This window comes from Onychomys torridus, chromosome 21 (genome assembly GCF_903995425.1).
Source record: "Onychomys torridus chromosome 21, mOncTor1.1, whole genome shotgun sequence".
NCBI lineage: Eukaryota > Metazoa > Chordata > Mammalia > Rodentia > Cricetidae > Onychomys > Onychomys torridus.
Window position 1 is genome coordinate 40,857,548 of NC_050463.1, and position 52,198 is coordinate 40,909,745.

General features: G+C 40.0%; 2 protein-coding genes across 2 annotated transcripts; both read right to left on the reverse strand.

The window, feature by feature from the left end:
* Positions 1 to 25,666: 25,666 nt before the first annotated feature.
* Positions 25,667 to 31,563, reverse strand: LOC118571509 (zinc finger protein 431-like). The gene is made up of 4 exons (XM_036170524.1): positions 31,516 to 31,563; positions 26,530 to 26,656; positions 26,272 to 26,332; positions 25,667 to 25,751 (listed from the first exon to the last, which is right to left on the reverse strand). Exons 1-4 carry the CDS (start codon positions 31,561 to 31,563, stop codon positions 25,667 to 25,669), a joined length of 321 nt encoding a protein of 106 aa, XP_036026417.1.
* A 3,799-nt stretch (positions 31,564 to 35,362) lies between these two features.
* Positions 35,363 to 46,371, reverse strand: LOC118571738 (zinc finger protein 709-like). Its single transcript, XM_036170980.1, has 4 exons — positions 46,278 to 46,371; positions 38,157 to 38,283; positions 37,902 to 37,962; positions 35,363 to 36,648 (listed from the first exon to the last, which is right to left on the reverse strand). The coding sequence occupies exons 1-4, from the start codon at positions 46,293 to 46,295 to the stop codon at positions 35,430 to 35,432; spliced, it is 1,425 nt and encodes a 474-aa protein (XP_036026873.1). The 5' UTR covers positions 46,296 to 46,371; the 3' UTR covers positions 35,363 to 35,429.
* Between the last annotated feature and the right edge of the window lie 5,827 nt (positions 46,372 to 52,198).

A 52,198-nucleotide genomic window follows, 5' to 3' on the forward strand; every position in this document is an offset into this window, starting at 1 on the left:
TTGAATTATTTCTAATCCATGACTAACTTACATATACTTGTATATGATCTCTCTCTCTCTCTCTCTCTCTCTCTCTCTCTCTCTCTCTCTCTCTCTCTCTGACACACACACACACACTCACACACATACACACATTACACACATTTGCAGGCATACACTCATATAAGACTTTTTTTTCCGTGTGATTTCTGACATTGTTTCATAAACTTCCATCAGTCTGACAGTACAAATATTAAACTGTTCAAAAATACATATTAGCATATTCCTGGTCCAATAGTTGGACACAAGTTCTTGGAAAGATCAAACACTTAAAGTTCTTTATTAAACACTTTATTAAACACAATGAAGTTTAAGACCAGCTGCTCTCTGGCTCCCTCGGTCGACAGTTGTTAGCCTTTGTGTGAGCAAATGTGTAGTGGAGAAGTCACTGCCAGCATGGAGTTCTGACCCTCTGTTCTGAACACAACAGTGAGGGGGAACTTTTACAGGAAAGAAGAGACAGAAAGTGTGGTAGTATGGAAAGCATGCCACAGCAGCCACAGAGGAGACTGAGGATGAGAGCCACCCAGACCTTTGGAGTTTGCCCTATGTTGGGTGGCAGATATTGGTGGTAGTATTAAGGCCACTCCACGTAGTTAAAGGGGAGGTTTATTTTGTGGAGTTAACTTACAAGTGAAGGGATAGGTTACAGACACTGGGAGAGGCGAGGGGCAGCCCAGCGGTGTTCTCTGGAGAACTCTGCTCCATCTACATCCAGAGTCCAGGATCCAGGAACCAAGAAAGCTGGCACATCCAGATCTCGGGTCTTCAGGGCTCCTCTCTCAGCCCCACCTCGTAGGTGGGACAGTTACTGGAAGCCTCAATGGGGATAGTACTTCCAGGTCAAAGCTGGAGCAACTACCCACTATACACAACAAACCGCTCTTCCAGACAATTGAACATCTTTGTAATAACTTCGCTGTGGCTTTATTTAAGGCCCATGAATAAGGTAGCTAGTTATTCTGTAAATATATCCACATAGCTTTTTATAATTTTTCAGAAATCTCTACAATCACCTAAGTTCTCTCTCCTAATAAGCTAAACAGCTCCAGTTAGTTTATAAAATTTATTCACTTCATTCTGGCTCCCAAGATAATTGCATGCACTCCCATGCATGTACTCCCAAGATAATTGTGCATTGACGACTAGGAAAAGTTTACCTTCAGTGCAGGCCTCTTACACATCATCTCAAATGTTTCCAGTGTGGCTACACTCCCACTGAGCTACACCTGGCCTGAGCTCCAGAGAGTAGCATCTAGCCCTAATCCATCTTTTGTTTAGTAGACACCTTTTGTTTCTCTTGTGGCCCTATGTGAGTCTTGTCTCAGAGTCTCCCAGGGATACAAAGGACGATGAAAAACTGGATTCAGGGAACCTGGAAAACCGTGGTACCCGATGAATCAAGGAATTTGCACTTGGCATTGTATTTTGGGGAACTTCTTTCAGGTTGTCTTGAACATATGGAAATCAACTTGCTTAACTGTAAATATAGAGAAAAATAAAAATGTGCTGGGCAAAGGGAAATTTTTCATTCCTTAGAGACTGGATCCCCCTGCAGCCTCAGAAGGCTGAATTCATTCTTAAAGTTTTCTTTCCATGGATCCTCATGAATGAACCCACACACCTGAGCATCCACACCTGTGCTGCAACACCCTGAAACATTCGAATACACGTAAGGATACATCCCTCACTGCTTCCCTGCATGCCTCTTCCCTTCGTTCCTTTTCCTGTCCCTTCTCCTCCCATTCTTCTTCCTGATTCACAACCTTCATTTATCTTACCCTTTTCCTCCTTCTGCTTTTCATGTTGCCTATTCACAACCTAGACTCATCATCACCTTCCTGCGTATCCGGCCCTGTGAGAGTGCTCCGGTTCCCTTGTCTCACGCTTCTCATGGAATAGGTAATGAAAGCCCATTCATTGGCTCCATCCACTAAGCATCCCCAAATCATCAGCTCACCCTCATCTTCAGCACCCCTACTTAAGTTCAGGACTTGCAAACAAAAATATTCTAAATGTTCTTCTAATCACGGGGTCCTGCTCTAACCTGCCTAATGCTTCAATTCCCACTAGGTAAAGATTTCTAAAACCAAATACCCAGACCACTTGAGGGTCTCACAGCTAACAGTTACAAGATAAAACCCAGAGGAATTCCCAAGAGTTCAGGCAATGTTATTGAAGGAACATTTGTATACAGAGAAGAACACACATTGATCGTGTAGCTAATTTTCAAATGACTAGATTTAGAATCACCCAGTAGACATACTTGTGGGAATATCTATGGGAAGTTTCCAGAGGTCTTCAACTGAGGAAGGATGACCCACTGATAAACTAGCCTGCCTCCATCTTATGCTTGAAAGCCACCTTATAGTAAAACAAGCTAGATTCATTCCTATTTATGATAACAATCTATTTCTCAAGGATTTTGCTATATGCCCTACCTGTATGCTGAACTGCAAATAGTATGAACTACCTATTCCAGGAAATGGCAACATGCCTCTGTTTGAAAAGTGTGAGACCAAAGCTTCTTCATTTTACAGAATAACAAGTTAATCATATTATGGTAATTGTGTGACCATGGAATGTTCCAAGCTTGGTGATAGTTTAACCACAGAATGTCCCCACCTTAGGGCAGCCAGTGAGAAATGGTGATGGGTAACCACCCCCTTAGAAGTAAGATTAAACCACGATTTCTGGAAAGTACCTAGAAATGAGCCAATCAGAAATGTACATGTATGGAAATCTCCTGATATTGTAATCTTGTGGTTTCTGCCTTTAAAAGCTATGCATAATTCAAGCTGGACACCTCCTCCAGCCTCCACTGTGTTGGATTGTTTGATGGGGTCCCTACCTAGGCTTATATTGCTCCCCAATAAAGCCTTGCTTTTGCATTCTGGTATGCTGGTCTTTGGTGGTCTCTCTGGGGGTTGAGATATGGGCACAACAAAAAGGTTATTAGACTACCTGTTATGTTATGACCACTTTGTTGTGACCATCTTGCTGCAACTACCTTGTTATAACCACTTTGTTGTGACTACCTACTTATGACTACCTTGTTATGACCATCTTGTTAGGACTACCTTGTTGTGACTTCCTTGTTATGACCACCTTGTTGTAACTATCTACTTATGACTACCTTGTTATGACCATCTTGTTGTGACTACATTCTTATGACTACCTTGTTATGACCACCTTGCATCCACATCTTTGTTTCAGAAGGTTGTTATGACCAAATTGTTATGGTTTATGTTCTGCTTCTGTGACATTACTTATTTGCCCAACAAATCCCCCATTTGGAAATCCCCTACCCTGACCTAAAAACTCCTCATCTTCCCCATATCCAATGCTGATCTCTTGAACCTTGCTGTTAGGGAGAGTCAGTCCATATACACAAATCTTTTAAAAGCTTGCTTTAATTAGTTGCTTGCTTTAATTAATTTGGCCATGATTTGGGTCAATGGTCTTTCTCCTCAAATCTGTGGGATTAGCACCACCCTGAATGTGGTGGCTTGATGGCATGGGCTGAGATGCTAGATTGAGTAAAGAGGAGACAGTGAGGTGAGTACCAGCATGCATCTCTCTGCTTTCTAACTGGAAAAAAAAATACGGCCTTCCATTCACATTCCTGCAGCCACAGTGGGAACCACTCTTGCCACCATACTTCCTGAGGTGGGACAGACTGTATCCCCAACCCTTGAGACAAAACAAACTCTTCTTTAATTAAATGGCTTTTGTTATGTATTTTGTCACAATGATTAGAAAAGAACTGTGAATAAAAGTTTTCAAAAGAGCAGATCTATTGGCTCCTAGTCAGAGCTGTTACTTGCTGACTTCTGGTTGGGGGACAAGGGGCAGTCCCTGGCAGGATGTTGCTCAGACTACAAAGATTATAAGAGGTTATCACTGTGGTGATATTTTAATTGTGCTGAAATGCGATTTTATTTGTATGTAAATAAATAAAGTTTACCTGGAGATCAGAAGTCATATAGCGAGGTCACATAGCAAGCCATAAACAGAAGTCCAGCAGAGGTAGCACACACCCTTAATCCGATCACAGGGCAGGCAGTCTCTGTGTGGTCAAGGACACAGCCAAGTGTGGTGACCCTTGAGTCTTTAATCCCAGTACCAACCATAGAGACCTGGAGGTCTGTATAGACAGGCAGTGATGAGGAAGTCATGTGGCTGGGCTTAGAGCCAATGAGAAAGCAGAACAGAAAAGCAATTAAAAACACAAATCAGACAAGAAGAAGCTCTGTCTGGGGAAGCGATGGCGGCGAGGTGGTAGTTTAAGGTAGTGGCTCTCTGATCTCTTTGGCTATTAACTCTGTATTTGGCTCTGTGTTTCTTATTTACTAAGACTGTTTAGAATTTTATCTACATATCACAGACACATTGCTAGTACAGGATTTCTTAAATGGAACATTGAATCTGTTGGTTGGTTATTACTGGTGACTCATTCAGGCCTACAGTAGAAAAAAAAATAAAGTCAGGTAGAAAAAAATGAAAATGAAAAGGTAATTTCAAATGGCAGTCAAGTGCTAAAATAGTCAGGAATTTTCAAGGAGTTTATCACCTTTCTAGAGGAGGCCCTCGCTCTGGAATGGAAGCCTAGCAAGGTACCCTAATGGTAGACCCCATCCAACTAAACCTTTAATTTATGGAAGGAGTAAGCAAAGTGATTTCTAGTCCCTCCCAGGAAGCAACTTCATACAAAACCTGCTGTACCTGTGGTCCAAGTGTGTTAGTGACCATCCCAATTAAGAAGTCAAACTATGCAGAATCACCTATCATGTGCTAGTCCTGGAAACAAGAATCAAAATTTAAGGTCATGGATTCTTAGTCGTACAGTAACAGGTTACAGTTCAGCATTGTTACAGGCATCCCTGGCAGAGTCAGAAACACAGTGAGGAGACTGTGAGAATGTTCATTCCATAAAACTCTGGGGATTAACCTGGTGTTATGGGTTGTTATTTTTTTTACTCTTTTGTGGGTCTGCCACTCAGCTCCCAAATAAATTACATGGATGCTTATTCTTTCTTACAAATACACAGTCTTAGCTTAGCTTGTTTCTAGCTAGCTTTTCTTAAATCATCCCATCTACTTTTTGCTTCTGGGCTTTTATCTTTCCCTATTCTGTGTACCTTTCTTTACTTTTTACTCCATGGTTTGCTGAGCAGCTGGTTGGCTAGCCCCTGGTGTCCTCTCCCTTTTTTGCTCCTCCCTCCTTCTTTGCCTCCCAGATTTATCCTCCCACATAATTCTGTATGCCAGCCCCACCTATCATTTCCTGCCAAGCTATTGGCTCTTCAGCTCTTTATTATTAAACCAATTGGGCATTCTAGACAGGCAAAGTATCACAGCTTCACAGAGTTAAACAAATGTAACAAAAAAGTAACACATCTTTGCATCATTAAAACAAATGTTCCACAGCATAAATAAATAACCTTAAAATATTTCACAACATTTCCCCATTTTTGTCTAAACAAAAATGAAAGGTTTTAACTTTGACATAGTAAAACAATATACAAAAATATTATCAAATATGAATTACAATTACAATATTCAGTTCATTTTTAAACAAATTCATAGAAAACACTCCATCACCAATCCCATCTTACTGACTCTATAAAGTTTAATACTTAATTTACTTTCTATCATAACAACATGAATCTGAAACTCTATTTAGTCTTTAACTCCATCAAAGACTGCAGATGGGATTAATATTACCTAACAACAGAGGCATCTGCCTGGAGAGTTGCCCAAAGTTTCTCTGCAACATTGGGGCATCCATCTTCAGCCTACAAGTCCAGAGTATCTGGCAGACATTTCAGTGAAGCTGGAAATTTAAAGGACTGTCCTGCCTTGTATTGGTAAAGTTCAGTAGTCACTTTCCTATGGGTGCTGCTTGTCTAGTCTGCACAGCACATTGTCAAGCAGTTAAGGCTTAAGCAGTTTCTTGCCCAAATGGCTAACCTTGCCACAATGAAAGCAAACCTCTATGGAGTTTCTTCGATGCCCATCATCCTTTTATGAAGTAAAGTGGTCCTGCTAGGAACAGATGTGTCCTATTGTCATAAAATCTTTATGTTAACAAAACATTTTAAGTGCCACATTCTTTAGGTCTTTGAAGTATTTGGAGACCATTTATCTATCTGAAATATACCTATTTAACCTTGAAAAATACCTAATATGACTACAAATTTAATTATTATAGATTAACTACTATTCTCATTTCTTAATTAGACATTGCATTTTTTGTTTGTTTGTTTTTTGTTTTTTTGAGACAGGGGTTCTCTGTGTAGCTTTGCACCTTTCCTGGAACTCACTTTAGAGGCCAGGTTGGCCTCAAACTCACAGAGATCCACCTGCCTCTGCCTCATGAGTGCTGGGATTAAAGGCATGCACCACCACCACCTGGCTAGACATTGCATTTTTAAATGAGCTGCATTAGCACAATAGTGCAAACTAGAAACATCTATACAGTATAACAAACTTAAGTTTAAATTTGTATGAATATACCAAAATCCATGCCAATGCAAGATTTTTGAGGTCAATAGTTGTTTTTTTAAAATCTTATCTTCCTATATTCCCCTAAATGATAACACATGTCCATAACTCACCAAATAACCAAAAGCCTTCCATACCTCTTTTGAGAATGTGAGCATCATGTTCTCCAAACTGCTGCCTCTTGTCTGTGGATTAAGGCATCGTTAGTGTCCCAGGGAGAAAATCCTGGGAAGACCAGCTATAATCTTTGTTGGTAGAGATCACCGGTCAAAATTCTGGAGGTCTCCCCTGGTCAAATCTGATGCATATCAACCTGGGAAGAATCCACAGCATCTTGTTTCCTGTGGTAATAAACAAAGCAAAAACTGTTCTTCAAAGCATTTTTGATTTTCACTTGACAGTTATATTTTTTGAGCTCCATTTTAAAGTTAAGATAGCCCTAAAGTATATAGGTTGGTTCAATTTTGCAATCCTGTTCACAGTCTCATGTAAGCCACCAGTTGTTTGCTCATCAGCGTTCAAAAAATTCAAAATCAGTACAATAGTATATAAGATCCAGACTCCCTGTGTATTTCTCATCTTTATGTGCATTTTCTTTTATATTGCTTTTAGTGTCTCTCTCTCTCTTTTTTTTTAAGCTGAGGATCGAACCCAGGGCCTTGCACTTGCTAGGCAAGCACTCTACCCCTGAGCTAAATCCCCAACCCACTTTTAGTGACTCTTTAAACTGTCTCTTTTACTTTATTATTTTTTTAAAGATTTATTTATTTATTATATATAGAGCATGTATGACTGCAGGCCAGAAGAGGGCACCAGATCTCATTACAGATGGTTGTGAGCCACCATGTGGGTGCTGGGAATTGAACTCAGGACCTCTGGAAGAGCCGTCAGTGCTCTTAACCTCTGAGCCATCTCTCCAGCCCTACTTTATTATTTTTAATCTATTTACTTTTCTCTATGACTGTCTCTACCCATTTTCTTTTCTTTCTTAAGCCTACACACATTGTAAAACACACTGAAACCTGTTTACAGGTTGTGGGATTTTTTTGTTTTGTTTATTTGGGGTTTTTGGTGGTTTTTTTTTTTTTTTTTTTTTTTTTTTTTTTTTTTTTTTTTTTTTTTTTTTTTTTTTTACTGCATGTCATTTGGCCTTTTTTATCCATGTGAGCAGACTAGCTCTAGCTTCCATGGCTGGCTCTGCCCATTTCTCAAGTCATGAAAGCCAAGCCTAAAGGTTTTTTGTTGTTGTTGTTGTTGGTTTTTTTGTTTTTGTTTTTGTTTTTGTTTTTTCTTGTTTAATGTACCGACTGCCCAAGGTCTTTCTGTAAGGCAGAAACTCCTAAAGGAGCCTTGAAACTTAAGCCTCACTTTGGTAGGCCAAATTGTTGTTGGTTGTTGTCATTCTTGCTCTTAGCTCTTTTGCTGTTTATTATTTTGGGGGGGGCCATCACCCAGGTCCCAAAAACCACACAGAGATTTTTTTTTATTATTATGAAAGTCCAGCCTTAGCTTGGCTTGTTTCTAGCCAGTTTGCTTAACTTAAACTAGCCAATCTACCTTTTGCCTATGGGCTTGTATCTTTCTCTATTCTATATACCATCCTTTACTTCTTAGTCCGTGGCTTGCTGTATAGTGGGGTGGTTAGTAGACACTGGTGTCCCCTCATTTTCTTGCTCCAAGCTCTTTCTACCTTGTTCTTTGTTTGACTAATTTTTGCATGGGAGACAGCATCATAATATCTACTTGTGTCTGTTCTGGAAGCAATTGCATAGAGTAGGCTGGCATCCTACAAGAGGCACATATGCCTGCTTTTGCCTTTTGATTGCTGGGGTTAAAGGTATGAGCCAATGTACTCAGCTTGCCCATCTTAGTAATGTAACATGAATCTTCAATGGTCTTATTAATAAAAATAAACCTGGAGCCAGGTATTAAGGTGAATTCTGAAAGATCAGAGAAACAGAACCAGCCATTGCTAACCTCACCTTGCCAACTTCTTAACCAATCCTGTTTCCTCAAACTGGAAGCCTCTGAGTCTTGATCCAAATGGGTCACAGCTGAACTGCTGCTAAAGCTTAAGAGCCTCTAGTTCCTGGTCCTCGTGTCTTATATACCTTTCTGCTTCTTGCCATCACTTCCTGGGATTAGAGGCATGTGTCTTTCACAAGGAAGACATGAGATCTCAAGTGTTGGGATTAAGGTGTGTGTCACTATTGCTGTTTCCAGTGTGGCCTTGCACGCACAGAGATCCAGATGGATGTTGCCTTCCAAGTGATAGGAATAAAGGCCTTTGTGCCACTGTTTTCTGGCCTCTATATCTAATCTAGTGGCTGTTCTGTTCTCTGACCCTCAGGTAAGTTTATTAGGGTACACAATAAATCAATCACAAGGTTTCTTATTTGTAGTTAGTAATTGTTATACAATTTCTCTGATTGTTTCCCACTGTTGATTTGGTTACTTGTCTCTCTATGTTTGTTAACAGGCATTTCTCTTGTAAGGTAATATCCCATTCATAGGATATGGAAATTGCAGATGTGAACCTCCTATTCAGTTTCCTTTTTTAAGTGACTTGTTGATTACATTTTATATATATATATGTATGTTATGGAATGAGTGGGGGGGCACAAGAATTATATGACTATGTTGTTAAAGAAGTATACATTTGCAATGTCATCAGTATCATACTTTCTGTTGTACACATGTATGGGATATTTTAGAATACAGTGACCTATGATGATGTGCATATTGACTTCACTTGGGAAGAGTGGACTTTGCTGGATCCATCCCAGAAGTCTCTCTACAGAGATGTGATGCTGGAGACCTATAGGAACCTCACTGCTGTAGGTAAGACTGAATTTTCCTTCATGTTTAAAATAATGGGAGAACTGTTCCTTGCTTAGTGATGCTTTTCTGTAGTTTTATTGAGAAAGAAGAGGAATGAGGTAAATAATTCAGGAATGGTTCTAAGGTTCACTGAAGATATTAAGTTAAATTTAGTCCAATTTTCAATAATATACCATACATTTTCTGGTACTATATTTTAGGATATAGTTGGGAAGGCCATAATGTTGAAGAACACCATTCAAGTTCTGGAAGGCATGAAAGGTAATTTGCATATGCAAGCTGATACAAATGTGCCTCTAAAGAGACTATAATGTGTTGTTGAAGTTTTAAACAAAAGCAGCGGTGTAAATAAGCACATCTTAAAGTGCATTAATGACTATTAAATTCTCCCAAAACCATATACCTCAATTTTAGGAAGGTGAATTGCATTTGCAAGACAATCTTTTAAGAAAGAACACAAAAAACAGTGTCTTAATAGATATCACCATGTGATTCTATTCTAGTACAATGAGAGCTCTGCTGTAGAACTGCCAATCCATTTATTTCATACTACTCATATTATAAAAGGGATACATACTGAAGAGGTCATTAGTATATTTCCAAAACCCTCTAATAACCAAATAGTCCATAGTAAAGCTAATGTTACTCATGAATTTGTTACTACTATGTTTAGTGAGAGGTGGTGCATGTAGAGTCAAGAGTCAAGGGGCAATTGTGGTAGGGAAACATTAATCCCTATATCACCTGTCTGTGAGGAACAGAAAGTCACACTCTGTGAATTCAGTGTGAAAACCCTTTTAGTTGTCATTCTTGCTTTATTAGGAATGTCATATGTCACTCTGGATACAAGCCATATGAGCATAGGGATAAGGAAAGATGTGACATACTTCTCTCTGAACAATTAGGAGGTATGTAGGAGTGCCCATGTTGGGTATACTTGTTGAATTTGATTCAAGTATACAAATAATTGGTTTTCCAGCTTTATTATTAATACATCAAAAAGTAACAACTGCAGAAAAGCCCTATGAGTACTAGGACTGTAAATATCTCTCTGTCCTATTTTACTTGGCAAATGTAGTGTGATTCACAGTTATAGAAAACTTTATGAATGCAGGAAACATAGTAAAGCTCTGAGGTTTTCCAGTTCTCTTATATATGAAAAATCATATAGAAAAAAGATTGTGTATATGTAAATCTTGTAAGAAAGGATCTTAGCATCATAGGTATCTTCACAGATGCAAAACAACACTTCATAAAGGGAAAAAACATGAGTGCAAACTCTGTGATTAAAACCTAGGCCTGGTGTTGGTGGCGTACGCCTTTAATCCCAGCACTCAGGAGGCAAAGCCAGGCAGATCTCTGTGAGTTTGAGGCCAGCCTAGTCTACCAAGCAAGTTCCAGGAAAGGCACAAAGCTACACAGAGAAACCCTGTCTCGAAAAACAAAAGACAAAAGAAAAAAGAAAGAAAGAAAAGCTATAAAACTTTAAGATGTGATTCCTCTTTACAATTAGACCAAACTGCAAAATCAATTCATACAGATGTAAAGATTCAATAGTGTATTGAATGTGGTAAAGCTTTTACATGTGCTAATTTTTTTTTTGCAGGCATGAAAGAAGTCATACTGGAGAGGAACCTTCTGTATATATTCAATGTGTTAAAGTCTTTGCATATGACAGTCTTCTTCAAAAGCACAGAAGAACACATACTGTAGAGAAACCCTATGAATGTAATCAGTGTGTTAAAGCCTTTGTATGTTCCAGTAGTCTTCAAAGACATAAAAGAACACATACTAGAGAGAAACCCTATGAATTTAATCAATGTGCTAAAGCCTTTGCACGACGGGATTATCTTAAAAGTCATGAAAGAACACATATTAGAAAGGAACCATATGAATGTAATCAGTGTGGTAAAGTCTTTTTCCAACAAAATCTTCTTCAGAGGCATGAAAGAATACATAGTAGAGAGAAACCTTATGAATGTAATCAGTGTGGTAAAGCCTTTGTGAATAGCAGTAATTTCCAAAGACATAAAAGAACACATAGTAGAGAGAAACTCTATGAATGTAATCAATGTGGTAAAGCCTTTGGAGAAAAGCGCCATCTTCAAAGACATGAAAGAACACATACTGGAGAGAAACCCTATGAATGTAATCAACATGCTAAAGCCTTTGCACGGCAGGATTATCTTAAAAGTCATGAAAGAACACATATTAGAAAGGAACCATATGAATGTAATCAGTGTGGTAAAGTCTTTTTCCAACAGAATCTTCTTCAAAGACATGAAAGAATACATACTAGAGAGAAACTCTATGAATGTAATCAGTGTGGTAAAGCCTTTGTGTATAGCAGTAATTTCCAAAAACATAAAAGAACACATAGTGTAGAGAAACCCTATGAATATAATCAATGTGGTAAAGCCTTTGTATATCAGAGTTCTCTTCAAATGCATAGAAGAACCCATACTAGCGAGAAACCCTATGAATGTAATCAGTGTGGTAAAGCCTTTGTATATCAGAGTTCTCTTCAAATGCATAGAAGAACCCATACTAGCGAGAAACCCTATGAATGTAATCAGTGTGGTAAAGTCTTTGCACAACAGCGTTATCTTCAAATGCATAAAAGAACACATACTGGAGAGAAACCATATGAATGTATTCACTGCAGTAAAGCCTTTGCACAACAACATCATCTTCAAATGCATGAAAGAACACATACTGGAGAGAAACCCTATAAATGTAATCAGTGTGGTAAAGCCTTTGTATATGCTAACAGTCTTCAAAGACATTTGAAAACATTACACTGCAAAGAAACCCTATAAATGTAGATGGTGTTGTAAAGTTAGCACTTTATACAGAAATAAACATTTTGTGTGCGATCAATCCATTAGAGCCTTTGATTATTACAATAGTATTTGCATACCTGAAAAAAATACTGAGGGCATCTTAATATAAAGTATTTGTTTAGATGTTTGGTAAGCACACTTACATTCAGTTATACAACGTTATTCTGTAGAAAAAATTAACACTGTCAACAATCTGTTCAAGCTTTATGATGTCCATTTTAATATTGTCTGCACCTGCAAACTCATGGAAAAAATAAATTTGTGAATTTATGAAGCCATATGTGTAGGGTAAAAGGGCCAGTGAAAGAAACAGACTCTGACACTGAAACCAGAACCAGTGAAGAACACACACTTTGGTCCTGAAACCAGAGCCAAAGAAAAACATATGAGTAGCATGAAACCAACCAATCCTTGAGCAGGAAAGTCAACCAACCCTAACATGAAATCCAGCCAATCTCTAAGATTGTTTGAGCTCAGAGTTTGAAATGAGACCAATTCTCACCTGGAAATCTTTTCAGTGGAAAAATTCCACCCCTAAGAAGCCCTATAGCCATGTGCATGGTCAGTTGGCAGATGCCTTTTTTTTTCAGCCACTCTCCTAGATTCCCTACGCCCCCCACACCCTCCTTCAACTCCCCTGAATATCTTGAATGAGTTTTTGGTGAGGACCTTCTTTTGCCATCATGGAGCATAGTCTACTGGGAAACTCCCTAGTGAAGCCTGACAGAGAAGCAGTAGAACCCTCTGCTGGGAAACTCCCTAAGGGAAGCAGAGCAAAAGTAACAACTTCTTGCTAAAGATGCAGAAGACTGTTACATTTCTGCAACAGTTATCCGCTTAGTTGTGTGAAGCCCAGAACTAACAATTTGGGTCAGAGGTGAGAAGAAAAAGATGTCTCTGCAGGGAAACTCCCTAATGGAATTGAGCAGAGAATCAGTGCACACGAATGAATGCTTTGAAGAAAAACTTTCAAATTTGCTTTTCTTTAAATGCATCACTGTTCTATCTCTTATTTGTTCCTATTCCCCGTTGTTTCCAGGCCATAAAGAGGAAGCGGGTTTTGTCCTCGAACATCTTTCTGTGTTATAATTCTGACACTGGGAAATTACTAGAATGCCTGGCCTCATTACAATGCTTGGGTCTTTTATAGCTGATACTCTTTTCTGTTCAGGCCAGTGCTCACAGCATTGTAGTTTACATGCCAGATATTCTCAGCTCTTGATAGACAGAGAAAAAGACTGACTGCCTTTGACTCTGGAGCTCAGAATACAGCTGAGCAGGATACTATTAAATATTAGGCAGAATGGGGGATTTCACTGGAAGATTTTCTTTGTGAGAAATTAGAATGGCGACTGGTTCCATAGATTTTTTGAATTGGAGATGTCTAAAGTTGGGTGTAGGGAATTTCCATTGTCAACGGTTTATTTTGGAGATCTCAGGAGACCATAGATTTGGGGCAGGAGGTGAACAGGTGTGGGGGTTGTTTCTTCAAACAGCGTAGGGCCTGGCCTAACTTCACTCTCACCACCTGCTCCTTCAGCAAAGGACACAAGAGCTTCCTGGAACCAGGGGCTGTGGTTGAGGCAGGTGTGGGGGTGGGTCAGGGGCAGATCAGGGTCAGGTTTAGGATCAGGTCCATAGCGCTGAGCCCTATTCTTTAGGCCGCTAGCCTTAGACTCCAGCCAGAAGGCTGGACAGTGAGCAGAGAGGCAGTAGGCAGAGGCCTCAGGTGGGAAGGCTGATGTGGTGTGGAGCGCCTACAGCCACTGGGAGCTCAATGGCTTTTCCTCAACAGTGAGTGAAGTGTGGGCAGAAGCTATGCTCAGAGGCAGAGTGGGAGGGCCGGTAGATCAGCTGAGGCTGCCATCCCACCTCCGCCACCTTCTCTTCTTTCTCTTCCTCCTCTTCCTGTCTGTCCACCACACCCCAGCTTGGCTATGCCCAGGAGGAAGGTGCTGAGAGACACGCAAATACTGGAGCCCCAGGTGCACAAGCTCCAGTCATTGGGAAGGAAAACTCTTATTACTGCTTTTCCAGAGAGAAAACTGGCTTGCTGGGCTTAAAGGACTTAGGCAAGATAGAATGCCAAGAGTTTTGATGTATTGTCAATTGCTTTATTTAACACATCCAGAGTCTGGAAACAACACAAGTGTCTTGGGTAGGGCCTACCTTTGTTCTAAGTGAATTAACAGACGTAACAAAATGAATAAAAACGTGTAAAGGAAAGAGGGTGAAGAAAGCTGGGGAAAAACAAACAAACAAAATGTCCTCAGTAACCTGTAGACCTCAGATTGAAGAGACCATTTACTGTGGCTGGTAAAAGCCATAGACAAATTTGTAGAAAGATTTTATAGTGTCTTTGGTGAAGGCTGTCATCTTCCTGGGCTGTCTCTATCCTAAGTCCTCTAGCTGGAGGAATCTGACATACAGAAAGGCTAAACTGCCACCCAGCCACGGAGTAGAGAATCACAGGGGTGCATCTGCAATCTCCCTATTGGATTTGTGAATTTGAACTCTGTTCCTCAGACCTACACCCTATCCCTGTAAATGTGGCTGCTAGAAGTCCTAGGCAAAGCAGGTAGTCTCCTTGGCTCCTAGCACTTTGACATTGTTCATAAAGGACCATCACCAGCAGCTACAAAGATAAGGACCTCACCACATGACTTTTCCATTATAATTGCTTCTCTATATATATATATTTTTTTTTTGAGAGAAATTTGTCAGAGATCAGTTTCCAGAAGTCTTTCTGAGGAAGCACAGCAGTTAAGGGCAGCCTACAACTAAAGAGACTAGTGGACACATTGCCACTTATATCCACCCGCCATATCTGGCAGGAAAAGTGTGTGGTTTAACCTTTAAGGAGCCTCTCCTGACCTCCAAGGAAGAATACACCATAAGGTGGATATTCATCTTTAGAGCTGTGATTCCAAATCCAGTTCCCTGTATTTCAAAATTCTTAGAGTCAGGAAATCCATTGAGAAATAATTTCCAGTGATGTGATGTTTTATTTAATAGATGAGAGGAAATTGGGTAGTACTTGTTATGGCAAGACAGTACACAGAGGGACTTGTGGGCAGGATGACATGCTCTGTGAGTCAATGGGTGTCTGTGTGTCTCTGTAATATAGTGAGAGGGAAACACGGGGTTGGGCTCAGAAGAAAGCAGGAGCTCCCACTCTGGGATTGATGTGCTGCTGATGAGCATGTTATTCATAACTCTCACATCTCCCTGAATTGTGGTGACCCCAGGGTCACAGTGTGGTGTCTTAGCAACTTCATTAAATCCAGGTGCCAGGCCCAGCATCTTAGAAGAGTAAGAATTGATTTTAATGCACATTTCCAGGTTATGGTTTTGCATCTTGGGGAAATCACAGCAGAAACTGTCAGTTAGTCACATCACATTCATTGTCAAGAGTCGGAGAGATGAGAATGCTCCCATGCTGCCTGCTTTTTCTTCTTCTTTTTTAAAGAGATTTATTTACTTATTTATTTATTATGTGTACAACATTCTGTCTCCAAGTATGCCTGTAGACCAGGAGAGGGCACCAGATCTCATTATAGATGGCTGTGAGGCACCATGTGGTTGCTGGGAATTGAACTCAGGACCTCTGGCAGAATAGCCAGTGTTCTTAACATCTGAGCCATCTCTCCAGCCCTGACTGCTTGATTCTTATGATCCAGGTTTCTTCTCTGTTACATATCAGGTTCTAGCCAATGAAACGATTCTGTCCATCTCAGTTAACAATGTCTAAAACCCACAGCCATGCCCAGAGTCAACCTGATCAAAATAGTTGCTCATTTGGAGTTCCTCTTCCCAGTTGACTCTAGTCTGGCTCAGTCTGATAATAAAATCTACCAAGCACACTGCCCCAGCATCATTTCTACACTTAGAGCAGATTTGTGCCTTGACTCTGGGGTCTCCAATAGGACTGTAGACTAGATGGATGCAAAGGAATTCCCTGAATGTCTTCTGCCCATAAGGAAACTTGTGCTATGTATGGCAGATTCCAGGACTGTGATCACCTTCAGTACACAGTAAGAAGAGACCACTGTGAACTACTCCACACAGTGAACATCAACCCAGTACACACACGCTGACCACACAGAATATAGTCACACTGAGCATCTCCCTCTTCTATTGGAACTTCTTGGCTGTGCCAGTCTCTTCCTTTGACACAAACAATGCCTGGCACATTGCTGTCTCCATCCCAAACCCAAGAGAATCTATGTATTTCCGTTTAAGAGGCAATAAATGAAGTCTGTTCCCAGCATTTTTGATGGACTTTTCCTTGGTGCATCACACTCTTTTCTGTGTCTTTTCTTGTAGAACACAGATGGAGCCAGGCTCTGCAGTGGGTGCCCTCTGTGCACAGAGCCTTGGTGAGCCAGGCACTGAGATGGCCCTGAAGACTTTCTACTTTGCAGGAGTAGTCTCCATGAACATCACTGTGGAAGTGCCTCTGATCAAAGACATCATCCATACTTCCAAGGCCAACAGGTAGCTTCTCTCTGACTTGTTTCTAGAGGACCAGTGGTGCTTGTGCTCATGAATGCCTATGATTTGTTACCTGGGCAATATGTAGTGTTCAGAGGATAGGTTTCCTATGTTGATCAGTGTTTGCATTTTTAGAAAGTTGTTAAAAGTCAAACTGAATATAAGAAAAAGGAAATATATGTTTTGCTTTGGGGGGAGGGGCTACAGTAACATGAAAGAGAAAATAATAAACTGGCTATCAATATTGAGCAGTAAATGCTTCATAGACATTTCCTCCCTTGGTATCATTACTCCATGCCTAAATAGCCCTGAATCATATTTCTCCTGCTTGGTTGGTGGCCATGCTCTGTAAGCGCCTAGTGATTGAATCAGGTTTTCAAGAGACCTGTGATTAGAAGAACTAGAGATACAATAAATTGCTTTAGGGGTAACAAACATTTTACCTATTCTATAAGTCTTATGAAAGAAATAAAATTAGCTGGATGGTGGTGGCCCATGCCTTTAATCCCACCACTTGGGAGGCAGAGCCAGGCGGATCTTCGTGAGTTTGCGGCCAGCCTGGTCTACCAAATGAATTCCAGGAAGCTACACAGAGAAACCCTGTCTCAGGGGAAAAAAAAGGCAAGAAAATTAAATAAAAAAAAATAGATATTCCTTGTTATAGACCTGCAACTGTGAACATCCAGGGGTTTGGAAGCCTACCTGCCTCCTCTTGGCTGGTCAGATTAGCACCAAAAGCCTGTGTGGAGAGGATATTGTCCACTGTGAAGATGGAAGACAGAGGTGGTAGAAGGCAGGGGTAGAGCTGGTGAGGGGTGGAGGGAGGTCAGATGCACAGAAGAGGGTTCCCAGTGGAGAAGGATGTCAGGAAATGTTTTTCAGGTCCAATGAGGATGAGGAAGGACTCCCTCTGTCAGAAAAACTTTCCTTAAAATCTTCTCAAGCTGGAAAGGGCACCTGGGGTCTCCTCAAACCAGTTAGCCTCACTGAGATCTCTGGAAATCCTTTGTTGGAGTACTTCCTTAGTGATTTCCAGTAATGTAGACACGGCTGCCAGATACTGATTTAATAAAGCAGTGCACTACACATAGTCCTGGTCCTTTCCTGTATGCTCACTGTTTCTACTTCTTGCACCATTCCAGTTATCATAGCACAGATCAACAAGGAAACACACACACACACACACACACACACACACACACACACACACACACGAGTCTAGTCAAAAACTGTTGTGGGTGTTCGATTCCTCACCATACAATAGTGCATCAGCTTTTCCTGACCCTTTCCAGATCAGCCTATACTATAGTGAAGGGTGTTTAGAAACCAAAGGTGTAAGAGGTAGAACAAGGTCATGATAAATATCCGATATCTTGCCTCACTTCCAGCACCAAAACATCGACTAAACCATGTATGACAGTACCCTGAGGATAGGTTTTAAGAGATCATTCTTCTGGTCTGAATTTCTTTAAAAGCACATGCCATTTCATGTATCTGCCATACAGGTCTAATATCTATTTGTTTGTGTCTCTGCATGTGAGTGCATAATTGTGTGGGTGCCTCTCCATGTGTGCTGAGTCCTGAGGTCAACATCATGAGCCATTGAAAGTTTTTTTTTTCTTGTTGTTAAATGTGTCTGTTGGGATACATTAATTATGCACAACATAGATTTCATTGTGATGCTTTTATGTAAGTATAAAATGTGCTTTGGTCATATCCACATCCTATTATCTTTTTATCCACATTCCACATAAATTTTTATAGAATTTAAAAAATAGGATAAAAGCTTGGGTGATCATCTTCCTTTGAAATTTCATTTTGTTCTACTTTAGTTTACCTAAAAGCTCTTTAATCACTTATGTGCATGAAAACTTACCTTAATGTAATTTCCATGAAGTTTAAGTTACAAATATTTATAACACTTTATATATTATATATAAGTCAGGGTATTATTTTCCATGGCTTTCTCTTTTCATTAGTATTACTTACAACAATTGTGGTTAGTTCTCTAAGGAAATGTGTCTGTAGAAGACCTTAATATATACTTGCTTACATTCATTGGTTGTAATTTACTAAGTGAATAGTCTTATGCACCTGGCGTAATTAACAGCAATTTATTTTCAGTATTCTAAGACAGGGTTTCCATTGTGCAGCCCTGGAACTAGCTCTGTAGACAAGGCTGTCCTCAAACTCAGAGATCCACCTGTCTCTGCCTCCTGAGTGCAGGGATTTCACATATGCATCACCATTGCCTGACAAAATTTTTTACTTTTTAGTATAAGAACTTTGCTCTGTTTTTAGGTACTATTAGTCATACAGCTGAAGACGTGTTATTTTCAGTACACTAAAATAAATGACTGATTTTAGATCATTTATCTTCAGATAGTCTACTAATGTCACTAAAGAGAACGTCTGAAGAACGTGGTTTACTCCTGTTTGGCGTAATGGGGTTGCTTGGGTGTAGGTCCTATGTCCAAATGCATCACTATACTCACACTAAATATGTGCAATTTTATATCAACTATTCCAATGCAACATGCTTTTAAATAATTTTAGCTGATATCTATAGAAAATCCCAACCTACTGCTATCAGAGATTATTTTGCACGCCATTACACAGTCCCATGTCACATTCAGATTCATTGTGAAATTCTGGATCATGTTTTACTATTTTTTGCTTCCTTTACTATATTATACTCAATGCGATGTCCTTCATGTGAACATGACAATGTTTTCTCTGTCATTAAACGATAGTGCAGTCCTCCTTCTATGTCTCTGTACATTATGTCGAATCAGTTTCAGTTTCACACTTTTCCTGTATTTGCTAAAAATGATTATACAGAAGAGTATCATTTACCCTTTTATACTTTTGCAAACAACACAATTAAAATTATGTATTTTCAACAACAAGAAGGTGATGTTGTGTGTGTTCAATTTACAACATAAATTCAATATAATCCACAGAAAAGTCACAACAAATTATAAGAGGAAAACTGAATCCAAAGCTATGTGCCATGTGGAAAAACTCAAAATTTGTGATAGGATTAAGACAAACTGGTACACACGTTGACATAGTGTGACTTTTGTACTTAACACAAATCCACAACAATGAAGAACGTGTACAATATTTGTGAAAGAATAAGAGAATAGAGAGAAAAAGCCAAGAACAAAAGCAAAAACACATGATCAAGATTTCATCAAAAGACTTATGGAAACCCAACCAGGAAAAATGTGAACTTGAACAAAGTTACCTGTGACTGTACATCTATAGAAACTACATGAGAACAGACTGCACAACTCACAAAAGTAACTCAAAGTGACCCCTAAACTGAATATTTCTTTCTGATGCTCCAACTACTACTGATCACTCTTCCAAACAGAGAGCCCACATGCTCTAGAGCTAACTGGAAATGAAGGTGATCAGAAAGACTGCCTATGCCTATCCATCCCCTCAGTCCACCTAGTGGTTTTAGGGAAACCCAGTCTGACTGACAACCACACACAAAACAATGTTGAAAAATAATGTCTGCTTCCTGCCACGTGGATTATGGCACACGATGTGGAATCTGCCTTATCCACCTGCCCAACACCTTGGACACCCAAGGAACCTCTGCAGCTCAGAAATTCCTTTTGTCCCCTGGAATTGAATATCTCTGAAGCTTGCCATTGTGGCTGATGATAGAGGAAAGTTAAAAGCATTCTAATTAAGAATATCTGAAAGATGACCCCCATTACCTCCTTTCTGCTACTTTCTAAACTATTTGTAAAACTTACCAAACTGTGAAACATAATGTTAAGAATTTCTACAAACCAAGTCTTCATTTTTCCAATCTGCCTTCCCACTGCATACCAAAAGCAATGTGTTGACACAGGACAGTGAGAATATACACACATCTCCCATAGCCAAGCCTGCAGAGCCTCCCCATTCCTAAGGAATGCACACAAAGGGAGGCTTAGAGGAGAAGGGCCACTGCCTGGGTCAACCCATCGATCAACAGAACCAGACTGCCTCATGGTCCATCCAACTCTCAGAAGATGACAGACAGCTCAGCAAACAAGCTCCAACTGAGTGCAAGGCTATGTGCCCCCACTCACCCTGGCATGGCTTAGTCTCCCACACTGCTTCCTATAGTTACATTAGAGGAAAATGCTAGAAAAACCCCAGTCTGCCTCCCACTGGTGTTCCTGATTGCTAGGCTTGCTCAGAGTCCCTAAATAGTATTACACACCTGGGCCTCGGGACAGTGGGGACTCTCCTACTAGATGAGCAGAGATCAAATGGCTAAGGCAGCACAGGCCTTCCCAGCTCTGCCCTTCTACCCTAGCGGCAGACAGGCCTCTAGACCGGGATTTCTGTATTGTAGTTGAACTTCTTCCAATCTCTCCGAGCACTTCCAGTTCTTCTCCCAAGATATGGTGTCCCTTGTGTGTATATTCCATTCCACTGTCACTGACTAGTATAGCCCACCCTTTGCTTCTTAGCTCAGAAGACCTGCAGCCAAACATAGGTCATATCCAAACGGTAACTGTTATGGTGATATTTTATTTGTGCTGAAATGTTATTTTATTTGTATGTTAATAAATAAAGTTATGGGGGAGTCAGAGCTAATAGCAAGCCATTTAGCAGAAATCTGGCACAGGCCCTTAACCATATGGCAAAGTCTGTGTGTTCAAGGATATAGCCAGCATGGTGACACATGCCTTTAATCCCAGTAACAACCATAGAGACCTGGAGGTCTGTATAGACAAGCAGTGAGGAAGAAGTCATGTGGTTGGGTTTAGAACCAATGAGAAAGCAGAACAAAAAGTCAGTAAAAAAAAATAGACATACAGGAAGTAGGTCTCTTTTCCCAGGGGAAGGACAGCAGTGATTGGTAAGCTACAGGCTATTCACTAGTGCTCTGACCTCTTAGACTTTGAACTCTTTATTCGGCTCTGTGTTTCTTATTTAATAAGACTATTTAGAATTACATGTACAATCTGTTGTTAAAGCACAAAGAGGCCATGAATTAGAAAACAATGAAGTGTCTATGGAAGGCTTAGAGGCAGAAAACCGATAATGGAAATGATGTAATTATAATCCCCAAAAATTATTTCAAAAAGTCAAACTAGGCTTTATGGCCATGTGTGCTCCAGAGACTAGGGATTTGTGTTGCAGCACACCAAGTAGCAGTCACACATTTTCTCTTGGGCTGCACATCTTAAACCTGCAAAATAACAGGTCTTTTAGGAAGGGCCACATCATTGTATCCAGGTCTATTTTGCTTGAATTAGTATAACTACTGTAATTTGGTTTCAAGGTGAGCTCAGTGTTTTATCCAGATTCTTGATTCCCTTGTCTGTGGACTCAAGAAATGGCCAGTCAGGACATGTATTGATCATCTAAAATTGATTACCTCACTACTTATTTCTAATGTGACCTACAGTCAAAGGAGGAGAGCTTTCATGCTCCTTCTTGTCCATCCCTTTCTTTTCTGACTAACCTGCTTTCCAGTTGGTCAATGAACTCAATTCTTACACAGGTCTCTCTTCATTTGCAAGTTTGCAATAAAATCCAGAGAATTTAGAGGACCCTCAATAACTGGTCTATTTTTCCTTCTCACTCACCAGTTAAGGCCCAGCCCTGAAGTAGTTCTAGGACTATCTTTCACTGGGCAGCAGGAGTAGGACTAGGTATTCAAAGCAAGGCTCAACTACATTGTGTGAGGCAATCCTAAGCTACAGGAGACATTGCTCTAAACAGAAATAGATAAGCTACAGCACTTGAGAAAAGTGGACAGAAACCCTTAATGACCTGGAAACAATGGGGAATAGGAACAAATAAGAGATAGAACAGTGAATCATTTAAAGAAAAACACATTTGAAAGTTTTTCTTGAAAGCATTCATTCCTGTAACACAGGAGTTGAGGCATCTAACATCTTATTAGAGTTTTTCTTTGCCATGCCACTTTCATGGTGGTCCTGTAGTCCTCTGGAAGAAGGAGCCAAATTATACATCAATACATTATATAAATACAACGGAACAGAATGTAATACAAATCTATAAAGTTTTATATCTGAATTAGTTGTTTCCTGTAACTGAAGAGAATCTTGAAATCTAAAAAGGTTACATTATCGTTTAACTCCACACTGTACGTGAGATAGTACTGGAGGGAAAGTTACCCTGACTGTCAGAAATCAGGCTCTATCTACAGCTGTGAAAGAAAGGTCTCCTGGATGCCCACAGCTTGAGGAGAAAGAAATCGTGAGTGTGTGTGTGGGGGGGTGGGGGGTCAGGCTACACCTGAAGCTGTGTTCCCATGTGGGATTGTTTTCCCGCAGTTTGTGGCAATCCTCCTGTCTCAGAGCCATTACAGCTCTGCTTCCCTCGACTTTGCGCGATTCTTCTAATACTGTCCCAGCAGAGGTGTGCATTGCTTCTCTGCTCAGTTCCATTAGGGAGTTTACCAGTAGAGACATCTGTTTCTTCTCAGCTCTGGCCCAAATTGATACTTCTGGGCTTCACACAACTAAGGGGCAACCCCTTGCAGAAATGGAGCAGTTCACAAAACATTGTGAAGTTTGCTCTGCTCCCTTTTCGTGAGTTTCCCAGCAGAGGGTTCTATTGCTTCTCTGCTGGGCTCCACTGGGGAGTTTCCCAGTAGAGACTATGCTCCAGGATAGTGAAAACTCAATTTAAGATAGTTATTTATTGGGGAGGGAGGAACCCAGGAGAGTTGTGGTAAAGGGTAGCTGCCAACTGACCATGCACATGGCTATAGGGCTTCTTAGGGATGGAGGTTTTCCAGTGCAACGATTTTCAGGGTGGGAATTGGTCTCATTTCAAACTCTGAGCTTGGACAATCTTAGAGATTGGCTGGATTTCATGTTAGGGTTGGTTGACTTTCTTGCTTAAGGATTGGTTGGTTTCATGTTACTCATGTTTTTCTTTGGTTCTGGTTTCAGCATCAGGGTCTGTTTCTTTAGCTGGCCCTTTTACCCTACACACAGGGCTTCATAAATTCACAAATTTATTTTTTCTATGCATTTGCAGGTACAGACAATATTAAAATTGACATCATAAAGATTGAACCGATTGTTGACACTGTTAAATTTTTTGTACAGAATACTGTTGTATAACTGAATGTAAGTGTGTTCATAAACATCTAAACAAATACTTTATATTAAGAAGTCATCAAAGCCGGGCAGTGGTCGTTCCCGCCTTTAATCCCAGCACTCGGGAGGCAGAGCCAGGCGAATCTCTGTGAGTTCGAGACCAGCGTGAGCTACCAAGTGAATTCCAGGAAAAAGGCACAAAGCTACAGTGAAACCCGGTCTCGAACCCCCCCCCCCCAAAAAAAGAAGCCATCAAGCCGGGGGAGGGTGGCACTTTAATCCCTTTAATCACTCAGGAAGCAGAGCCAGGAGGATCTCTGTGAGTTCCAGGCTGGTCTACAGAGTGAGATCCAGGACAGGCACCAAAACTACACAGAGAAACTCTCTCTCAAAACACACACACACACACACACATGAAGAAGCCATCAGTATTTTTTTTCAAGCTTCCAAATACTACTATACTATGTAAAGGCTTTAATGAACTGATTGCACATACAAGGTTTATTTATGTATAAAATGCAAACTTTACAACACTGACTACATTTATAAGGTTTCTTTGCAGAATGATTTTTTCAAATGGTTTCGAAGACTACTAGCATATACAAAGATTTTACCACATTGATTACATTCATAGGGTTTCTCTCCAGTATGTGTTCTTTTATGTTTTTGAAGATGACGCTTTTGTCCAAAGGCTTTACCACATTGATTACATTCATAGGGTTTCTCTCCAGTATGTGTTGTTTTATGCATTTTAAGAGTACCACGTTGTGTAAAGGCTTTACCACACAGATTACATTTATGGGGTTTCTCTCCAGTATGGGTTCTTATATGTATTTGGAGACTTTTCTGTGTAGAGAATGCTCTACCACATTGAATACAGTTATAGGGTTTCTCTCCAGTATGTGTTGTTTCATGCATTTTAAGATATTCTTTTTGTCCAAAGGCTTTACCACATTGATTACATTCATAGGGTTTCTCTCCAGTATGTGTTCTTTTATGCATTTTAAGATATTCTTTTTGTCCAAAGGCTTTACCACACAGATTACATTTATGGGGTTTCTCTCCAGTATGGGTTCTTATATGTCTTTGAAGATGACGCTTTTGTCCAAAGGCTTTACCACATTCATTACATTCATAGGGTTTCTCTCCAGTATGTGTTGTTTTATGTCTTTGAATACTACTGGAATATACAAAGGCTTTTCCACACTGATTACATACATAGGGTTTCTCTCTAGTATGTGCTCTTCCCTGCCTTTGAAGAAAACTGTCATATGCAAAGACTTTAACACATTGAGTATATACAGAAGGTTCCTCTCCAGTATGGCTTCTTTCATGCCTGCAAGGAGAATTAGCAAATGTAAAAGCTTTACCACATTCAATACACTATTGAATCTTTACATCAGTATGAATTGATTTTGCAGTTTGGTTCAACTGTAAAGAGGAATCACATATTAAAGTTTTATCACAATGTTTACACTCATGTGTTCTCCTTCATGAAGGGTTTTTGAAAGATATCTTTGAAGATACTTATGATGGTAAGATCCTTTCTAACAAGGTTCACATTTTCAGATACTTTTTTTTCTATATGAAAATTTTTATTTCAAGAAAACTGGAAAACCTCAGAGCTTTACAATGACTGTTGCTTCATAAATTTTTCTGTAACTGTGAGTCAAACTACATTTGCTAAGTGAACTAAGACAAAGAGAAGTATTTACACAGTCCTAGTACTCATAGGGCTTTGATACAGTGTGAGTTTGTTGATGTATTAACAATGAACCTAGGAAACCAATTACTTGTATACCTGAATCAAATTCAACAAGTATACTCAACATGGATACATCTACATATCTAATTGTCCTCAGAGAGAAGTATGTTATGTCTTTCCTTATCCCTATGCTCATATGGCTTGTATCCAGAGTGACATAAGATATACCTAGTAAAGGAAGAATCACAAATAAAAAGGTTTCCACATTGTATTTACACAGTTCCTCAGACATTTGATATAGGCATTAAAGTTTCTCTCCCACAACTGCCCCTTGACTCTTGACTCTAACTGCCCCCTCACTAAACTGAGCAGTCACAACAAGTATATGTGTAAAGCTTTACTATGGGCTATAAGCTTATTGGGGGTTGGCAATATACTTATGACCTCTTCAATGTGCATCCATTTTATAATATGAGTAGTATGAAATAAATGGATTGACAATATCTCATGGTGCTAGGATTCAAATGGTGATATCTGTTAAGACATTGTTTCCTTGTCTTTTTTCTTAAAAGACTGCCTTCCAGATGAAATTCACCTACCTAAAATTGAGGAATATGGTTTTATGAGAAGTTAATAATCATCAATGCACTTTAAGCTGTGCTTATGTACACTGTTGCTTTTGTTTAAAACTGGCAGGACACATTACAGTTTCTTCAGAGGCATGTTTGTATTTGCACATGTAAATTACCTTTCATGTCTTCTAGAATTTTGATGGTGTTTTTCAATATTATGGTCTTCCCAACTGTATCCTAAAATACAGTACCAGAAAATGTATGGTATGTTATTGAAAATTGGACAAAATTTAACTTAATATCTTCAGTGAACCTTAGAACCATTCTTGAGTTATTCACCTCATTCTTCTTTCTCAATAAAACTACAGAAGAACATCACTAACCAAGGAACGGTTCTCCCCTTATTTTAAACATGAAGGAAGATTTAGTCTTACCTATAGCTGTGAGGTTACTGTAGGTCTCCAGCATCACATCTCTGTAGAGAGACTTCTGGGATGGATCCAGCAAGGTCCACTCTTCCCAAGTGAAGTCAACATGCACATCATCATAGGTCACTGCATTCTAAAATATCCCATACATGTGTACAACAGACAGCATGATATGGACAACATCATAAATGTATACATCTTTGGCAGTATAGCCATATGATTCTGGTGCTACCCACACTTATTTCCTGACATAGACATTATAATGTAATTTCCAAGTCACTTTAGATGGCATATCACCTTGCAAGAGAAATGTCTATTAACACACATGGAGAGACAAGTAAAAAGATGAACAGTACAGAGTACACATGAGAGAAATTGTATGAACAATTACTAACTACATAAAAGAAAAGTAAGATGGACAAGCTGAGTGTATTGGCTCATGCCTTTAACCCCAGCACTCAAAGGGCAGAGGCAGGTATATTTGCCTCAGACTTAAATGCCAGCCTAGTCTATGCAATTGATTCCAGGACAGTCAGAAATAAATATTAAGGTACTCACACCCATGCTAAAATCAGTCAAACAAAGAAGATAGAAAGAACTGCCAGGTGGTGGTGGCACATGCCTTTAATCCCAGAACTGGGAGGAAGAAGCAGGTGGATTTCTGTGAGTTTGAGGCCATCCTGGTCTACAGAGTGAGTTCCACAATAGCCAGAACTGTCTCACAGAGAAACCCTGAGTCAAAAAAAAAAAAAAAAAAAAAGCCGGGTGGTGGTGGCGCATGCCTTTAATCCCAGCACTCAGAAGGAAGAGGCAGGCAGATGTCTGTGAATTCGAGGCCAGCCTGGTCTCCAAAGCGAGTTCCAGGAAAGGCACAAAGCTACACAGAGAAACCCTGTCTCCAAAAACAAAACAAAACAACAACAACAAAAAAGAACTCAGAAGTTTTTACAAAGTTCCTACAACGAGTTATGCATTCACTCCAGTTCTGTACTCATCTTCCAGAAACCTAAAGTGTCCAAATTTAAACTGTAACATCAATAAAATTTTACTGAAAGACACTGCATGTGTAAACAGTTACAATTGGACAGATAAAAACATTAGCAATATAAATTTTGACCATAAATAATCAACACAGGGCTCAGTAGTAAGGACCTCTTGCTGGTCCTGCACATAGGTGGGCTCAATTGCCAGTACTTACATGGAGGAATCAAAACTATATATTACTCCAAGTTCAGGGTTTCTCAGACCATTTTTTGATCACTATGAGAACGAGGTACCCACATGGTGCATAGCCAACCATACAGGTAAAACACTCATATTCATTTAAAAAATTCAAAACAAATACAACACAGAGGAAGAAAGTCCTATACCTACAATGTAATGACTCAGAAGGTTCAGGCAGTATTAATGTCATATATATATATATATATATATATATATATATATATATATATATATATATCATCTTGGAAAACAGAATGATACTCTCTGCCAGATTTTAAATTCAACATATGAGTGAACTCAGTACAACAGCATATGTTTGACATGTTTAAAAACCAATATTCCTGGCCCATCACCCAATAATATAAAAACAAAAACAAAAACAAAAAACTAGTAATATTGATCTATTTTTAATCTCAACACTTGGGAGCCACAATCAGGGGGATCTCTGAGTTCGAGGCCAGCCTGTTGATCAGAATTACTTTCAGGACAGCCAGGGCTACACAGACAAATCTTGTCTTCAAAAATAAACAAAGGAGCAAAAAAAAAAAAAAAAAAAAAAAGAAAAGAAAGAAAGAAAAAAAGAAAAAAAACATATATATAAATTTTTTGTTTGTTTTTGTTTTTTTTTGGTTTTTCAAGACAGGGTTTTTCTGTGTAGCTTTGAGCCTTTTCTGGAACTCACTTGGTAGCCCAGGCTGGCCTCGAACTCACAGAGATCTGCCTGGCTCTGCCTCCTGAGTGCTGGGATTAAAGGTGTGCGCCACCACCACCCAGCCAAGAAAACACATTAAAACAGCAGGCTACCAAATTGACTCAGCACCGAATAGCAATGGCTTCTACTGTATCTTATGTAATTTAGGGGTAGAGATTATAATACTGGTGTAGGCATGACAGCACAAGAAGGAAGCAGGGTGATTAGTTTCAATCACAACACAGTAGATTCAAAGAACAATAAATCGGTTGAGGCTATTCCATCCCCAATGAGAAATTTCATCCAGAAAGGCTCTTCCTACAAAAGGTATCACAAGCAATCAAAAGAAAATCACCAACGAGATACACATGTTCAAATATATCATCCTGTCTGGGAAGTTTTCATTCAATCAACTACCAGTCACTTGGGTCTAATGTCACTATAGACTCATAGTCATCCACAAAGTAAAGACATTTAGTTACTTTAATGATCCTCATAGTCTGCAACAGACCCTGAGCTGTTCAAATGTCCAAAGTCTCTTCTGACACTTAAGATAAACTCTTGATAGTGACACAAAAAATCAGAAAGCAAGTCATATGTTTCCAACATAAAATGGCACAGAATACCGTTCACATTCCAAAAGAGAAATGGAGACATGGTGAGGGAAGATTGGACCAAGGCAAGAATGAAGCACAGGAGGACAAACATCAAATCCTATAGTTCTGTCTCAGATGCACGGAACTTCAGTTTCAAAGGGCTTGGATGACCCTATCCCTGCAACTTCTCAATACATCTCTCTCTCTCTCTTTGGTTATTTCCATCCACTATATGCAGCTGGGTCTCCACAGAAGATGTCTCATAGCTTAGGTATCTCAACATCTTGTGGTCTCAAAATGAAACCCAGGCTGTTGTGGAATATTATGCTAAGATGTGTTGTATTTGTTTATACTGTGGAACATTTGTTGTAATGATGCAAAGATGTGTTGCGTTCTTTTATGTTGCATTTGTTTATTAACTCTGTAAAGCTGCGATACTATGCCTGTCTGAAATATTTGACTGGTCTAATAAAGAGCTGAATGGCCAATAGCTTGGCAGGAGAGGATAGTCAGGGCTGGCAGAGAGAATAAATGGGAGGAGAAATATGGGAGGAAAAAAGGAATGAAGAGAAAGAAAAGAAGAGGACATCAGGGGCTAGCCACCCAGCTACTCCGCAAGCCAGGCAGTAAGAAGTAAAGAAAGATGTACAGACTAGAGAAAGATAAAAGCCCAGATGTAGTTGGAGAGCTTCTCTCCAGCCCCCGACAAGCCCTGCTAGTCCAACAACCCACTTATAAAATAAACACACAGACATTTATATTATTTAAACTGCTTGGCCATTAGCTCAGGCCTATTATTGTCTAGCTCTTACTCTTATATTTAGCCCATTTCTATTACTCTATACTTTGCCACGTGGCTTATGGCTTACCAGTACCTTACATCTTTCTTGTCATGGTGGCAGCTGGTGGTGTCTCCCTCCCCCAGCCTTTACTTCCCAGAATTCTCCTCCTCCTTGTCCTGTCTACCCTATCCTTCCTGGCCAATCAGCACTTTATTTATTTTAACCAATCAGAGCAACACATTTGACATACAGAACATCCCACAGCACCCAGAGGCAAAAGGTAGATGGGATAATTTAAGTTAAGCAAAACTGGCTAGAAACAAGCCATGCTAAGACTGGGCATTTATCAAAAAGAATAAGCCTCCATCTGAGTAATTTATGTGGGAGATGGATGGCAGGTGCACAAAAGAGTAAAGAGTTTAAAAACAACAACAACCATCCTCACAGCTTCATGCAATGACCTCTCACAGTCTCTTACCTAGGTTTCTGACTCTGCTAAACATTGATGCCTGCAACAATGCCTGTAACAGTAAGACTAAGAATCCATGACCTTAATTTTTGATTTTTTTTCTTGTTTCCAGGACCAGCACATGATAGGTGATTCTGCAAAATTTGACTTAATTGGGATAGACACTAACATACTTGGACCACAGGTGCAGCAGGTTTTGTATGAAGTTGCATCCTGGGACTAGAAATCACTTTGCTTACTCCTTCCATAATTAAAGGTTTAGCTGGATATGGTCTTACCCTTAGGGTACCTTACTAGGATTCCATTCCAGAGCAAGGGCCTTCTTTATAATGGTGATAAACTCCTTGAAAATTCCTGCTTGTTTCAGCACTTGACTGCTATCTGAAACTACCTTTTCATTTTCATTTATTTCTGCCCAACTTGTTGGTTTATTTTTTTTTAACTGTAGGCCTGATCAGTAATAACCAACCACCAACCAAGATTCAATGTTCTATTTAGGATTAAGACAAACTGGTACACACGTTGACATAATGTGACTTTTGTACTTAACACAAATCCACAACAATGAAGAACGTGTACAATATTTGTGAAAGAATAAGAGAATAGAGAGAAAAAGCCAAGAACAAAAGCAAAAACACATGATCAAGATTTCATCAAAAGACTTATGGAAACCCAACCAGGAAAAATGTGAACTTGAACAAAGTTACCTGTGACTGTACATCTATAGAAACTACATGAGAACAGACTGCACAACTCACAAAAGTAACTCAAAGTGACCCCTAAACTGAATATTTCTTTCTGATGCTCCAACTACTACTGATCACTCTTCCAAACAGAGAGCCCACATGCTCTAGAGCTAACTGGAAATGAAGGCGATCAGAAAGACTGACTATGCCTATCCATCCCCTCAGTCCACCTAGTGGTTTTAGGGAAACCCAGTCTGACTGACAACCACACACAAAACAATGTTGAAGAATAATGTCTGCTTCCTGCCACATGGATTATGGCACACGATGTGGAATCTGCCTTATCCACCTGCCCAACACCTTGGACACCCAAGGAACCTCTGCAGCTCAGAAATTCCTTTTGTTCCCTGGAATTGAATATCTCTGAAGCTTGCCATTGTGGCTGATGATAGAGGAAAGTTAAAAGCATTCTAATCAAGAATATCTGAAAGATGACCCCCATTACCTCCTTTCTGCTACTTTCTAAACTATTTGTAAAACTTACCAAACTGTGAAACATAATGTTAAGAATTTCTACAAACCATATCTTCATTTTTCCAATCTGCCTTCCCACTGCATACCAAAAGCAATGTGTTGACACAGGACAGTGAGAATATACACACATCTCCCATAGCCAAGCCTGCAGAGCCTCCCCATTCCTAAGGAATGCACACAAAGGGAGGCTTAGAGGAGAAGGGCCACTGCCTGGGTCAACCCATCGATCAACAGAACCAGACTGCCTCATGGTCCATCCAACTCTCAGAAGATGACAGACAGCTCAGCAAACAAGCTCCAACTGAGTGCAAGGCTATGTGCCCCCACTCACCCTGGCATGGCTTAGTCTCCCACACTGCTTCCTATAGTTACATTAGAGGAAAATGCTAGAAAAACCCCAGTCTGCCTCCCACTGGTGTTCCTGATTGCTAGGCTTGCTCAGAGTCCCTAAATAGTATTACACACCTGGGCCTCGGGACAGTGGGGACTCTCCTACTAGATGAGCAGAGATCAAATGGCTAAGGCAGCACAGGCCTTCCCAGCTCTGCCCTTCTACCCTAGCGGCAGACAGGCCTCTAGACCGGGATTTCTGTATTGTAGTTGAACTTCTTCCAATCTCTCCGAGCACTTCCAGTTCTTCTCCCAAGATATGGTGTCCCTTGTGTGTATATTCCATTCCACTGTCACTGACTAGTACAGCTCACCCTTTGCTTCTTAGCTCAGAAGACCTGCAGCCAAACATAGGTCATATTCAAACGGTAACTGTTATGGTGATATTTTATTTGTGCTGAAATGTTATTTTATTTGTATGTTAATAAATAAAGTTATGGGGGAGTCAGAGCTAATAGCAAGCCATTTAGCAGAAATCTGGCACACGCCCTTAACCATATGACAAAGTCTGTGTGTTCAAGGATATAGCCAGCATGGTGACACATGCCTTTAATCCCAGTAACAACCATAGAGACCTTGAGGTCTGTATAGACAAGCAGTGAGGAAGAAGTCATGTGGTTGGGTTTAGAACCAATGAGAAAGCAGAACAAAAAGTCAGTAAAAAAATACAGACATACAGGAAGTAGGTCTCTCTTCTCAGGGGAAGGACGGCAGCGATTGGTAAGCTACAGGCTATTCACTAGTGCTCTGACCTCTTAGACTTTGAACTCTTTATTCGGCTCTGTGTTTCTTATTTAATAAGACTATTTAGAATTACATGTACAAACCGTTGTTAAAGCACAAAGAGGCCATTAATTAGAAAACAATGAAGTGTCTATGGAAGGCTTAGAGGCAGAAAAGCGATAATGGAAATGATGTAATTATAATCCCCAAAAATTATTTCAAAAAGTCAAACTAGGCTTTATGGGCATGTGTGCTCCAGAGACTAGGGATTTGTGTTGCAGCACACCAAGTAGCAGTCACACATTTTCTCTCGGGCTGCACATCTTAATCCTGCAAAATAACAGGTCTTTTAGGAAGGGCCACATCATTGTATCCAGGTCTATTTTGCTTGAATTAGTATAACTACTGTAATTTGGTTTCAAGGTGAGCTCAGTGTTTTATCCAGATTCTTGATTCCCTTGTCTGTGGACTCAAGAAATGGCCAGTCAGGACATGTATTGATCATCTAAAATTGATTACCTCACTACTTATTTCTAATGTGAGCTACAGTCAAAGGAGGAGAGCTTTCATGCTCCTTCTTGTCCATCCCTTTCTTTTCTGACTAACCTGCTTTCCAGTTGGTCAATGAACTCAATTCTTACACAGGTCTCTCTTCATTTGCAAGTTTGCAATAAAGTCCAGAGAATTTAGAGGACACCCAATAACTGGTCTATTTTTCCTTCTCACTCAACAGTTAAGGCCCAGCCCTGAAGTAGTTCAAGGACTATCTTTCACTGGGCAGCAGGAGTAGGACTAGGTATTCAAAGCAAGGCTCAACTACATTGTGTGAGGCAACCCTAAGCTACAGGAGACATTGCTCTTAACAGAAATAGATAAGCTACAGCACTTGAGAAAAGTGGACAGAAACTCTTAATGACCTGGAAACAATGGGGAATAGGAACAAACAAGATATAGAACAGTGAATCATTTAAAGAAAAACATACTTGAAAGTTTTTCTTGAAAGCATTCATTCCTTTAACACAGGAATTGAGGCATGTACCATCTACCTTAGAGAGCTTTTCTTTATCATGAATTGGATCATGTAAGAGAAAGCAAGCATGGAGGCCTGAAGTCAGAGAAATCAACCCTTTTAGGCTGGTGCTATCATTTGGGAAGATTTAGGAAATGCTGCTGTTTTGGAGATGTGGGGTGGGGGGAAAGTTTGAGAATTTACAGCCAATCATCATCTCCAGTTCCCAGTCTTTGCTTCACACTGCAGGTTAAAGATGTGAGTCCTTAGCCTTCTCCTTTAGCTACCATGTCTGACACCTGTTGCCATGTCACTTTCATGTTGGTCCTGTAGTCCTCTGGAACCAGGAGCCAAATTATATATCAATACATTATATAAATACAACGGAACAGAATGTAATGCAAATTCATAAAGTTTTACACCTGAATTAGTTGTTTCCTGTAACTGAAGAGAATCATGAAATCTAAAAAGGTTACATTATTGTTTAACTCAACACTGTATGTGAGATAGTTCTGGAGGGAAAGTTACCCTGACTGTCAGAAATCAGGCTCTATCTACAGCTGTGAAAGGTCTCCTGGATGCCCACAGCTTGAGGAGAAATAAACCCTGAGTGTGTGTGGGGGCGGGGGGAGTCAGGCTACACCTGAAGCTGTGTTCCCACTCGGGACGGTCTCCCCGCAGGTTGTGGCAATCTTCCTGTCTCTAAGAGAGAGCCATTACAGCTCTGCTTCCCTCGACTTTGCGCGATTCTTCTAATACTGTCCCAGCAGAGGTGTGCATTGCTTCTCTGCTCAGTTCCATTAGGGAGTTTCCCGGCAGAGGCATCTGTTTCTTCTCAGCTCTGGCCCAAATTGACACTTCTGGGCTTCACACAACTAAGGGGATTCTACTGCTTCTCTGCTGGGCTCTACTAGGGAGTTTCCCAGTAGAGACTATGCTCCATGATGGCAAAAGGTCTCACACAAAACTGATTCAAGATATTTATTGGGGAGGGAGGAATCCGGAGAGTGGAAAAGGGCAGCTGCCAACTGACCAGGCACATGGCTATAGGGCTTCTTAGGGGTGGAATTTTTCCACTGAACAGATTTCCAGGGTGGGAATTGGTCTCAAACTCTGAGCTCAAACAATCTTAGAGATTGGCTGGATTTCATGTTAGGGTTGGTTGACTTTCCTGCTCAAGGATTGGTTAGTTTCATGCTACTCATATGTTTTTCTTTGGCTCTGGTTTCAGGACCAAAGTGTGTGTTCTTCACTGGTTCTGGTTTCAGTGTCAGAGTCTGTTTCTTTCACTGGCCCTTTTACCCTACACATATGGCTTCATAAATTCACAAACTTATTTTTTCCATGAGTTTGCAGGTGCAGACAATATTAAAATGGACATCATAAAGCTTGAACAGATTGTTGACACTGTAAATTTTTTTCTACAGAATAACATTGTATAACTGAATGTAAATGTGTTTACTAAACATCTAAACAAATACTTTGCATTAAGTAGAACTGGAGAGATAGCTCAGAGGTTAAGAGCAAGGGCTGTTGTTCTAGAGGTTCTGAGTTCAATGCCCAGCAACCACATGGTGGCTCACAACCATCTATAATGAGACCTGGTGCCCTCTTCTGTCCATGCAGGCACAGCACTGTATATGTAATAAATAAATAAATCTTAAAATAAAATTTTTAAAAAAAGAATTCCCCAGTATTTTTTTTCAGGTCCCCAAATACTATTGTACTATGCAAAAGCTTTAATGAATTGATTGCACACAAAAAGTTTATTACTATATAAAATACAAACTTTACAACACTGACTATATTGATCGGGTTTCTTTGCAGTATGGTTTTTTCAAATGTTTTCGAAGACTACTAGCATATACAAAGACTTTACCACACTGATTACATTCATAGGGTTTCTCTCCAGTATGGGTTATTCTATGTGCTTGCAAACTTCTCTGGGTAGAGAAGGTTTTACTACATTGATTACATTCATAAGGTTTCTCTCCAGTGTGTGTTCTTTCGTGTAATCGGAGTTTATTGTGAAATGCAAAAGCTTTACCACACTGATTACATTCATACGGTTTCTCTCCAGTATGTGTTTTTCTATGTCCTCGGAGACTACTATGCAATGCAAAGGCTTTACCACATTGATTACATTCATAAGGTTTCTCTTCAGTATGGGTTCTTCTATGTAATTGGAGACTACTCTGTGTAGAGAAGGTTTTACCACATTGATTACATTCATAGGGTTTCTCTCCAGTATGGGTTCTTATATGTAATTTGAGAATTTTCTGTGTAGAGAATGCTCTACCACACAGATTACAGTTATAGGGTTTCTCTCCAGTATGTGTTCTTTTATGAATTTGAAGACCACACTGTTGTACAAAGGCTTTACCACACTGATTACATTGATAAGGTTTTTCTCCAGTGTGTGTCTTTTTATGCATGTGGAAGTTACTGGGAAATGCAAAGGCTTTACCACAAAGATTACATTCATAAGGTTTCTCTCCAGTATGTGTTCTTTTATGCATTTGAAGATAACCCTGTTGTGTAAAGGCTTTACCACATTGATTACATTCATAGGGCTTCTCTCCAGTATGGGTTCTTCTATGTAATTGGAGATTTTTCTTTGTAGCTAATGCTTTACCACATTGATTACAGTGATAGGGTTTCTCTCCAGTATGTGTTCTTTCATGCATTTGAAGATACTCTTTTTGTCCAAAGGCTTTACCACACTGATTACATTCATAGGGTTTCTCTCCAGTATGTGTTTTTTTATGCCTTTGAAGATGACGCTTTTGTCCAAAGGCTTTACAACATTCATTACATTCATAGGGTTTCTCTCCAGTATGTGTTGTTTTATGTCTTTGAAGACTACTGGAACATACAAAGGCTTTTCCACACTGATTGCATTCATAGGGTTTCTCTCCAGTATGTGCTCTTCCATGCCTTTGAAGATGACTGTCATATGCAAAGACTTTAACACATTGAGTATATACAGAAGGTTCCTCTCCAGTATGGCTTCTTTCATGCCTGCAAGGAGAATTAGCAAATGTAAAAGCTTTACCACATTCAATACACTATTGAATCTTTACATCTGTATGAACAGAGTTTGCAGTTTGGTCCAATTGTAAAAAGGAATCCCACTTAAGGTTTTTATCACAGTGTTTGCACTCATGTTGTTCCCCAGCATGAATGGTTGTTTTGCATCTTTGAAGATACTTGTGATGGTTAGATCCTTTTTTACAAGGTTCACATTTACAGAATCTTTTTTCTTTCTCCTTTTTTTTTTTTTTTTTTGAGCTGAGGATCGAACCCAGGGCCTTGTGCATGCTAGGCAAGCACTCTACCACTAAGCTAAATCCCCAACCCAGAATCTTTTTTCTATATGAGATTTTTTTTTACTGATTTCAAGAAAACTTGAAAACCTCAGAGCTTTACAATGAATGTTTCTTCATAAATTTTTCTGTAACTGTGAATCAAACTACATTTGCTAAGTGAACTAGGACAAAGAGAAGCATTTACACAGTCCTAGTACTCATAGGGCTTTGATACAGTGTGAGTTTGTTGATGTATTAACAATGAACCTAGGAAACCAATTACTTGTATACCTGAATCAAATTCAACAAGTATACTCAACATGGATACCCCTACATATCTTCTAATTGTCCTCAGAGAGAAGTATGTTATGTCTTTCCTTATCCCTATGCTCATATGGCTTGTATCCAGAGTGTCATAAGATATACCTAGTAAAGGAAGAATCACAAATAAAAAGGTTTCCACATTGTATTTACGCAGTTCTACTTTCTGTTCCTCAGACATTTGATATAAGAATTAAGGTTTCTCCCCCACAACTGCCCCTTGACTCTTGACTCTAACTGCCCCCTCACTAAACTGAGCAGTCACAACAAGTATATGTGTAAAGCTTCCTTTACTATGGGCTATAAGCTTATTGGGGGTTGGCAATATACTTATGACCTCTTCAATGTGCATCCATTTTATAATATGAGTAGTATGAAATAAATGGATTGACAATATCTCATGGTGCTAGTATTCAAATGGTGATATCTGTTAAGACATTGTTTCCTTGTCTTTTTTCTTAAAAGACTGCCTTCCAGATGAAATTCACCTACCTAAAATTGAGGAATATGGTTTTATGAGAAGTTAATAATCATCAATGCACTTTAAGCTGTGCTTATGTACACTGTTGCTTTCGTTTAAAACTGTCAGGACACATTACAGTTTCTTCAGAGGCACATTTGTATCGGCTTGCACATGTAAATTACCTTTCATGTCTTCTAGAATTTTGATGGTGTTTTTCAATATTATGGTCTTCCCAACTGTATCCTAAAATACAGTACCAGAAAATGTATGGTATATTATTGAAAATTGGACAAAATTTAACTTAATATCAGTGAACCTCAGAACCATTCCTGAATTACTCACCTCATTCTTCTTTCTCAATAAAACTACAGAAGAACATCACTAACCAAGGAACGGTTCTCCCCTTATTTTAAACATGAAGGAAGATTTAGTCTTACCTATAGCTGTGAGGTTACTGTATGTCTCCAGCATCACATCTCTGTAGAGAGACTTCTGGGATGGATCCAGCAAGGTCCACTCTTCCCAAGTGAAGTCAACATGCACATCATCATAGGTCACTGTATTCTAAAATATCCCATACATGTGTACAACAGACAGCATGATATGGACAACATCATAAATGTATACATCTTTGGCAGTATAGCCATATGATTCTGGTGCTACTCATACTTATTTCCTGACATAGACATTATAATGTAATTTCCAAGTCACTTTAGATGGCATATCACCTTGCAAGAGAAATGTCTATTAACACACATGGAGAGACAAGTAAAAAGATGAACAGTACAGAGTACACATGAGAGAAATTGTATGAACAATTACTAACTACATAAAAGAAAAGTAAGATGGACAAGCTGAGTGTATTGGCTCATGCCTTTAACCCCAGCACTCAAAGGGCAGAGGCAGGTATATTTGCCTCAGACTTAAATGCCAGCCTAGTCTATGCAATTGATTCCAGGACAGTCAGAAATAAATATTAAGATACTCACTCCCATGCTAAAATCAGTCAAACAAAGAAGATAGAAAGAATTGCCAGGTGGTGGTGGCACATGCCTTTAATCCCAGCACTCAGGAGGAAGAGGCAGGCAGATGTCTGTGAGTTCGAGCCAGCCTGGGCTACAAAGCTAGTCAAGGACAGGCTCCAAAGCTACTGAGAAACCCTGTCTCGAAAAACAAAACAAAACAAAACAAAAACAAAACAAAAAACAAAAAGAAAAATAAGATGGACAAGCTGAGTTGAGTGTATGGTGTATTGGCTCATGTCTTTAACCCCAGCACTCGAAGGGCAGAGGCAGGTATATTTGCCTCAGACCTAAATGCCTGCCCAGTCTATGCAATCGATTCCAGGACAGGCAGAAATAAATATTAAGATACTCACTCCCATGCTAAAATCAGTCAAACAAAGAAGATAGTTAGAATTGCCAGGTGGTGGTGCACGCCTTTAAACCCAGCACTCGTGAGGCAGAGGTAGGTGGATCTCTCTGAGTTTGAGGCCAGCCTAGTCTACAGAGTGAGTTCCAGAATAGCCAGGACTGTTTCTCTACAGAGAAACCCTGAGTTGAAATAAACCAAATTAAAAAAAAAAAAAAAAAAAACTCAGTGGTTTTTACTAAATTCCTATAGAGTTATGCATTCACTCCACTTCTATACTCAGATTCCAGAAACCTGAAGTGCCCCAATTTAAACTCTAACATCTAAAAATTTTACTGAAAGACACTGCATGTTTAAACAGTTTTAACTGGACAGATGAAAACATTAGCAATATAAATGTTGATCATAAATAATCAACACAGGGCTAGAGATGGCTCAGTAGTAAAAAGCTCGTGCTGGTCTTATAAGTAGGTGTGCTCAATTGCCAGTACTTATATGGAAAATCACAACTACCCATTACTCCAAGTTCAGGGTTTCTCAGACCATCTTTTGATCACTATGAGGACTAGGTAACCATGTGGCACATAACCATGCATACAGGTAAAACACTCACATTCATTTAAAAATATCAAAATAAACACAACAGGCAGGAAGAAGTTCCTGTACCTGCATGACGTCCTAGATGTACCTAATACCTCAGATGAGTGTACACTACATCATGTTGAGAGCTGAAGCTAATTAAGACAAAGAGACGATAATAATATATGAGAAGATTTTAAAAATAAAAAAACCAATATATTAACCATATCAATCACTTAAGCATCAAAAACACAAACATTAAGATGGTAACAATTGGAAAACATAGATATGTCAAGAAATAAGGAGAAGCAAGCCTCTAAGATCAAAAAGAGAAAACTAAAAATTTCACTCCTAAGAAAGTTCCCAAAACCAACAAAAACTCAAGGAACTCATAACATAAGCAATTTTCTGAATATAAAAGTGGTAAAGTCCAACATTTCCCAGAAAATCAACAATACAATTAGGTTACAATTAAAAAATCAACAACATGGATGGGGTGCCACTGGCAAAACAAGACACAAAGACCAACAAATATATATTATGGTCCCTTAAATAAGAACAACAAGATTCTAATCAAAATCAAAATCCAAAAAAATCACTTGCCATCACTCATGCTGTACACACTCTGGTTCTCTTCTTTACCAATAACAGAAAAGGTGTTGGGTAAAGAGGGTGTTCCACAAAAATTGGAGAGATTCACTTGAAGCATTCTGATGTTTTAACTTTAAAGAAAATGGTTTTGACTACTTAAAAAAAGGATCTCATTCTCTTATAGGAAAGAGAAGGAAGTCTGTTAGGATCACTTAGATACCACTTTGTTTCCTATGACTGATGATTGCCTGTAAGTCTGCATCAGAGTAAGGAAATGAAAACTTTTTTAAATAAAATGTAAGATAACAGATTTTTGAAGAATCAGTGTATGATCTGTATTACATATCTAAGACAACTTGTTTTGCTCTAATTGCTTTTAAGTCACAGCACTTTTGAAAACAGGTTTATTGCTATTTTTTGCATGTTTGTGCATGAGAGAATGTCTTCCATATGTATACAGGTGACACACAAAAAAAAGAGGCTGTTAGATCCCTTGGATCTGAACGCGTAGATAGTTATAAGCCTCCAAACTTGAGTATTGGTATCTGAACTCAGGTCATCCCCAAAAAGAATATGTGCTGAGCCACCTGCCAAGACCCACAATACCTTTTATCCAATAAACCAAAGATCTGTCACAAATTAACAACAGTAAGAACACCAAAACCTAACTAAATAAAGAAGTAAAGAAATGATCCTTGGGAACATGATGATTCAAAATTATATTGTTGTGTATGGTAAATCTGTAGAACAAATAGAAACCAATGACAATGCCCAACAATTTAAAACAGGAAAACTGATTCCAAAACTACATGCAGAGTGGAAACACTCAGAATGTTCAATGGGATTATTTAAAAAAAAAAAATAGTACACAGATAGACATAATATGACTTCTATACTTACCACAAAGATACAACAATCAGGAATGTGTATAATATTTGTGAAAGAATAAGGAGAATGGAGAGAAAAAGCTAAGAACAAAATAGGAAAATATAGTCAACTTTTAATAAAATATCTAAAGGAAACTTAGTCAGGAAAAGTGTGATCATGAACAATGTTACCCAGCTACCTATGATTCAATGTGCATAGAAAATTAAATAAACACAGACTTCACAACTTTCAAAAATTAACTCAAAGTGACCCTTAAACTGTTGTTTCTGACCCTCCAGCTACTGATAATTCTTCCAAAGACAGTAGCCTCATGCTCTAGAGCTCTCTCTGCAAATGGAGGTGATCTCCTGCTATGGCTCTGCAGCCCCTTACGCCCCCTTGTGGTTTCAGCTAAACCCAGTCCCAGTGATGCCAAATCCCAATACAACATAGAAGAACAATTTATAATCTGCTTCCTGCCACATCCATTATGGCACAAGATGTGGATTCTGCCCTATCTACCTGCCCAACACCATGCACAACTCAGAAATCTCTGCAGATCAGAAACTCCTTTAGTCCCTTATAACTTTATTGAATCACAACATTGTGGCTGATGGTAGCAGAAAGTGAGAAGCATTCTAATCATGTATTGCTGAAAGATGATCCACATCACAACATTTCTAACAGTTTCTGAACTATTTGTAACATTTATAACACAAACCTGAAAGAGGAATGCCATATTCAAGACTTCTAAAAGCCAGACGATCAGTTTACAATCTGTCTTCCCATTAAACACCAAAAACAGTGCACTTCTGTGCACACTAGACAATGATATTACCCGAATTATATCCTTCCATGCCAGGGCTGCAGTCTCCTCCTCCCCAGGAATCTCAGACACAGGAAGGCTCAGAGGACAAAGGCCACTGCCCAGGTTACCACATGGACCAACAGAACCACAGTCTTGCTCATGGTCCATCCAAAACCCAGCAGAAATGACAGCACAGCAGACCTGCTGTGACTATCCCACACTCACCATGGCATGGCTTGTGGTCTTCCTGGCAACTCCTTACAGAGGAAGCAGAGGAGAATCCCAAAAAGTACCTGGAAGCCACCTGCTGCTGGTACTTCTGATTGAGAAGACTCTCCATTGGCTAAGGGCCACCCAGCTGGGCCTCATAATATTAACAGCTTCCCTACTGGGTGATCTTAGATCAAATGACTCAGACAGCACCCTCTCTGCCCTTCCAGCCCAGCAGCCAGGGCCCTAGTCTAGAAAGTTTGTATTTTAGTAGACATTCTTCCACTCTCCAGAGCACCTCCTGTTCCTCATCCAAAGCACAGGGTCCTTTGCGTGCATATTCCATTACACACTCAATGTCTAGTACAACCAACCTATTGCCTCATAGCTGGGAAACATTGAAGCCAAACACAGGTCACATTCACACAGTACATGTTTTACTGTGTAACTGCTGTTAAAGAAAAACAGGCTATGAATTAGAAAACAATGAGGGGTCATGGTAGGGCTTGTTGGCAGGAAAGAGAGTGTGGATATGATGTAGTGATAATCTCAAAAAATTAGTTGGAAAGCTGAAACAGGCTTTGTGCACATGCTCCAGACACTAGGGATTTGTTTTAGAGCACATCAAAGATTTCTCACACCTCTTGTCTCAGGATGAATATCTTAAACTAGAAAATTAACAGTCCTGTTAGGCAGGGCCACAACATTTTACACAGATCTTCTATTTTGGTTGAACTATAACTATAGCCATTTGCTTTCATGATAAGGTCAGTCCTTTATGCAGATTCTAGATTGCCCTGGTCTGCGGAACCCAAGAAATGGCCAATCAGACATTATGGAGTATCTAGAATCGATGACTTAATTCCACATTGCTCATCTCAACTACTGTTGAAGAAGGAAAGCTCTTGACTACTGTTGAAGAAGGAAAGCTCTCAACTGTGTCCTGTCTCTCCCTTTCTGCACTGTGACTCTACCAACTTCAAGGCTGGTTTATGAACTCAGTTCTTGCACAGGTCCCACTTCGTTTATGAGTCCCCTCTAAAAGCCAGAGATATGGGAGGTCACTCATTAACTAGTCTATTTTTCCTTCTCACTGCAGTCAAGGCCCAGAATGGAAGGAGCTGTGACACTGTCTTCCCAGCACTGGGCAGCAGAGGCAGGATTAGGTGTTCAAAGCAATTCTCAATAACATAGCATGAGGCAAGCCTGGGCTAGATAGGAGACATTGCTCTACACAGAAATAAATAATCATCAGCCCTTGAAAAAAAGGGATGAAATTAAACTTTAGGCCTTGAAACAGTGGGGAACAGAAATCAATAGAGAATAAGAGCAGTAATGTACTTGAAGAAAATATTTTAAAAATTTTAACATTTAACATTAAAACATTAAGAGATATATAAAATGATAAAAATAATGTATTTTTATGATTAAAAAACCCTTAACTATATTGACTTTGAAGAAGAGTAGGCCTTCTCCTAGTAGAGGGAATATCATTAATAATTGATAGATTGGTCCTGTCCATATGCACATGTTGGCTGCTGAGATCTGTTGTCTGACACACAGTTACAGTCAATGGCCTGTTTCTCAAACCTCTGAGCTGACATAATTGTGTCTAGCAGAACTGACTATATCTGCATAGGAGAGTTGCCTAATTGCAAATTCAATATTCATTGGCTCAAGATAACCTTCCCAAACTGTACACCTACACAGTCTGGTCTGTGTTCATTCACATGAGATGGATTAAAAATCATGCTGGGATTTAACAAAATCACTCCCACTCCACAATCAGGTCCTTTTTCATAATGGTGACTGCAGCAGCTGATTGCCTAACCTGTTTCCCCTGAGGTGTACCCAAGAACCTATTCCTCCTATTTGGTCTGAAGACAGAAGCAATGTTCCACATGTGGATCCTTCTCCTGTGACTGCATTGGATGGTCCACTACATGACTCAAATGGATAATTTTAAAACTCTGGGCAGGTACAGTCATTTCATTTAAGACAGCAAGGTCATTGCCCTGGAAATCAACAGACTGGAATCAAGGCCACCTGAGTCAACATAAGAGAGCTTGTCTCAGAAACACTTTTCCAACAGGATGGAAATGCAGCTGTTGTAGAATTAACATGCCTTCCTAAGAGCAAATCACTCCACATACTTAGGAGAATAATAAAGAAAAATCTCTTTAACGATAGTATGCCTCCATCTCTGGCTAATGCTCAAAGAGGAAACAGCCTAGACATATACTGCACTCCACATACGCTGTCATCCTCAAGTGTCTTTTAGGTTCATGTTCAACTTTGAACAATCTAAACAGAGACAGGCAACTTGTAAAAGTCTAGCTCCTTAGACAGATGGGGGAGTTACACGGCAAAGATGTTCCCAGAATTATTTCTTAAGTACACCAGTGACTTGAAACAGCAGAACCTTCTTCAGTGACAGTGTCCTGAGGTGGAGGTGCCAGGGAAGAGAAAGAGGAAAAATAGAAGGTAGACAGATAAAAGTTGTGGTGGGGCGGTCCTGCACAAGCTATGTCTTTGTGTTTTTTGTTTTGTTTTTGTTTGTTTGTTTTTTGTTTTGTTTTGTTTTTTTCCAGAGCTGAGTACCGAACCCAGGGACTTACACTTGCTAGGCAAGCGCTCTACCACTGAGCTAAATCCCCAACCCCACAAGCTATGTCTTATGCCAAGTAAGCTTCTTTAGAAGAATAGTATCATTCTGTATCCTGCTTCCAGAAGGGAAATGGAAGGCAAAGGGGAAACATCTATGAAGTCAGCAGAAACTATAATAAATACAATGGGTCAAACTCAGGGAAAGGCTAATCAGACAATGCTGCATAAGGGGAACACAGGGAATCTCAAGAACATTACTGACTAAGCCCACAGTTGTCTTGGGGCTGATAACCATAGCTCCATGTAGATAAAAGGAAGTGTTGGGCTCTCAGGATCTGAAGCAATGCCTCCACAAAGGTCATGGGCCCACACCATTACCAGCTCTTCCAAGCACATCCCTGGTTTTAGAGAAGCAGCTCTGTTTTACTGTGAATGTATCAGGATCCTAGGGAAAGCTCTCAAGGCCTTGGCCCCAGGCCATAACTAGCTCTCCCAAGAATGTTTCTCCTCTCTACCTGAATGCCTAAAGGAAAGCCTTGCTTGATCAGATAAATAACAGTGCTTTATATTTCAAATAGTTGCCACCTGGTGTCCAATCTCACATCTGGCAGAACTATGCTTATCTCTGGAAGAAAACTGGAACTTTATGACACACCATTCCTTAAGGTTGGCTGAGACTCTGTAATGCCTCCTTGAGCAGCTTGTTAGAGGACTGTTCTTTTTTTTTTTTTTTTGGTTTTTTTGAGACAGGGTTTCTCTGTGTAACTTTGCGCATTTTCCTGGAACTCACTTGGGAGCCCAGGGTGAACTCGAACTCATAGAGATCAGCCTGGCTCTGCCTCCCCGAGTCCTGGGATTAAAGGCGTGCACCAGCACCGCCTGGTTGAGGACTGTACTTTGATACAGGCATGGGCCCAAGTGGTTGTGCTTTGGAGCCATCTATCCTGGTGAACAAATGTGTATCCTACCATCTTAATCTCTAACTAGCCTGGTTAGCATACTACTTATCTTTGGGGTGTTTCAGAGGCAGTCCTCCCTCAGCAAAATTCTACTTTGAGTAATTACGACCTCCTAAACTTTGGTAAATGCTTTATATCACCAATTAATTCTACTCGTCTACATGACAGCTTACTACTGCAGTGCTACCCGACACTTGAGATGCCTTTTATGACTTCTGCAATAACAACTAACTAGAAATCGATCTTACACATAAAGGGGAAAATGCAAAGTGCTGAATGTCTAGGAGCTACTGGAAAACCTATGCCTCATTGAGTTTGGCAACCTGCTTTCCAGGAATGTACCAAAAGCATGTTGAAGTTGACTACAATGATCTTTCTACACACAGCTCCAGCACGCAGAGCAAAGTTATTCAGGCCTGCCTCTGGGACCAGGGTGTTGTAAGAACCTCATGGGAACTCACAGGACAGAGAATGCGGCTGCAGGTTTCCACCCAGACCGCCAAACCGGCTTCCGCAACCTCCGCATCTGCTCCTCCCCCATCTGGAGACAGCAGTATCCAGCTCACCAGGTCACAGTTTCCCATGCTGTCTGCTCAGCTCCCCACAGCAGCACTCCCAGCACGGCACACAACACCAATCCCGCCAGCTCCTCTTCAAAGCAAAGCCTGAAGCCGGGTCCCGGAAGCGCCCAGCACCACTTATGACTGGCAGGTCGCCTGGAGGGCCTGATTGGCTAGTGAATTCTGAGTGACCAGAGCACCTCCCATAGGGTTACCCTGTGCTTAAAGACACAGTACCATGATGCCTTACCCTCCCTTCCACCTCAGAAAAATACCTTTTCTAAATCAGCAGACATATGCATTTCAGTAGCACTTGCTCCTGTTTGTAATAGCAGACCCTGCCATCTTCCTGCTCTCCACCGGCACTTCCCCTTCTTCCTCCTGGACACAATGTGACTAGCTAGATTGTACAGCCCTCTATACTATGTGGGTGGAGTGACTCCCTATCACACAGGTGGAAGGGACCCTGGAATATTAACGACTAAAGAGTGATTTAAGGTCAGGCAGTGGTGGCACATGCCTTTAATCCCAGCACTCAGGAGGCAGAGGCAGGCTGATCTTTGTGAGTTCCAGACCTGAGATCCAGGAGAGGTGCAAAGCTACACAGAGAAACCCTGTTTCCAAAAACCAAAAAATAAATAAATAAATAAAAATAAAATAAAAGAGTGATTTAAGGACACAAAAGGAGATGTTTATTCTGTGGCTTCACACTGGGGTTAGGTGAACTGAAGGTATTTTTTTTTTTTTAACCTGGTTGTCTCAGGGACTTCAGAGAAACAGAAAAGCAGGAACTAGATCATAAACAAGATAACCAATCTTTTTCCCATCAGAAGGCTGGATGATGGCTCCATTAATTAAGGAGTTTTATTCCTGAAATTCAGAGCAAACTGGGGCCAAATGAGTAACAATAAAAAAGAGTAGTCTTCATGTTGAATACTTAGAGAATAATGGAGCCAGGAAGAATGTCTTTATGAGCACTATTATTAACCAGCACATCTTCCTCAGTGGGCAGGTAAAAAAAAAAAAAAAGCTGCATTATTCAAGGTTCTCTAAATGAACATGACTAGTAGAATGAATCTCTGCATGTATGTATGAAAGCAAATTATTAGACTGTCTCACAAGCCGTGGCCCAGCTACTCCAACAGTGGCTGTCTATCAATGGAAATTTGAAGAATCCAGTAGTTGTTCAGTCCCTTTGACTGGCTGTCTCAGCTGATATTCAGTATACAATAAAATTACCAAAAAGTAGGTTCTAGTGCTAGTTATGAAATGAACTTGATAGCCAGAGCTAGGGCAAGCAGGCAAAGACAGAGGGTTTCCTTCTGCAATATCCTTCATGTATATCAGCTGCTTCCAAAAGGTACGGTCCAGATTAAAGGTGGATCTTATTGTTTGTTTGATTGGTTTTTTGGTGGTTTTGAGACACAGTTTATCTGTGGAGCCCTGGAACTCATTCTGTAAACCAGGCTGTCCTCAAACTGAGATAATCCAACTGCCTCTGTCCCCTGAGTGCTGTGGCTAATGGTATGCACTGCCACCAAGCAGCTAGAGGTGGATCTTATCATCTCATACGATCCAGATTAGTTTTTAATTTCAAAACCTTTAAGAAAAATTCTTTACAGAATACCCAACTCTAGGTTTTAGTTAATTCAGAGGTAGTCAGTTTTACTATCAAGAATAGCCAACACAACAGCCAAGACAGAAAAAAATTATAAAGATTTCTTACATGAAGGAGGTAAAGAGAGCACTGAGTTATTTCCAAAACAATACTTTTCCTAAACAAAGGAGGCATGTGGATTTTACTTAGGGAATCTTGACATGTTCTCATAGAGTTCTGCATATTCCCAAGCATGCTCAGTCAACAATTCCACTTCTGAGCATGATCACAATGTAAAAACAGAGACATTCAGGGACGTTCTTACCTAAAGTCATGTAAGACATACATAAATTATAGGAATGATGGAAAGCAATGCCTCTGGCAAGTTCATCTTGTTCCACAAGGTCTTAGCTGAAAATCAAGCAAATGACACTGTGAAGGTAGACTGCTTGGAGCCCATGGTGCCTGTCACTCTTGATGTTGGATCTAAAAGATAACTGTACCGATGCCACAATTCTCACAGATACAAAAGACAGAGAACACAAATAGAGAAAACTCCAGGAAAGTTCACCTAACAGCACTGTATACTCTGCTCTTAGATGAACTGTTATCCTGAGCTCTGTTAACCTCAGAACAAAGGTGCTTCTGCCTCTGAGCAGGCTGCCTCAGAAGGCCACAGCTGCTTCCATGAAAGACCAGAAGGAGTTCATTTTAACTAGCCCTGGCTGCTGTCTGTCTCAGGCCTGTGACATCACTGTAGAGAATTCCATTCTTCCCTTTTTCTAATTTCAATAAATAAAATTTAGTTATGCGGTGTTTTGCCTGCCTGCATGTGTCTGTGTACAGTGCCTACAGAGGCCAGAAGAAGTCAGGAGATGCTGGGACTGGAATTACAGCAAATGGTTAGCTACCATGTGGGTTCTGGGAATGGAACCTGGGTCCTCTGTAACAACACCCAGTGCTCACAATTGCTGAGCCATCTATGAGCCACTGTTTTTTATTTAAAATTTTTTTCCATTAATGTTTAATTAAAAGATATTATATTGGGTTGAGGATTTAGCTCAGTGGTAGAGCACTTGCCTAGCAAGTGCAAGGCCCTGGGTTAGATCCTCAGCTCAAAAAAAAAAAAAGATATTACATCACTTTCCCCTTTTATCTCTTCATTCCATCCCTTCCCAAATACCTTCCAACTTCTTCCCTGTTAAGTATGTGTTAACAAGATTGAGGAGTGCAGGAAAACAACCTGCTGTGTCCATTTGTGTTGTATACATTTTGTTGTACATATCTGGATAATGGGCTGACCACATTGTACTGGATAAACAAGGAGGTCATCCCTGGCTGAGGCTAATTCTCTGGACTGGAAGAGAATTCCACTTTTTAATGAGCATCATGTATCTGACCCTGACTAGGCTTCCTTGGACAGGAAGCATAATCAAACACAGAAAACATAGAGCAGAAAAAACTTAGCAGTTAAGAGCATGAAGATTCTTTCAGAGCATCCTGCTACCATTGTCAGTATATACAGAGGCTCACTACTATCTGTAACTCCAGTATTGGGTTCTGATACCTTCTCCTGGCCTTCCTGGCCCCCATAAAAAGAGAGGACTTGCTGGGCAGTGGTGGCGTATGCCTGTAATCCCAACAATCAGGAGGCAGAGGCAGGTGGGTCTCTGTGAGTTCGAGGCCAGCCTGGTCTACCAAGCGAGTTCCGGGACAGCCTCCAAAGCTACAGAGAAACCCTGTCTTGAAAAACCAAAAAAAAAAAAAAGAGGACTTGACCATAAAATTATTTTTCAAGCTGTGTTTGATAGTACATTCTTTTTTTTTTTTTTTTTTTTGGTTTTTCAAGATAGGGTTTCTCTGTGGAGCTTTGGAGGCTGTCCCGGAACTCGCTTGGTAGACCAGGCTGGCCTCGAACTCACAGCGACCCACCTGCCTCTGCCTCCTGATTGTTGGGATTAAAGGTGTGGGCCACCACCGCCCAGCTTTTTTTTTTTTTTTTTTAGATTTATTTATTTATTATGTGTATATTATGTATGACTACAGAAGAGGGCACCAATTCTCATTACAGATGGTTGTGAGCCATCATGTGGTTGCTGGGAATCGAACTCAGGACCTCTGGGAGAACAGTCAGTGCTCTTAACCTCAGAGCCATCTCTCCAGCCCAGTGCATTCTTTTAAACTGTGAGTTTTAAAGCCTGTGTTACATAGTCTACACACACACACACACACACACACACACACACACTATAAAAGAACAAAGGCGAATAATACACAATAAAAGGAGAATTGGATAATTGGAACAATACAATACTTCTTGATTTTTTTGTTTGTTTTTTGTTTTTTGGAGCTGAGAATCGAACCCAGGGCCTTGTGCTTGCTAGGCAAGCCCTCTACCACTGAGTTCAATCCCTAACCCTACAATATTTCTTAAAGATAATTCAAGTATCTGCCTCTGGTGCCCAAAGAATCATTTTCAAACATGATGAACACATGTTGTTAATCCCAGCCACTGGGAGAAACTGAACATTTGACAATGGTCCACCAAGTTACCATGTAACCTGAACTGCCCATCACAAGCTGGGTGTTATCAGACCCTCCAAGTCATAAAGTAGGCCATACCCAGCAGCAACTGTTATCAAATGATAGTGGTATATAAGAGATCAGGCCAAAGCAGGTCCTGAAGGCAAAAGCAAGCTCCATGAAGAAGCTGCCCAAATGCCTATGGTTTCTTCTCCTGTTACAATACCTTCTGCTGCCAAACATGTGCCTATAGCTTCATGGAGTGTTGCCTATGATTGTTTGACTGAGGAAGAGATGAAGAGAGCTGGGTTTACTGATGGTCCTGTCCACCATGCAGGCACCACCCGGAAGTGGACAGCTGCAGCATTACAGCCCCATTCTGGGACAAGCCTGGAAGATAGTGGTGAAGGGAAATCATCACAGTGGGCAGAAATTTGGGCAGTACACATGGTCATACAGTTTGTTTGGAAGCAGGAATGGCTAAATGTGCAACTATTTACTGATTGATGGACTATAGACAATGGATTGACTGGATGGTCAGGGACTTAGAAAAAGCATGTAAAATTGGTAAGAAAGACATCTGGGGATAGATTTCTCCAAATGGGCAAAGAGTGTGAAAATACTTGTATCCCATGTAAATGTTCGCCAAAGGTGACTCCAGCTGAGAAGTAGTTCAATAATCATGTAGATAGGGTGATTCTTTCTGTGGACAGTCAGCCTCTTTTCCCAACCACTCATTCATTGCCCAATGGCCCATGAACAAAGTGGCCATATTGGAAAAGATGGGGTTCTTCATGGGTTCAACAACATGGACATCCACTCACCATGGCTGACCTGGCTACAGATAATGCTGAGTACTAGATCAAGAGCAGAGACCAACACTGAGCCCGGATATGTTAGATATGTTACTTTCCCCATGGTGACCAGCCAGCAATCTAGTGGCAGGGTGACTACATTGGACCACATCCCCCATGGAAAGAACAACTTTGTCCTTACTGGAGTAGATACTGATTCTGGTTAGGGATTTGCCTTTTCTGCATGTAAAACTTCTGCCAGAACTACCATCAACAGATTTACAGAAAGTCTTATCCACTAACATGGTATTCCACACAGTACTGCTCCTGACCTGGGAATTCACCTCCCATCCAAGAAGCATGACAGTGGGTCCATAATCATGGAATCCACTGGTTTTACCATGTTCCCCAGCAACCTGAAGTAGCTGGCCCGATAGAAAAATATGTATTTAGTTAACAAGGACTCCTTCTTCTACTGCCTATTTGTTTTGTAATAATAATGTAAAATTTACATCAGTTTGAAAAAATATTGTTAGGTAGACAAGGAAGAAATATATTCAAAGATAGCTTACTTGCTTACTGTTAAATTCTGTTTTTAGGGTTAGGGATTTAGCTCAGTGGTAGAGCGTTTGCCTAAAGGCCCTATGTTGGATCCTCAGCTTAAAAAAAAAAAAAAAAAAAAAAAAAAAAGAATAAATTCTGGTTTTGATTCACTATTTTTCTAAACTGTGACAAAAATAAAGTGATAACATTGTTTAAATTAAATCATGCTTAAAACACAACAAGGGAAACACCATGGACTTTTTGTATTAGGTGTGTTGAATTTACTTTCTGAAATTTTTTTCTGTGATAGATTTTACTCATGTTAATTTTTCAAGGCTCTACTTAGTATATCATTGTGTACTTAAGAAAAAAAATTTCCTGGGCGGTGGTGGCACACGCCTTTAGTCCCAGCACTTGGGAGGCAGAGGCAGGTGGATCTCTGAGTTCGAGGCCAGCCTGGGCTACCAAGT

Coding starts and splice junctions, on each gene's coding strand:
- LOC118571509 (XM_036170524.1), bottom strand. CDS start 31,563: ATGAAGATATGGTTTGTAGAAATTCTTAACATTATGTTTCACAGTTTG. Junction 26,333..26,529: donor CAGTAACCTCACAGCTATAG/GTAAGACTAAAT, acceptor ACTGTATTTTAG/GATACAGTTGGGAAGACCAT. Junction 25,752..26,271: donor AATTCTAGAAGACATGAAAG/GTAATTTACATG, acceptor TTCCTTTACTAG/GTATATCTTATGTCACTCTG.
- LOC118571738 (XM_036170980.1), bottom strand. Junction 37,963..38,156: donor CAGTAACCTCACAGCTATAG/GTAAGACTAAAT, acceptor ACTGTATTTTAG/GATACAGTTGGGAAGACCAT. Junction 36,649..37,901: donor AATTCTAGAAGACATGAAAG/GTAATTTACATG, acceptor TTCTCCTTGCAG/GCATGAAAGAAGCCATACTG.